At 30.8% G+C, this 72,089-nt stretch overlaps 2 protein-coding genes, 1 long non-coding RNA gene and 1 pseudogene across 6 annotated transcripts; 3 read left to right on the top strand and 1 right to left on the bottom strand.

Annotated features, from left to right (window-relative positions):
- The first annotated feature begins 2,756 nt into the window (after positions 1 to 2,756).
- LOC139905150 (uncharacterized) lies at positions 2,757 to 3,422 on the top strand. The gene is made up of 2 exons (XR_011779671.1): positions 2,757 to 2,898; positions 3,238 to 3,422. It is a non-coding gene; the product is annotated as an uncharacterized lncRNA (long non-coding RNA).
- A 93-nt stretch (positions 3,423 to 3,515) lies between these two features.
- Positions 3,516 to 4,228, bottom strand: LOC121116867 (uncharacterized; annotated as a pseudogene).
- A 13,984-nt stretch (positions 4,229 to 18,212) lies between these two features.
- LOC121116864 (dynein axonemal intermediate chain 1) lies at positions 18,213 to 65,708 on the top strand. Of its 4 annotated transcripts, none has more exons than XM_071887646.1 (13): positions 18,213 to 18,353; positions 31,379 to 31,441; positions 45,757 to 45,966; positions 52,667 to 52,877; positions 58,451 to 58,528; positions 59,765 to 59,820; positions 63,033 to 63,149; positions 63,647 to 63,941; positions 64,020 to 64,181; positions 64,243 to 64,511; positions 64,565 to 64,953; positions 65,019 to 65,252; positions 65,315 to 65,708. In XM_071887646.1, the coding sequence occupies exons 2-13, from the start codon at positions 31,382 to 31,384 to the stop codon at positions 65,496 to 65,498; spliced, it is 2,265 nt and encodes a 754-aa protein (XP_071743747.1). In that variant the 5' UTR covers positions 18,213 to 18,353; positions 31,379 to 31,381; the 3' UTR covers positions 65,499 to 65,708. The 4 variants fall into 4 exon arrangements, with proteins under 4 accessions (XP_071743747.1, XP_071743746.1, XP_040567097.2 ...); XM_071887645.1 differs by having other exon boundaries at positions 18,228 to 18,353; positions 59,765 to 59,850; XM_040711163.2 differs by lacking the exon at positions 18,213 to 18,353 and having other exon boundaries at positions 31,378 to 31,441; positions 59,765 to 59,850.
- On the top strand, positions 32,198 to 45,616 carry LOC121116865 (uncharacterized). Its single transcript, XM_040711166.2, has 5 exons — positions 32,198 to 33,091; positions 42,635 to 42,706; positions 42,784 to 42,885; positions 42,963 to 43,040; positions 45,048 to 45,616. The coding sequence occupies exons 1-5, from the start codon at positions 32,960 to 32,962 to the stop codon at positions 45,423 to 45,425; spliced, it is 762 nt and encodes a 253-aa protein (XP_040567100.1). The 5' UTR covers positions 32,198 to 32,959; the 3' UTR covers positions 45,426 to 45,616.
- Positions 65,709 to 72,089: the final 6,381 nt, after the last annotated feature.

Below are 72,089 nucleotides of genomic sequence, written 5' to 3'. Positions count from 1 at the left end.
TCCTCGATGTGATTGTCCGGCTGAAATAGTCTCCAGAACTAATAAGGGGACTTGCAGTCGATAACCTTTTCAGACTCAACTTCATTGAGAACAGGAGAAATTTGACCAATGTTACTACCAACTCCAGTGTTAGTATCGCTCCATATACGAGTATATCCAATATTCCTTTTGTTTGATTTCGAGGCATTCGAGAGCTTAGGAAGACTTACAAAAATACTTGATTTAACATTTTTAGTTGTCTCAGCAGCAGCAAGAACTATTTTTTGCAGAGATCCTCTTGCTCTATTTGCCTTTCTCTTCCAGGAGGATGGAGTAAGATCGATAAAAGGGTAATTTTTTCAATATCAGGTTCCTTCATTATCGTTGATTCAATTTCTTTTGTATTAGCAATGGAGGATTTCCTCTTCCTTGTAGATGGAATGGGATTAGGTTCCATCAATTCAAAATCTTTGTCACAGTCATCCTGGCTCTTATTTTATGAATCAACTCAACTCCGAAGGCCCATACTTTCCAAGATAGTTTAATCCATTTAATGCTGTATTTTCTTCATCGTCACTATTTCCATCACTTTCGAAGCTATTAGATGGCGGATACATAATTAATTGAACCTATTTCCTCATATATATATATATCAAATTTCGGGTTTCATCATCCAAAGTGGAATATTCTTCATCAAGTCTGTCTTTTTATATGTATATATATATATATTTATAAAAACAATAACTTCTAATAAATCACTATGCTTACGCTACCGGCAAGAGGTTAATTATTTAACAGTCGAATTTCAAAATGAATAAAGATTTATAAAAATTAATCTAGAACGGAAACAAAAACCCCAAAAACATTTCGAATTAAAATTTTATATTTAGACCTTATACTTTACAAAATATTCACCTTTTCCTGAAAGCTATAATCTTAAATTGAGTATAACTCTCGAACAGAGACAAACTCTTGAGTAATGTGACCCCCTTTAATTATTTCTTTTTTATATAATATGAAGTAATGTACTCCAAGCAACAGATTAACAAGAATTATTAAAAAAATATTGCATGTGAATCGAAGTAATCATACTTATACTTACTTTAGTGGTTAATTAATTAACCTATCGCCTGGAATGGGTTAATCAAGCAATCTTCTTCATTAACCTCTGAAGCTTATACTTTTGATGAATGTATACTCCAAAAGATACCAGAAGAAGAAATATTATTACTGCAGATCTTTCAGCTGCCCTTGATCAAAAGAAAGTTCCCACCGAAAATCAGTTTATACGTTATTAGGAACAGATAAAGTTTAGGCCACAATGTGGAAGAACTTTAACTTAATAGCAAATTTTCCAAACATTTATGGTATTTGTCGGATGAACTCGTTGGACTCGCTTTCTTCGATGATAAAGTAAGTTAAACCACACAAAGAAAATGCTTAGCTCTCACGAAGTTAATCACAATAGACCAACAAACTTAACTAATGTTTTTATACATAAAAACATTTTCACTTTGTCACGAAGAAGTAAAAAAAAAAATCTGTAAATTTTGCAACTGTCTGATATTTTTTAGAAGTTGACCCTGTACTTTGAAATGGCAGGGAAGACAACACGGAGGCATCAGAAAAAGTTGCTTTGCTCCATGTATGCAATGATCTTGCTGAAAGATGAGTAACCCTCATCCCAGAATATACTGGGTTAATAATACATGACAAGTCACAACTTCAACGTCTACAAGTCGTGAAAGACCATAAAAGGATCTATCCCAACACCAATAGGAAAATACTTACCAAAAGTCATTAGCATTTGTCTAAAACTTACTATAAGAAATTATTTATACCTATGACATAAGAAAATATCAATATACATATTTGAACATAAATTTACTTAAAGAATGAAATAATTTGAAAAGAATAAAGCTTGTATCTAAATATGTAAATATAAGAAGAAAAAAAAGTATCCAAATTGTATATATTTTTGTAGGTACTATTAAAACGGTACCTTTCTGTAAAAAGGCCAGAAAAAAGTAAAACAGACTATGGCAAATAAAAATTCAATCTTTTTTCTTTGAATTTCATTTGAATTATAACTTTATTGCAAATTTTCATATTTATCAGTCAAATAATTGGGTTGCAATATGCTAAAGAAATAAAAAAAAAAGTCCTGAGACAAATCTCAATCAACTTCAATTGACGTTATTTTGAACATTCGAAATACTTATAAAATATATATTATTTTTAAATTTAGTAATCTCAATATATTGTTTTTATAACAATATATATATATTCATTTGAAGTATATGGACTGTAGTTAAGGAAAAACTCAGTTTTTTTTTAAATGTAAATTTTCAAAACTTCAGGTATGTTGAACTACCTCTGAAATTTTTTCGAAACTGTTCAAACTTTTCTCAAATGTTTTTTGAACAATTAGGAACCATTTTTTAAACTAAGCCATTAACTGTAAAAAAAAAGAAAAGAAAAGAAGAAGATTTTATTGTTCCCTTACTCCAGATATTAATAGATCTTATTGCCATGACGCATCAAGTGAAACAAGAGAATCGACAGCTGACTCCAAAATCCCTATGGCATTTTTGTGTTAGCGAGGTTACGCTGTGTCCTCCACGTCTTCTCTCACTCTCTCTGTATGCTTTTTGTTTCTTTATAATATGTCACTCTGCTTCGTCACATCGCAACACAGTTGACAGACAGGATCCTGGAATTCCCCACATCCAATTAAATTAATTGATAACACATTTGCTAAAAATATCTAAAACTTTCCCAGATATGAACAATTGAATATGTTTTGATTAAAAAACAAATTTTCTTTAATCAACATATATTTTGTTTGAATTAAAGTAACAAGAAACTAGTTATAATAATAACTCGTCGACTTCACCCTTCCAAGCCTCATTAAATCAAGTAAGAAAGATTCATTTTCTGAACTATCACCCCATGCAGTGCTGTGATATCTGCAAATAATTGTTTTGAAGGCCTTAAATTTCGAATGATCATTGATGTATTTATTCTCCCCTTCAACTTATTTTCTTTTTTTTTAAAGCCCCAAATGATAAAAAAAATATTTTTGTAGACCTTTTGTTTTCTTTTAATTTTTGCCATCCCTTGCTTCGGCCTAGTTGGGTAAGTAACAAAGTTGCTGTAGTACAAATTGATACATTTATTCTCGAGTCAATCTAACAATATTTTATTATTTTTTGTCTGTAAATATAATTAATATTTATATTACCATCATTTATTTAGAGAACTTGGTAAAAAGGCAGCATTTTTCAACAACCAGGCCATGAAGGGGCATTCCAGGCTTGATATTTGTTCTTGATGATAATTTTCACCAATGGGACGCTAATGAACAATTATTGAGTCGTTTTTTGACGACTTCCCTTGAGCCAGTATCAAAATACAATTGCCAGGATGGATAATCGAGGGAGGAGTTGAATATTATGGCATTTGGCATCATTGATTGTTTTCATGGTTTTGCCTTTACACAGTTTGATGATGTTGTTTGTAAACACTGCAGGTGGATTATTGATTCCTGCACTTCCATCAAACTTTTGGGAAATATCAACAAGAATAATTTGTAAGAGTTTGGGATGGTGAGTGAAATGTATGATCCTACCCACTAGAGTAAAGAAAATAGAATAGTGATACTAATGATTTAACTCACTAAAAATGATTTTGCGGTATCAATTCCAGCATAATTATAGTTGAGATGCCATTCCTTGAGAACAATAATATACGTGTCCAAATAAGTGCCCGCATAATTATAGACAATCTAAGATCGTAAAGTATCACTCATGTGGGAGTGTGAGTGAGTGGTATTTTGAATTATGTTTTGAAGCCAAAGATTATCTATGATCATTCCTTTAAAAAAGTAGTAGAATATTTGAAGATTTTTTTTATGATTTCTACAACAAGTGCACTTCTTGCATATTTTTTATTTTTCATTAAAAAAAAAAAAGACTCTTCGTTTTGTATGTAACTTTGCAGTACTCTCGATGATACATCATTCTTTCAATAACAATTGGGATTTTTTTCTAAGCTCTACAAAAAGAAGAAACTTGAGTCTTTTGGAATCTATGCTTCAAAAAATATGGTGTGATTTTTATTATTTTTTAACAAATAAGGGTATTTTAGTATCATTTGAGTAGGAAAGTGATTTGTAGAATTTATAAGAAATGGATTTTAAATTGTTAAAAATTAAATTAAATGTGGTGTTATTTTAATAATAGTAATAATTAATTTTTTGTTAAATAAACTTATTTTATGAAGAAAGAATATGTTTGAAGGAGTTATCCATCAAACAACGACAATTGCACGAATCAAACTATATTTTATCAATTGGAACATGTTTGTACCTTCTCTGGAACAATTATATATTGTATAAATATGATCTATGATTTTTTGATTTTTATGTATAAAAAAATATAGAATGGTTTTTGTTTAAAAATAATCTGAACATAACTTAATTTCCGACTATATAAATTGATTATACAAAAGAAGTTTCGGAACAAGAGAAAATATTTTGTACGTTTTCCCTTTATCTTTTCTATAAATTAATATACTTACTCCCTTGTATTTATAATTTAAAAAATGTGGTGACGTAGGTCAAAGGATGGCGTTTTCGGAAGAGATAATCGCTTGAACTCAGTACGCGTAAGTTGGGTATCGGACCCTCTTAGATACGGGAATATTGCTATAAATGAAACAATGTTGCACTCCTGGGTATTACAAGTATTTATAACATCGACTTTATTTATATACCGGGCCGTGCAAAATTATTTACCGATGATGTAAATATACTTTTTAAGAGGTTTTGTGGCAACCAATCTGATTGTTTCGTATTTTTACTGTTAAAATAAACAAAAATCCTTCCTGTGAGAGCGTAACAACTTCCACACGTGAGACCATGCCCAATCAGGAAACAAAGAGGATCGAAATTGCAGCCGTCCTCCGAGCGGGAGTCCCTCATAACAACATTAAGGAACAGGTTGGGGCTTCGTTAAAGACAATTTACAACGTTTCCAAGCGCTTGGAGGCTGGGGGTGATCTCAAGCATTCCTCTGGGGCTGGCAGGAAACCCACTGTCTCAACAAGGCAAGTAAATTCATTATTGTCCGCTATATGTTCTGAACAAAAATCGGTAAATAATTCTGCACGGCCCGGTATATATGTATTACACCAATATCACTGGTCAATGATAATAACAGAGTAATACAATATATACACACATAAAATAATTAAATTCCCTTAAAACAGAATAAAAACCACACAAGGAATAATAAAATATTTGAAACTAATATTCATAGATTCGAGGTTTCGTTGATTTCTAGAAATGTTCTGCGAAAATTAATTTGTGAAAAAATAATTTTATAAATATATTAATTTAACTTAAGTACCATCTTGCGAGTAAAAAAATAATTAATAAAAGAATGAAAACACGTTACCAGGTGCACTCATTATAGTGCTCACTGAATCATATACCAAACACTATAAAGAAATAAAAAGTGAGTATAATATGCAGGGAGCACAGTTTAAAATAAATGAAATCTCGTAGGCATTTAGATCCACTCATACTTTTTCTACACAGAATGCAGGTTTTAAACCGATTTTCAATTTAATAAGACAAAATTCCCATATGGGGCCATCAATAAAGCCCTTTTTATGCTTGAAGTTATAGTTTTATAATATTTCAAATAACTAAGTACAGTTTTAAGGTCATATTAGAGGTTAAAATTCACCAAATAGGTCAACTTTTATCTTACCGTGTGTACTAGGGTAATTTTAAGGGTAATCTGTTAATTTCGTATTTTGTTGTGTATTGTTGAAAAAATTAACTTTGATATAATTACGTCTTAAAACAACTTTTTGTAACATCGTTAGTTATTTTGAAATTCTCTTTTTGTAAAGGGAAAATACATTTCATTTTTGTGTAGCTGAGATCAAATAAAAATAAATAATAATAAGGTGATAAATAAATTTCTTTTTCTACATTAGGAATCTATCAAAAGTTATCTTACATTAGTTTACTTCGATATACTCACAAACAAATAGACACATCACTTTTTTTTAATTGTATGTAGCTGGTCATTTTTTTAAAGTATTGACAATGTCAAGTAAATATAATTGGATATTGTACAAGTGTTTTATAAAGATAAATCTAATACATACTAAATTGATATTTCCATGAAGATACAGGGTTTCAAATATTGGAAATAATACCGGGTATTCCATTGAAATCTGAATATTTACTAATTCAATAATAAATTAAGGTTAAGTGACTGAAATTAATTCATATTTCGATAAATTAAAGCATAAACAATTAGTTACAAAAAAAACAAACCTGAGCTCTCAAACTTACGTAACATATGATAAAAGGACACTTGTACGTGATCGACGAATTTTCATTTGTGCACTCCAAGATGTTGGAAACAAATCCGAAATGTTAGGGAAGAAGAGTCCCTTCAAAAAGGCTAAACTGGATCCAGAGGACTTAAAGAAAACAGCCCAGGCCAAAATGGAAGAGATCTCAGAGTTTCACACCAGATTTCCAGAGAGAAATAAAAAAGGTGGGTAGTAAGGGCCGTGTGTGAGTAGATAAGCCACTTTTGACAACAGCAATGAAAGAAACCCATCTCCTCCATTGGAAGACTATTTATAATGGGGCTTTTGAGTTCTTTTGAACTTTTTTTTGACCCTTTTGCCACCTCCCCTCTACAGCCTTGATACCAACTCCATTTACAACACCTTTTCGATGCACGTTGAGGGGAAGACCTGCAATGTCCTTCATCAAAACACTGAGACCCTCAAAGCCACTGTTAGCCAGCACTGGGGCATCATGACGGAGAGCTACATCCTCAGCCGGTGACAGACCTTCCAACGCCGCCTTGAAACTAGCTAAGAGCGGCTATATTAATGATTAAAAAAGCTCAAACACACATCTATTTATAAAAAGAACAGCCTAAAATAATCCCCTCAATTCCTTAATGGCCCATCCAAGAGATCTCGAGGGTTAACACCAAACTGTACTGAGAGCTATAAAAACAAGCCTAGTGAGGGTGGAGAGGGTACTTTTGACATCAGCAATGAATGAGACCCATCTCAATGTTGCAAAACTCCTTTGAATAAGTCTTTGGAGTTCTTTTGAACTTTTTGGAAAAGTTAAATATTTGAAATTTTTATCAAAAAATTTAGAATTTCAAATTTTGTCTAAAAAATTTAATTTCTTATTAATATCTATAGATTTTTGAAATTTTATTATAGAAAAATTTAATTTTTGGATTTAAAAAAAAATAAATCCAAAAATAGAGCCACCTCACCCCCATAAAAAAATAAGATAAATCTTGCAAACACCCTTGTTTTTATTGTACCTGTGTCGGCCAAATATACGAATTTTAATATAATAATTAGGCTTGTACCCGTTCACTCTTTTAACGTTCAATCGTTCATTTTGTAAAAACTTTTTGTTCGCCGTTCATTCGTTCATTTTTCTGTTCAATCATTCATTTTTTATTTATTCATTTCATATTTATCTAGTATAAAAAGTCCGACCTACAAGAATACTAATTAATATATTTTTTTGTTTCATAATACATAAAAATAAGCCTCAAGTGTGTAATTTAGTAAGAGCAAAACAGGCAATCCGTGGGGTCCTAAAATGATTCTCTCCATTTTTTTAAAATGGTGTCCAAGCTCTTAATTTTTTTTAGCAGCCTCAAAACATAGGTTGTACTTATATTCAACGCAACTTCCAATTTATTTTCAACATCCTTCCTCCTTAGCTGAACCGACATATTTTTTCTGACTTACCTTATTTACTGGAAAGTTTGACCCGTAGCAAATAATAAGTGTGCCGTTCATTCAGGGGTGCCATAATGGGTTTAAAGAAATAAAATGACCCCGAACCTAACCCGACTTTCCGGCCGGCCTTTATTTTTCCAACATTATAGTTGGACTAAGTTGCATCCATAAAATTAGGTTCTGGTTGTTCCTTAATTGTCAAGCCTTGTTGGGTTTCATTTTTTTATTTTCTGGTTGAATTTTTTTGGAGAAACTTCTGATGGGTTTTTAATTGCTTCGCTGATTTTTTCAAAAGTTGTAAATTCCTCCTGTGATTTCATTTCTGATATACCCACTGTGGTCTTGTTTGTCAATAGTGTAAACCTCTCCAGACAGGTGGGTTCTGCTTTTAATAGTATTATTTATTGTTAGATACATTAATACAAGACTTTGGGGTGGAGGAGGAGGGTGCTTGCCATGTGAGAGGATAATGTTAGTCCCGAATCACTTGTCTATATTTTTGGCTACAACCGGACCTGAATACACTGATCCAACCATTAAGTACCTGCATTTCTTAGTATGAAAATAATAAAAATTATAGTTATTATCTATGATGGTGGCTAAAATATAGTTTATTTATCCTTTTTTTTAGTCCGTTGCTTCGTTTAATTGCACCATTTACTGGATAATAATTCATGTCAAGATAGCCTTCAAAATCACAATAGATTGTAATTGGTCAAATAAAAGGTATAATGACGGTAAATCATTTATTTATTTAGTATGTCGTAAAATTTTTATTAAATCATTTAAATATAAATTTTAACCCGACATTACCAACTTCAATCTTTGTTATAGTGCAATTCGTAAAGTACTTAGTATTTATTTATAACATCTCCTTTTATTTCAATATCTATCATTAATATTTATATACTCGAATTTCATATTATACAATTCAATTGCAGGTATTTAAAACTATCAACTTTTGCAAAATACAGTTATTCTGTAATTCCTAAAAATTTAATTCAATTCAACTGTAGATAAATGTTACAAAATAAAAATATTACAACTGCACGAATATATGTATATACTCCTCTCCAAATAACTTTGAAACTGTTTCATTGTTGGTCTCTTTCTACATTTCCTCATATCTTTGGTGGATAGTGATGTTGATTCCATTCAAAATGGAAACCAAGGCCTCTGAACTAATTTGGAGATTCCGAATCTGGCTTTGAAGGCATGCCCGGCCATTCTGTCCATCAAGTTATCTGAGGATATAACATCTACCGCAATATCAGCATTGACGGTTCGGATTTCAAATAGACATATGGTTTCTTTAGCTGGGCGTTCCCAACCAAGAGATAACTCTAGATTTTCAATGGCTTCTATGCGCCTTCACAAAAACCCTGCATACGCTCGGAGTATATAGGTAGTTTTTGAAGAACTTTTTGATGACTATCATAATAATTGTCCATGAAAAGAGTTTTTTTCTAATATTAAATTTTCTAAATTTGAGAGGAGCTACAGCCCTCCAGCTCACCCCCTAAGGACGTCTCTTGGACTTTAGGTCTGATGTGGCCTTGAACATGTTTAGGGCAGTCATCAGAATATCATGAATTTAAATTTGTGTTGATACTATAAATAAAGTATAAGTTATGATTCATTATTACAACATTTGACCCTCATATCTATTTGCATAATCAAATTGGCCCTTATACTGAAAAAAGTTGACGATCTTTGAATTGTAATGGATATTGTATCTTCCCTAATTTCACAGTTTTCATAATCATTTTGTGTGTAGCAGTGTTGCTAGTTTAGATGATGTTCTGCAAAATATGAATAGAAACATTGATATTTTTAATATTAAAATCCCCCCTTAGCCTCCCTCACGGCCCCCATTTTGAAAACCTTTTGCCAAAGTGATCCTGTATAATAAAGAAACATTACTGAAGACCGGTAAAAGACACTTATATTATATTTCTAGCATCACTAAAAAAATTCGCCCACAGGAAATGATATTAGATACCAATAGGGCCGCAGCTACCTTATATGCTGAGTGCGTAGTGCCCCAAGGTCAAACAGTGGCTCTGAAAATAAGATTGCTTAAGACAATTGTTTTCAAAGTGGAGGTCGTGAGGGAGACTAGTGGGGGCCGTCACGAAGACTAGTGGAACTGGTAGAACCGCTAGACTGATATGGCAAAACCTTGGTATTAACATATTAAGAATGAAAGGTAATTACTTTTTTGCCAGAATTACTTAAATATTCTACATTTACTTAAAATATATGTAGTAATCTCCAAAATTGAAGATCGGATCTACTCATATTTCCAAGATATCGGATATGTAATTAAATACCTCTTCCCCCAAATAGATATATATTTTTTTCTCCTGAAGACACAAGGTCTATACTGGGACAAGGAATACTAGAGTATCAGTCTTCCTTGACAGGAATTACCAGAGAGATGGAGAGTGCACCCTTTTCTATATGTTTTTTTTTTAAATAGACTAGTAGAATGGTTCTCAAATGGGGGTACGCGTACCCCTTGAAGTACTTGGAGGCACAGGTACAGGGGTACTTGAGATTTTGAAAGAAAATTTTAAAAGTGGAACATAACTCAAAGGTGGCTACAGGAGTTGCTCCCCAAATTAAGGAATTTTTGTTTTTAACTAGAAAATTTAATGTTTGACTTTTTTTACTAAAAATTTTTATATTTAATTTATTTTAATTTTCTGTGAATAGTTTTGAATTTTTAAATTTTTCTACACCAAACGTATTATTTGGAATTGCTTTTGCAAAAGGTTTTATAATTGAAATTATATTTCAAAAAATGTTATAATTAAAATCTTTTCTCAAAAAAAATATATATATGAAACTTTTTGGTGAAAAATTTAATTCTTTTGTGAATAGTTTTTTGTTTTTTAATTTCTTTCACAAAAAAATCCTTTTTTGAGAATAGATATGGATTTTTGAAATTTTTTTATGAATAGCTGTGGATTTTTGAGTTTCTTTTGTGAAAAGCTGTGGATTTTTGATTTTTTTTTTCCAAAAAATTTTATATTTTTCAAAAAAAAAAAGATTCCGAAACCAAGCCCCATCCCCTCTCCCCCCCAAAAAAAAAAATAGAATCCTGCAGATGCCCTAGTCTCTATAGCTCAAAAGGCTTTGTGTTGGCAGGGGGTACGTGGGTTAAATAAACATTTTACAAGTGGTACATCACTAAAAAAAGATTGAGAATCCCTCCACTAGTATACAATCCCTTAATATATACATCTTTTAAAGTTCCACAATCTCCCAAAATAAAAATAAATCCGATCATATTCCCATTTCAATAATTTGAAGAATTTCTGTTACAGTAACATACTAAAAGATCAGATTTAGGATGTGAATAGTTTTCGAATTCTAAGAATGAGTCAGTTCGTTCTTATACCCCAACACTTGAATCAATATAAATAAAAGCACAAAAAGTCATAGATATTATGACTTTATATTTAGAAAATAAATAGTAAGATGGTTATATATAGGCTGTACCGAAATTACAAAAGCTGAGAATTTGGTATCGCCGGATTTTTTTAATTTTGCATTTTATTCATGTAAACAAGAAAATAACCATCAAATGTCCAAACCAACGATCCCTCATGGATGCGTTTTGATTTGAAAATCTGTCAAATATAAAAAAAGAAAGGAAATTTTTCTGTTGTTTCATTAAAATTATCGATTTGAATCCAGTTACAGGATTTTCATATAATTAAGTATTATAGGTGAAACATATATTTTGCAACAAAATTCTAACAATCTATTTCTAACTTCCTCATGGGATAATTATTTTAGTTCCAAACATGTTGCCAAAAAATATTGATTCTTTATGGCAACAGTTGTTACGCACATTTATTTTGATGTTTCTCATCATTTTTATTACTAAGATCTCATTTTTTGATACAAAATGTCTAGTATATTATTATCAAATATCCCAAAATCAAAATATATCGATGTTCTTTTATGCCAAATAAGACACTATATTTTACCAGTTTATAATTTTTGACTGCAAAAACTATCAATTAAACTAATAAAAATACGTCAATTAAATTATTATTCCTTAATTTCTAGTGTTGATTTGTTTTTATTCAATCACATTTATATTTTTATATTCTCTAAGTTTGAAATTTTTCATTTATTATGAATATTTAATTCCTTTTTTTATCTAACTTTTCAAAAAAGAAACTATGGATAAAAAATTACTTCTAATGATTTATTTGTTTCATTAATAGGGAAAATTAAACACAGTCCCGTTTCTCCTAAGTCCACAAATTTGAGCTGGAGCGTTGGTTACTTCTTCTACTGCACGTTCACCACTTTGTTGTGTGGCATTGTATTTTAAGAAATCGAAGCAATGAAGATACTAAACTAATCAAGTGACTTTGAGCAATGACTACAGTGATAAAAGGTGCAGTGGCGTTGTTCAAATCATGGATATTAATAATTGAAGTTCCATCCCAATTGAGGTTAAATGAATAGTGTGGCAGTACACTGATATCTCCCAAATCATTCCATCTCTTATGTCTCTTATTTTTGATATTCTGAATAGTCTATCTTCTAGCTAAGAGCTTTATAGTAAAGATAGTGGGAAATGGTCGGAAAAATCAATCAAATTTCATGGTGATACTTTTTACATTTTTTGAAATTGTATCTTTTTTTCTTCATGTTCTGAATTAATTGTATTTGATTCAACGTATCTGATGTACAGGTTAAAATATTTAAATTAATTTTAATTTAGAGCCACATATGTAAGTAAATATTCACAATTAACTCGATAATAAGGCGCAACTTTTTGTTTTATCTCCAGCCAACCAATGCATTGAGACGTAGAGTCGTACTAAACGACTGGTGATATGACCCATATTGAATGTGAAACAATGATGATTTTCATTGTAATAAGCTTTCATCTTCAATTACTAAGATAATCATTTTTGTAATGCGATAAGCATAAAATTGGTCATTAGACAAATCATCAACGACACTTTCAGACATTTTCCATAGTGGGAAATTAATACTTATTTTACTGAATTAATAATAAAATTTGAAGTTTTGTTCGTTACAACAAATAATTTCCCAAGGTTTCCCTATTAATAATAGATAACCGCATAATAAAGTTAATAAATATTTTTCATATAATCTAGGACACCTGAAAACGAGTTAATTTAGTTTTTGGGACCATTTAGCTCAGTTATTATATGACGTAGCGGTAATTTATTGGTATAAAGTTTGCACACTATTCGAACAAATCTATGTACCAAATGTTTCTCTATTTAGCCATTAAAATGAAGATAAAAATCCTAATACATGTGCATAATACGCGGTACAGATGATAATATTTTTTTATTGGAAGCATGTTTGGAAATAAAATACTCATACTATGGGTAAGTTAGAGAAAGGTTGTTGAAATATTGTCGCAAAATATATGTTTCATCTACAATACTTAATGAAATAAAAATCCTGTAACTGGATTCAAATCGATAATTTTCAATAAACAAAATTAAAATTTTCTTTTCTCGACATTTTACAGATTTTCAAATCAAAACACGTCCATGGAAAAACATTTTGTGGACGTTTGAGGGTCATTTTCTTTTTTAGAGGAATAAAATACATAATAAAAAATATACGGCGATTCCAAATTCCCAACTTTTGTCATTACGGGACAGCTTAAATTATCCCTACAACATTCATTTACTCATAAAATAGTTTTTGCAGGAGCCATTACTATTTCCATAATGTTTCAAAGCTTCCTTAGTAGAATCATGAAATAACTTCAATGATATACTGACATTGATTTTTTCAATAGGTTGAATAAAATAAGACTTGGTGAGAGAGTTTATGTGTATATCTAATTCCTAAGCCCTTTTCTTTTTGATAAATTTCGACAACATGGTGAGAATGAGCTTCCAAGTGTTCATTATGGTTTTCAAAATTGTATAAGTTTTTGAATACACCTCGTCTATTATAAAATAAGAGACATTTCTGTCTTTAGCATCGAGCAAAGCTATTTTGCAACTCAAATAATCAGATGTTGAGTTATCTATTCCTGTTTCCATTGATAAAATGCTAGTGGGTCTTTTGATGTGTTTTTCTGAAGGCAAAACAATTAAGACAGACAAAATTATTTGTCAATACAAAATCGGACCTGTTCTTTGCCATAGCACGGACATTCCTAGAATTAGTGGAGAATATCTTCTACCATGTGGAGTTTTTGAATAAAGGAATAGCTCCTCTTGTATAATTTGTAGATTATTACTTTTTTCCTTGAAGTTATTGAGGGCATCTATGATATCCTCTAAAGTAAAGGATTGCTCCGTTTCATCTTTATACCTACTCATATAGGATAAAATTTTGTTCATATTTTGATCATCAGGTTCATGAGCAAGAGCAGCAATACATTTTGCAAGATCTAAAAAGTAAAAGTTGATAGTATTAGGAATATATCATGAATAATACATTTAGAGTTTTGGAATCATAGTTATAAAGCATCATAAGACTCAACAGTCCACAACCATGTGATCACTAGGGAAGTGTGATTCAATCATCAAAAATAGCTATAATTGAAACATTCGATGGTACTTCGTAAGTGTAGTAGTAAATAAAAGTACACCATGACAAGGCTGAATTTATCAAAATGACGGAAGGGGATGAAACCCCCCTACAGCCCTGTGTTGCACTTACCACAAAAAATTGCTTAATAGGTCCAGCGTCCCCAAACCTCCACAGAGGAATTGCTCAAAACATCCAGTATCCTTCTCCCCCTAAACTATGGGGACCCTACACTCTGTTTATTCGATTCTGGAGCTTGGGGTTCGCCAATGGTCGGATGCAGAATAAACTTGACTTAATAATTTTAATCTTACCCCTCTCCTTCAATTATAAACGAATCACCTCTAGTAAAAGCTTCAAGATACTTCTAGTAATTAAATAAAAAGGAAAAATAATGAGGATCTACTAATGCAGTAAACTAAAAACAGTACTATCACGTAGCATATATATTTATTAAATGAAGCAAACTATAAATAACTAATTAATTAAAGATAATACTTAAATCCAAACTGAAATTACTTCGTTTTCTTGTATTGTAACACAATCAATTTCTTTGTATGATCGCCGTAAACCGTTGCTCAAAATGATCTTGCTGAAGCTTATGACAGCAAATATACTTTAAATTAATTTCGCCAGACTTGAAGAAAGAAATGAGGTGCATGAGCGAAAAGATGCAGGTTATGAAGCCTAAATGACTAGTTCTACGTCTACAATAAATTATTTTTACTCCATCAATTCTCTTTAGATCCTTGTACATTTAGATCAATTTCTCAAACATCTCCTTAGAAAAGTAAATATTAATAAGTGGCAATACAATCTTATATTTTTGACCGAATCTGGAGCGGCTGGTTGAGACAGAAAATTATACCTTGATAGTAAGTTTGTATTGACAAAATAATTTATAATTATTCAATCTCCAATTTTCGGATATTTCAATATAATATGAAGCATAAGACTTGATCAACGCTGACTGTTAAAAACTATTCCAAAATATAGGCAAGTGTAGTAACCATAGAGCTATTAACAAAACAGAGGAGGGACTATTGCCGCTGTTGTAGCAGTTTATTGCGGTAAATTTTGTCCCTAGATCATTGAGAGCAACTTTCTATCTACATATATTTAAAATATAAGGTTGTTCTAAATAAGTCATTTTAAAGGAGGTTCGCCATTGAACAATCTGTGGAATAACTTTTGAGAAGGAGGGAAATACCAATACAACTATTAGATTCGGATATATTTTACATGCTATTGATTGTTGTTTCTTACAGGTTTCCTCATCCGATTAAGAGTTCTGTGAAGATTTAATAATGAATGTTTGTTGTATGTGGATCACATAGGATTTAATGATCAAGAGACGAAGATAAAAATGTTTTGATCTCATTCGTTTATTAAAAAAAAAACCAACTCAACAATAATTTTTCTAGCAGGTTGTGTTTCACTTCTCATTTATTCCATTAATTTATTTTATATGTTTTTTTGTGAATATTTCAATTGAAACCAATTCTATTTCAATTGAAATTTACCAATTTCTGAATATACGTTTTATAATTTCAAACCTTTGATTTTCCAGAAAATAAGATACTATTTTGACCATCAATTTCGTTGATATTTCTTTGATAAATACATGCATATATGAAATTAAGTTTGAATGATTACAAAATGTTACTTATTAAATTCATATGTATATTTAAATATTTTTATATTATACATAAGAGGAATGATCATTTAGTTCTCACCAAACGGCGTCCTTTTCCGTTTTCCCAATGTCTAAAAACTAGTCTACAATAATTTCACACATTGTGAGGTGCCCACAATTAATCGTGATTTCCCATTGGCATTTTAAATAAACCAACTTTAGTTTTCTGCGTTACTGTATTTATATCACTCCTCTGATCTATAAATGAGTTCTTTGACCATATACGTATAAAAGTATTTGTTGAAGACATAATTATCTAAGTATTTTTCTCATTGTTGGTATATCAGTGATATGATGGATCCATAATCTGAACTGAATCGAGTTGTGGTCATGATTGTCGTCTCGACGTGTTAATGCAGTGGATAATACTTTCGTCCCAATATTGAATGTTTAAAAATAGAAGAATGAAAAAGTTTGAGTTATGAAGGATCATGACGTAGTCGTTTCGTTGATGATATGAGTTATGCCAACCCAAATAATATATAGGATTCTTTGTAGCAACCTTTGTGAAAGGAAGTATTCGTTAATTAAATGAGAGATACCGTTTCCATCACTCCATGTGTTCCTCAATTATTTTTTTTTTTAAATTGTGTCGGAGCATGAGTACTTTGATTTAGGTATATCAGATTCGGATACATCACGACTTAAACACATCTTGGACACGGAGCATGAGGAAACAGTATGTGCCATGGCCACCTAAGGATCTTTGTGCAACTGCAATGGCAAAAATGAGGTGATATATTTTTGTGTGCAAAGTGATAGGTATCATCTCCATGTATTCATAATTTGCTATGAAGTAGGATAGTACCAAAGCTGTGAGGCTTGAGTAATTGTATCATAGACTTGGACTCCTAGCATGATTGATTAAACTCAACTCAGACAAGATAGCATGAAGGCATGGAGGTATTGGGACTTTGAGTAGTCTCAGAGTCGTAAATATAACTTGAACTCGGAAAAGGTGAACTCGACTACAGTACAGGATAATATATATCAAATGAAGGAGTGTTCTGTTAAAAGTGATTGGGCATCTAAGGTATGTGTACAAGAGAAATATTATAATCAATTATTATCTCCACTCTAGATGTTTGTTAACAGAAACTTAATTATTTATGTTAATGAATAACACAAGCTTGAGTTAGGGGAAATCATTGGACATGTGTCATGAATTAATTAAAATGGAACTGAAACTGTCAGCCAAACAACTATAATGAAATATTTATTCATCATATATTTCAATTATTTTATCTTTATTTACATGATTATTAATTTGATTTAAACAAAATATTATAAAAACTACAAATGAATTACACATTCTGAAATATTCGTGGTAAACTGGCATCTTTTATAACTTTACGACTGTATTTTTTTGTCAAAGAGTGTCTTTTATACGGATAAATATATATTTCACTGAAATTAAAGGCATCATAGTGAAGTAATGATTATCTATTCCATCTGATGTTCCTAAAGTACGAGCTGATAAATATCCAAATATTGAATTCATGTCAATATCACTCAAAACTACAATGAACATTTTTTAATTCATGTCTGTGCTTGAAAATCAGCGTCTATAATCGGATTTTTTTTTTTTTTCCATAGAAATAGTAAATGGCACATTGACCAGGACGGAACAATGAAACCTTTCTCAGGGTTGTAGTTAGAGTAGTCATTATAAAGTATAAGTGTTGTATTTGTAGAGCAATAATCAACACTGTAAAACAGAAATAATTCATGTAAACTACAGAGTATCAATAATCCACAGCTGTAAATATAATTTTTTGGAAAATACATTTTGAAAATTGAACTTTTGGGAAAAATATTTCAAAAATTCACATTTATTTACACAAATTAAAATGTTTTGGAAAAAAATCATAAATCTACAGTTACTCACATAAATTTAAAAAAAATTAACTTATAAATATTAAACTTTTTGTAAAAAAATCATATATAAATTTATAAAGATTATTATATATATATATTTGGGATCTACAGCCACTCTATCCCACCCCCCTTGAACGCCCCTGAGTTTGCTCATACTCCAACTCATTAAAGAATAACATTTTCTTGCTATTTATGTAGAATCTCTCAATCATGCTTCAATAAAAGGTGCTATAGTCATAAAAAAGCTGCGACAAATGTATAATCAATAAAGTATAATTCCTGAACCCCCTTCTTAACTTTCACCAATATGGAATATGTATGTACAGTGATTGGTGACGTCACTTTGTAGACGAATCCCTTAACTTATTAAATATACGTTCTTATTTCCTCCAAAAAGAAGTTTCCATTATTTAAAACAACACGATATCAGGTAAGAAAACTCCAAAAAAGGCGATCGTCGTCCTCCTTTCTTGGTCAAATGACTTATTTGTCTTTGTTTGTTTGCTTGCCAAAATAATAAATTTAATATACAAATATATCATGAAGAAAATCAAATAGTATTTGACACTTATGAGCTGCAAGGCAGAGCAAACTATTATTTTGCAAAACCATAAATTTATGTAAAGAAAATTAAAGATCTTATTCAATTTTCGGAGTTTTTGTTTCCATGGCTTTGTATTAAACATTATTATTATACCAAAGCATATCGGCATAGCGATTCTAATAGAAATAGAACATTGATGTCTGCAAATTTTAAATAACAAAATATTTTTGAGTCTAGTTTTTGACTTATTGATCTTGTAATTATGGACGAAAAAATAAATTTTTCTACAATAAAAGTACCTAATTTCGATCTAGGATAATTTTGTTATTTTTTCTCCAAATTTTGCATAGTTTCTAATACTGAATAATATTGGTATTTTAAATAATATTATATTTCATAATGTTTTTTGTATTTTAATTCAAATTTAGTCAACCGCTCATCGAAAAAATATATTAGTAAGATATATGTATTTAAACAGATATCGACGTATTATTTCCATATTTGTTTTAAACGTTCAAATTATTATCCTTGTATATTAAAATAAAGTAATTTAAATTTATTTATAAATATTTCTTTAAAAAGAGTATCATCCGTAATAAATAACATTTGCTTATGAAAAACCTTACTTTCATGCAGTAATTTAACTACTCATAACTTTTAAAAAATCTATATGATTGAAAAGATTATATAATCGAGATAGATATACAGGATTAAATGAAAGATTTGAAACAATGCAAAATTTTAGGCTAAAAAAAACTAATGGTTATTCTAAGAGTTACTTAGTTTTAATAAAGAGAATACGAGGAAATTTATCATTAAATCGATTATGTTTTTTGAAATCTATTCATAATTAGTTTATTTAAGAATAAAAGTTAGAAAAATCAATTGATAATAAATGAAGTTATGATGTTTTTAAAAATAATATTGTTTTTACAAATTGAATTAGTTTTTGAAAATAAGTGAAATGACACAAGTTTAGTATGTTTTTTTATCTTCAAAAGTAAGATAATACCTTTGCTACGTATGTCTATTGCTGGAACAACTTTCCTCACTAAAAAAACTGTCGAATATATTTTAAATATTAATGTGCACCTTATGAAAATTCAACTGATTGAAGCAACTAATTAAAAAGTTTTTGAAATGCTTTGGAACTCTAGGATACTTTCAAATTTAAGGTAATTCATTATGCATAAATGATAGTCAAGTTATTCATAGTGGGTTTATATGCAAATATATAATTAATTTCTCCTTTAGAATTTATAAGAATTAATTAAGCTACTGGAAGTCATTATTTTCCTTCTTTTTTATATATAATTTTACAAGAATACTACAAATAAATCTTTTTGACGCAACCTTTATAAATATTTTTAAACAACAAAACCTCGTATACATTTATATACTACACTAATGAATATTAAACACGTCGTTATCTTTATGTACCATTCAAACTTTCCTTCGAATGTAACAGAAATGAGGCACAAAATTATTTTGTAGTCAGATAAATGAATAATTCATACCAACTGTTATTTATCTCTTAAGGACTCCCAGACTATCATTGTCATATTATTTCTTCACAACTTTTAAAATGAATAACATATACATATTTTTAAAGATTAATAGAAATATGAGGTAGTAACATAGTCCATAATGCTTTTCCGACTAATGCTTGACTTCCACTGCCCTTTTTATTAGTGACGTCAAAGAGTATATACTGTAACTATTAATCCTGGGACTATATAAAAGGGAATTTATATATTATTTTAATACTATGCCTTGTGTAAAAAATGAGAACCTCCATATATCTACATTTATTAATACGATAGATACTACTATTAGTTCCCTTGTAACTTTGAACGACTGTATTTAAGTAACTTAAGATAATCTTTCAATATATTTTCTTTAAATAGGATTTTAATGTAATTTTCATGCTAACGTAACCGAATATGATTACTTAAATAAGCCTCTTTTGCCTTACGATTTCGACTATTCTATCTAGATATATACATATATTTTATTAATTCTAGGGAAATCCAATTTTCTTATGTTTTTCAACTTTCATATTGCTTGGAATTGTATGAAATACAGACCAATAATAGTTCCTTAACTAATAATAGAAACTATTTTTAAATGTCTAGGCGCCGAACAAGAATCTCAATTATGAAATAGCAATTTCAAGTTCAAAATAAAACTAGATGAAGCAATAAGAAAAAAAAAATTAGGGAGAATTAATTAATGAGGAATTTAGATTTAGAAGAAGATGTTGGAATTATTTTTATATGTTCAATTAGTACTTAAACAATCGTATTATTATTTTTATACATTTCAACTATTGTTTTCACTCAAACAACTTATAATTAGCTCGTTTGATACTAATTTTGTATTTTATTTATTTTTGTAAAAATCCTAGATCTTCGAGAGAAGAATATTCTAATATGCTAATAAGCAATTTAGCTGTTTAGAAGAAGATTCCTGAGTCAAAAAGTTTGGTAATTGTTACGACATTCAGATATTCCGATAGAAATCTTTAGAAGTTAAGAAGTTACTTACATTTTTTTTAAACACATCGTCATTTAACAGTTCCCCATCAATATTTATTTGTAATATCATAATAGAGTAATTCATTGCAGATCAAAATATGAAAAAAGGAGAAACATATTATCTTTGAGAGTTTAAAATAATCTTCGACTTATTTTTCACAGGAAAAATAGTCTTACGAGTACTAAAGAAATTGGGAGTGAGGCCTGAAGGGTTCAAGATTCATAATTGTCCATATTTACAGTACATCACGAATTTAAACTTATAAATGGAATTGATATTTGTAATAAAGACTATTGAGTATTTTGATTCGTTTGTTATAGTCATTAAGGATACTAAAAGACTCTTATTAAGGAAATAATTTACTTAAAGTAGGAGTTTATGAGGATTGAATAAAAGAGTTTCAATGAAGGAGCTGTAGGTAGAGGATGAGAACTTTCCTGTTCCTTCCTGTATTTTCCATTATATTTTTCTTTGTGTAACTCTTTAGTTTAATAATATAAGTATAGGATGATTTGATACAAGATACGATTACTATTTTTATGCAATAACAAAATAGATTATACATTACAGACATAGCTATCGAGAAAAGAGAGAAACTAAGAGTCTAGAATTATTTTCCACATATTTTCAAGTCACAAAAAATACTCTCAAGTAATAAATAAATTACTAATTGGAGGTGAGGTTTAAATTGTTCATGTTATTTAATTAATCACAAACTCTATCTTATAAATTGAATTGATATCAATGTGATTGAGATAAGTTATTAGTCATTTCTTATTTTTTATATAGTCCTAGTCACCCCCCCCCCATATCCCCCCTTAATCCTATAATTTCTAGTACTATAGCGTTGTTATACTCTATGACGTCAAAATCTCTCTCTTTGCCCAGCAGTCTGTACGGTACATCAAATTGAAAATTCTGTATTATAATAGTGCTTAGTAATATTTTATTAAAAATGTAATGTATTTCTTTATATAATAGCCAAAATTTCTTCATATAAATAATAAGATGTCCAATATACATACATCTATACGACGAGGGAAACAAGAAATTTTATTTTTGTCCCTTTGGAAACGAAGTATAAGAATAAAATATCTTGGGGAATCGCCGTAGGTCATGGAATTGGACAATGCGATCGGGACAAGTTCTTTTGTTGAGCTTAATGTGTGTACGTCGCGCCCAGGTGATTCCTAGAGAAATAAATATACTATCTATAGATTTCACCAAAATAATTCTAGGTTAGATTGGAGTAAATATAAAACTATAATGTTTACTTATACTTAATCAGTGCAACTCAATCTGACCAATTAAAGGAACATAAAAAAAAGTCTAGAATAACATATTATTTCGTGTATTTATTAAAAATAATAAATTAGGAAATATCCAAAACGTATCAGACGAGGGAATCGACAGCTGAAAACCAAATACATAGGGTATTTTTGTATTAGCAAGGTAACACCGTATAAAACAATCTATTGACTGACCCGTGATTACAGAGTTTGGGGGTAGAAAAAATACCCACTCCCCTTTTCCTGACAAAAATAATTTTGCCCAAATTTTAAAATATTTTGTGTAAAAAATCAATGATTGTTGTCAAAACTTTAAAGAATCTGTCAATAAATAAAGGTATATTGCCAATTTTTGTACACTATTAAAGAATACAAAAATAACAAATTTATATGTTATAACAGAGTAAGGTTATTCGTTTTTTTTATTTTATCGATATGATTGCTTTTTTCTACTTTTATTTATATCAAAATGTTAAATCTATCTTTTATTAATAAAAAAAAAAAGTCAATAATAATATTTCTCATTTATTATTGGTGTTAAATTGTGTTATTCCAGAAAATGAATTTTGGCATTTTTAAAATCTAAATAATTATCCTAAATTTATCCTAAAAAGTTAATAACAAAACCTGATATTTTGAGATATTTCAAAAGAAAATCTTAGTCAGGGCTAGAAGTGTCAAAGTTCAGACCTACAGAGCGGGGATCTCCTCTTAATCCCATATGTAAATATAGATGAATTAAGTCATATTTTATTATTAAAATATATAATTTATAATTTATTAGCAATTCTTAAAAGTACTGAGTCATTGTAATAAAATTGCATTTTTGTAGCAAGTTAACCCAAAAGGAAACTAGCATAATTTTTCTCTGATCATGGCATACATTTTCCCATTAATTATAATTCATTTCAATGAGCAAATGATTCTGATTAATCCTTTAGAGACACTGCAATTTGTACTTAAATTAGCCAAAATTCACCGTCACATTTATAGAATTGTATTATTATTATTTTTTTTTTAATTTTTAGATTTTTTTACCAAAAAATCCCCCCCCCAGACACAAAAAATAATATAATCCTCTGGACGCCCCTGATAGCAAAATGGTGTTTTTTAATATTTATTTAAAATATTAAAGAATCGGTATCAGGATTTTTTTGGATTCGTTCCATCATTAATATTTATGTAGCTATATTCCGTATTCTATATATCCTCATTCACAAGCAATAACAGCCTTGGCACGCTGGTGAACAGATTATCGGTTCGCTACTATGGCGGATGGCTGTCATGGTAGCAGCTCTGAATTTGACATTTCTACAAGGAGTGATACAATTTTGTACATCAATACACGTATAATAGCGTGTCCCAAGACATATATCATATTTTTTTTAAATTGAAAATGCAAACACCACTTTTTTATTATTCTTTGATTTCAGCTACTCAATATGCAAAAAAAAATTCTCTTAGACAACGATAACAGGTGCATAGGAGAACTTAAAGTCAATTTGATAAGTTGATTGTAGGGTGGACTGGGAAATTTACATTCAAATGAAGACTACACTAAAAGTACTTATGATAAATGTCTCTTAACTCGTTTCTCTATTGGTAAATAGATTTATGTCTGTTGTGTAAACGTTTGGTTTTACTAATTTGAAGTATTTCCAAGTAATTCGATAAAACGTGTTTCAACCTTCCTGAGTGCACCCTATTCTATAAAAAGTGATGATGTTGAGTAATTCTGTCAGAATTGATGAATAATAGTTTGTATTCATCAAAATAGTATTTCAATAAGTATTTTTATAGAGTAGAGTTGAGTAGTTATGTTATTTATGACTGTTGCTGAAATTATAGAATGATCCTTGACACCTCTAGTCAAATCCCTACACCTACTTCTATTGACTCTTAATACATATTTACAAGTGTAGATGATGATCCAATGATACGTATAAAAATTATATTTTGGAAGAACAATGAGAGGGCTCCAAATCTGGGAAATATGTTTTAGTTAAACTTTGTTTTTAAGGTACGCTTAATAAAAAAATTAAAACACCTTTCAATATAAATAAATTATGACACATTTAATATGGATGTCCTAAATATATTCATAAGGTTTGAAAGAAGAATGATGTTTTTGAACAACAATGAGAGTGCCCCACATCTGGAAAATATGTTTTAATTAAACTTTGTTTTTAAGGTACGCTTAATAAAAAAAATTAAAACACCTTTCAATATAAATAAATTCTGACACATTTAATATGCATGTGCTAGAAGAATACATTCATAAGGTTTGAAAGAAGAAATTAAGGATGACGTGGACCGATTGAGATAATAATATATCGATATCATTATTATAAATAGTGTTGTGTGGACTTGAGTCGAGTTGAACCGAACAGAGTCAAATAATTAGAAAAAAAGAAATTAGTAGCAATGAAGGATGAAAGGGATCCTAATTTTCTCGGATCCGGGTCGGAACTTTACACATAAATATTTGAGTAAATTTAGGGTACCCAAACTTTTGGATCCAGATAGTATTTTCGAATTTTAATATCCTTTTACCCTCTTTTCAGGGGAATCTGTGAATAGCTATAGATTTTTGAACTTTTTCTTAAAATTTTATTTTTCCATTTTTTTTTAGAAACATTTAATTTTTCAATTTTTTTTCTTCAAAAAAACCGTAATGTTTGTATTAAAAAAAAATCCAAAAATCCCAATAAATAAATGTATATATATATCAGACGTCCTTGATTTAGTTAAAAGTTTAACTGATACAGAAACAATGCATAAATTTTAATGTTATTACTATTAAAGCATATATTTTTTATTATTGTTTTATTATGATTATTTTTATAATAATACTGGCAAAGTCGTTTATCTATTTTAAAGGTCTCCAAGACGCCTACACCTATAGTCCATACTTTTTTTCCTACAATTTAAACCTTGCTCATCATATTTTCTAAGCAATTGGATAAATCATACATTCTAATCTAATAATTTGTCAAAATCTAAAAAAATCATACTTTACAGGACCATTACTGTAGTATGTTTGATGGGTTTTTCATCTATAATTCAAATGTTGTATTGTATCTCGCAACCTATTCTCTTAGAAGAAACAGAAAAATAGTTTTGGTAGTGTGCAATTATTCGAATGAAAAAACTATTACTGAATAATAGTTGATAATTCACAACTAAATAAGATCTAATTCTTATTCAAGCAATCAATATTAAGGACAATGATTAGAAGAAAAGAAAGAGAACCATCGACAGCTAACAACCAAATACAGTATATATATTTGTGTTGTTAAGGTACCACCGTCTAGAATAACTACGTGATACAACTGTTTATGTACATTTGGCTCCAAGCATTAATAAAGATAAATAGTCATTTTACGTTCGATATAGATCATATCTTTTTTGATAACTAGGAGTGGGTATTCGGTAACACTATGCACTTTTTAAGATCCGGAAAAGTTCGAGTTCCCCAAGTCGGTTCGGACCTTTTTGGATAATAAAAGTTTACTATAGTCGGGTACTTCGAATCCAGATTCCAGATCCGTTCATTCTCTAATATCTGCTGTTCAATTAGTATTTTGGCGAATTTTAAACTTTTTGATTTATATGAACTAATTAGTAAAAGGAAGATTGTGCAATTCGTTACAGACCCTTGGTTTATGTACTTGTAATATTTCCCCTTATGTAATAGACAAAAATACCTCATTACTTCTCCCAACCAAGCAGAACAGAGGTTATTTTTTTGTCTCAGATTGTTTGTTTGTCTGATTGTAAAGAGGATTGCAGAAAGAGTTACTGATCGATTTTGATGAAGCTCTGTAGGAGGGTTATATATGTTAAAAGTGAGAGGTCATTTAATTTTGTGTGGTCAAAGTCAAATGCCAAGGTCGCATGAAACGCAAAAAACGCATACTGGACAATACTTTTTGAACAAAATAAGATACATAACTTAAATGAATGTAAATTTTTAGGGGAAAATATTTTAGGGAGAGGTTTGCGTTCTATTGAATGCGCATTCTATTTAAATGTTATGATTTTTTAGAAACTCCCTTCCATAGGGAAAGAAGTACCACAAAAGTAAAAAAAAATGATGACGTTTATTGTTTTGTTTAGTTTTTAAAGGAGAAAAACCGAGTCGATAATTGTTCGAGTCAACACAACACTAATTATGAAACGTCTCATGTCTACAAAATGCATATCATATAGTGTTATACATATCCTTCAACGAAAATAATGTTTTTTATAGTTTCATTTAATCGTTTTTATTTTATGGGAGAGCCTACATTGTAAAAACAAATAAATAAAATCCTATTTTTAGCCATATATTTTATATACATGGAGAGTATTTATGGCTTTTCTTATAAACCTCAAAGCCAATTTTCTTGTCATTCATATAAATTACTCAAAAGAAAAGAGGGAGAACCAGTTATATTTATACGGTTTTGTAAAATATACATAAACTTATGGAACTCGAGAGTTCCTCCCGCCCACCACAAGAAATGATTTTTATAAATAGGGCTCAAACGATTAAGGTTATGCTATAAGTTTGCATACATGTTATACTTTCTCTTTCTATCTCGAAATTGGAGAGCGCGTAAGTGGAAAGTTGGAATTTAATTATCCAAACCTTATAGAAATAAAAAATATTTTCTCTAAGTGAAGCGAAGCAACGGGAAGAATAAATTATGGAGTAAGATAAGATGAATCTTTATTTTTTCTTTCTTTGGAGAATCATGGAAGTAGAAAGGATGTCTCATTATGTAGAGGAAGATGTGATCCCCGCTTTGATTCCTCAGTCCACAGATCCACTCTGAGTCTTCTCTTTCTTCTCCCCCACCCCTCTGAATACTACTTAAGAGACAAAATTTTTATAACAACTATTTCTTCTACATTTATGATCATTCATCAACCAGACTAAGGAAATTTCTCCAATTACAATTAGACAACTCAATAAATGTTTAGAATGAGATAGTGTGTTTTTGATTGCTTTTACTTCTAGAAACATGAAAATAATCTGTATAATCCAAAACTTCCGTTGTTTTTTTGGTCCACAGATAGCAACATTTTATATACAATCAATAAACCTGTATAGCTTTTTTAATATACAAAAATAATTTTGCAAACATAAACTCATATATTAATTTTAAAATATTAATTTTTTAAGGTGTTCTTTTGATTATTATGAAGTTATACGTCTGGACTTTAGGACAAAATAGGATTTTTGTAATTGGCATAAACAATAAACTAATTTTAAAATATAATTAAAATTATAAAATATCGGAGATAATAGAAAAACGACATTTTCTAAGACCCTGAAAAAATATCCTTTTTATCGATTTGATTTGAATGACCCAGTTGAATTATTTAATAAAACAAATAGTGTAGACACACTGTTTAACTAAATCATCGGAGTACTTACGGTTACTGAAAGACAGTTTTTTAGTATTTCAATTTAGAATAACAAAATAAATTTAACTTTATCTAATTGACTGAATCAAATTAATTAAAATTAAGAGAATGCAATTTAAAAAATTAACAAGTTAAGTTATATGTTAATTTTGATAAATTAAAAATTAACTAGTTAATTTGAAGTTAAAATAACGCTGTTTAAATAATTAACTAGTTATGTTAAAATGTAATTAACTTAACTTATTTAAGTTAAGTTAACTTGCATCAACTTGCCCAACTCTGTATGTATCCACAAATAATATTTCTCTTTTTATCTCTTATATTGATTTTTCAAGGTAAAAACAATCACAAGAACACATCCTTTTAATCCAAAGGCAAAAAAAGTTGAAGATATGCTGACTGACGAGTTATTTGTAATAGATAAATTGTAATTTTTTTGTCAACATAGATTGGATTTATTTTCGGTTTTTTTTTTAAACAAAAACTCTCATGTAATATAATCAATATGTATATATATATATATATATATATAATTTACACAAAGTAAAAAAAAGTACTATAAATAAATAAGAAATGCATTTCGCTTTTGCAAATAAATTATTGATTGAGTTATGTATTGCAAATATAAATCCTTAGGATATGGGTTATTTTTATATACTTTGAGTATCCTTTTTAAGGGGTTCGAGCAAATTGTTACTCAAGGCTGAGTGACAAAATATGACCCGCCCAAATGCTAAAAAATCCTAGAAAAAGACTTGGTAATCCTGTCAATTTAAACATATTTTGTAGGGGAACACCTTAGCTAAGTAGTGATTAATGAATATTCCCAGCTCAAAAATGAAAGAATAATAAGAAAAAAGCTCTTTTAAAAAAATCACTCTTCTGAGATTGACAACTAACAAAATCAATCAATTCAAGTCAATGTATATACATATATGGGGTGTAAATTGTGAGCATTTTCGGTTTGTAAAAAAATAGAAATCGAAAAGGAACAAGGTTAGCCTGACAATTTGAAAAAAGTTTGTGAGTCGTCTCTCATTATTTTTTATTGAATCAGCTGCAAGCAGCTGTGAGATGAAGTAAATCAACACAAGTCCCTAACCTGATCAGGGACGGAAAATTCCTCCATTATCGATCTTTAATTATATTTTGAGTTCAACAGGTACTTACACTAATAAACAGTGATGCAAATAGCTGAAAATGAGAATGATATGCCCGTATGCTCAAAAGAAGAAACTGGAAATTCACCTGGTCACAATGACAATGAAAAAAAATATTTTTTGGGATTTCTGTCGTGGCGTTTTACAAAACTAGGTAGGATCGATAAAACCACAATTGCGTGGGATTATTTGTTACAGTATCAGTCCCATTTTCATCACTCTAGCTTGTGTTTTCGTCTTTTTTGAAGAAAAACTGTAAAAGTAAATGAGTCTTCCTTCTGCATATTTTTGCCTGGATTGTCACAATACAGCATCCAACAATGGTCTCTCATCATGCTTGTGCGAGTATCTTGATGAAATCTGCTAAGACTCGGAAGAATATTAACTCAGAAATACAGTCATTTGGCCCTTCGGCTCTGAGTTGTTTGAATATCACTTTAACTTTGATATTTTATGAGAAATTTACACTTGCTGGGATTTTTTTTTTTTAATACGCCACAGAGCTTATATTAGTGGAAGCAATTCTAAGCAAAGCTCATTTAATTAATTCACGTATTATTTAATTTTCGTTGAAAAATGTACTCCACAATGTAACACGTCCAAACTAATTGAAAGAGTGTAAAATACTTTCCAAATTCAAACTTTTTGGATTAAAATACGACTTTAAAAAAATAATTGATAGATTTAAATATTTTCTAAAATAACACTCAAAACCATCTGAAATATTGGTAATTACATAGAAAGACATTATAATTTGAGTGCTTTTTTTTGTTTGGACTATTCTTGTTGTAAAATTCGATCTAGATTGATCCCACAAAGAAAAGAAAAAAAAGGTAATGCATGACCGAAGTATTGGTCTAGATCGGTATTCCAGAAATCATTTAAAATTGAACAGAAAAATATATCTGAGATCGGATGTAAGCACTACTCCATACTGAGTAAAAATTCATACTCTCTGAGTTGTATTAATTATAATTAAACTGCACTTCAAACTCTTAGTCAGAGCTTAGAAGTAAACAGATTCCGACTTGAATAAGACTCAAAGTTAAAGTTTTAGTGAGACTCACAAGCATTTTTTTTTTTTTTTTTTTTTTTTTTACAAATTAATTTGTAATTATACTAAATTAATCTTTTGCTATTATTAAATTTTAATAGCTGGGAGACGAGTCGCTCTTAGCTCAACTTGATCTCATAAACCTGATTATTGACTCGGACACGAAAAAATTGACTTTTGAATACATTTGACATATTTAAATACTTCATGTGTTGTGCCAGTCTTTATTTATTTTCTGAAGACTGGAGTCCCGTCTAGGTCAGTCTCAGTCTGGTACAGTTCATTTCTAAAGTTTATAAAGTCCTTGATGACGTCATTCAACTTTATTTATTCTTTTTTTGATCCGTTCTAGCTAGTACTAACAGGCCAAGACATACGGTCCCAAGGAGTGATAGGACCAGTCCTAAGACTAGATTGGACTAGACAGAATAAAGAAAGACCAGCACAACAAACTATTAGAACAAACTCTATTTTAATGATGATACTTAAGAAATGCAATTTTAGAGGCGTCAGCAAGGGGAAGGCTCGGGGCTTGTTATTAAAATTAAGGATTTTTTTATTCTTACTAGAAATTGTTATATTTGATCTTTTTTTCAAAAAATGACATATTTGGAATATATTTTAATTTTTTTCTTCAAAAAAGGTAATATTTGGAATATAATTTTTTTTTTTTTCAAAAAATGTAATATTTGGAATATAACTTAATTTTTTTTCGGAAATATATATTTTTTTTTCGACTAGTTATAGATTTTGTAACTTTTCTCCGAAAAATGTGATATTTGATTTTTTTTCCAAGCATTTTATATTTGATTTTTTTTTCCAAAATATTTTATATTTTAAAATTGATTTTAGAAATTTTTTTCTAAAAAAATTCAGTTTTTTCTTACCAGTTCTGGATTTTTAAGAAAAATTTCAAAAAATGTAATTTTTTGAGAATGACTAGTTTTTTGAGATTTTTTTGAACTAAATTAAATTTTTTGAGAATAAGTATAGATTTTTGAAATTTTTTTGCATTAAATTTTATTATTTGTGATTAACTTAAGATTTTTGAAATTTTTCTCACAAAAATTTAATATTTGAAAAATTTTATATTTAAAGTTTAATTTTAAAAACTTTTTTTCAAAAAATTTAATTTTTTCTGAACAACTCTGGATTTTTTGAGAGTACCTAGGAATTTTGGAATTTTTTTGTGAGTAACTGTGTATTTTTGAAATTTTTCAAAAAATTGTTTATTTAATATATTTAGGGAAAAATTTAATTTTTAAAGTTTTTCTCAAAAAAATTCCAAAAACGCAGCCCCCCAAAAAAAAAAAAAAATATATATATAGAATCCTGGGACGCCCTAAATTTTCAAAAATTGTCTTATTTTCCTTTCTTATAAACTGTGAAAGAAACTAAACCATTCACTATGTTGCAAGAAGAAATATGTAACATATTTACCTTTTTATGTTTTAGATCATGCCGATTCCCTCGAACAAGTCCAATGCTCTTGCCAAATTAACGATGGCAACAAAAGTTGTAAGTAATTTGATGTGTTTAAAGAAGTAAAATCAAGCTACAACTAAAACAAATTAGAAGAAGATATCACTAAAAAAAACCAAGCAAGCCCTCTGCTTCCCCTTCCCCCTCCCATTCCACTTACAACCTTTTTTCTCTTTCTTTCTACCACTACTTAAAAATATATGTTTACCGACATTGATACAATATTATATTGTAAAAATATTTCAGTTCAAGTCTTTATTAGAGCCAACAACAACTCCGTGAATATAATATAGTTATTAGGTAATGCATATATTTATATTTTTGCTTACAATTTATATGCATACATGTTATTAAGGATGATCATGGGACAGGATGATGTATAATTACTTCAACACTCGCTATGTGTAATTACAAAAGTAGGACATATTTTATTTCTTTAATGATGGGCTTTAGTTCCTCCAATGAGTGATTGTTATTTGATGATTGAAAGCTTGACAAATAAATAAAACAATTAGCACTTCTATAGAGTATATACAAGTGAGAAACTTTAGTTGTTCGAATCACATGGAATGCTACTATGACTTTTTACACCTAGTAATGTTTCAACGAGTCCAAGATCATCATATATAATATACCATTCATAATAACTTTTTATTTAATGATAATAATAATTAATTTAATCACATTTTCAATATCTGATTTGATTATATTGCTATTATTGTGTTTTTAGTTGATTTGCCGAAGAGCTTCGTCATACCAATTAGCACTGGTGACGCTAGCTCCTTGTTTTTTTTTTTTTTTTGGGGGGCGGGGGATTGAACGACCTTAAAGTTTCTGACTCCCATCCACTTTCTAAAATCTTTTATATATATATTCATAAGTGCATTTTTGGTTTTATCATACATGTAGTCCAAAATGGTCAAACAAATCAGTCTGAAATTAGCAAGTAGACTTATAAAATAACCAAGCATGTTCCTATGATATTTTGTTTGACGGCCAAGGTCATTAATCCCCTGTTTCTGACCAAACTAAACCTCTCTTTCCTTCTCTCTGTTCCCCTTGTATCTCTGTACATCCTTCTCTCTGTCTTTTTTCTTCTACCTTCCTTTTTTGTTTCTATTCCTCTCTATTCAGATTCTATTCCTCTGCTTGTATATATATAATATGAACCTATATATATATATAACGGCGTTGATAATTTTGGGAGATAAGCTTCCCCCCCCCCTCCCCCCGCAAATGATGAAAACTAGTAATGCTCCCAGCAAATAGTAAAAAAAAGTTATTATTATATTGTTTCGATGGTGTTTTAAAGCATTTAGGGGCTTGTATGCATATAAATCAATCCTTGTTTGAAATTCAAAGTAACCCTACCCTGCACACCCATTCCATAAAGGCTCCGTAGTCTTGTGTAGCAGCTTTCACTCCCTACATAGAATATACTTCTTTTTTTTGTGTGTAAGAGCATGGCTAATTAATATTCCTTCCTCAAATAACCTCCCTAATGGGTTGGCATTCTTTTGACCAATCTTTATATTATATAGTGCTTGCTAGTAAATGATTGAGTTTATTCCTAATGTAAATTATAAAAGTATTAAATATAAACTTACAAAGTCGAAGAAGGTTAAGTCTGAGGCTGAATCTGATGATCAAAAAAGAAGAATGTTGAATAAAGAAAAAAATCCTGAGGTAAGTGTACCTATAGATTTAACTATAAATAACTATTGGTTTATATTTTATTTTATTATGTAATAATTTTTTGAAAAAGATAGTATTATTTTTGAAATAATATAAAATGCGACGTTTGAAACTAAGAGTAAACATTGTTTTGACTGAGGAGGAATTTGACCTTCAATCTTCATCATGTTCCTTCTAAGATATTACTGATGACGTTATTTATCATTTTTTCATATGACGTATGCAATCTTTTCTTCCCTTTGAAGAATTCCCCTTGTTAATATTTAGTTAAAAGAGTGATTTCATAGAGGTTGCGTAGTTAGTTATAGAGACACCCTTAGTACGTACACGGATTAATTGGTAGTCGTTTCTATACTTGGGTGCAGTTGGCACTGAAGACGTGCTTAGTAATGAAAATCGCGCGTATTTTGGGCATGCTAAAAAAAACCGGAAATCAACAAGGTAACCCTGAGAATTTGAAAAATATTTTGGAGGAGAACATCCTAGTTGTCATGGTGTTTCATTAGATTAGCTACAATCTGCCCTGAAGAGGGAGGAAGAGTATAAGGAAGCAAACAAGGACTTTGAGTTCGATTCTTAACCCTTCTCTGAGTCCACAGGGGGTGTCCGCAGAATAATACACATATAATCTTTTTTTTTTTTTTTTGGAAAAATTTAATATTTCCTCCGCTTTTTAATTTGGTCAAATGGCTTTTTTGTCCAATGTCCAATGCAAAAATTCTTTCATTGGGTTGGAGGGAGCTACACCCCTTAAAGCCACTACCTGCGGACACCTTTGGTCCAACAAAGACTTACAATTATATTCCGCAACAAACCTCAAAGTTACTCTCCGTATTTTGTGAGCACACATGAATGTTCAATCAGGTTTTAAATATAATTGAATGTAGTAGAAAAGGAAGTTGACTACTCAGGAGTTAAATTCTAATGACAAAAACTAAGGTAAAGAAAATTCATTCTTCAGTTTATCAATTAAAAAAATAATCTTCAAGATCTTTTATGAGCATATTTGATGAGGTTTTTAATGTAATTGAGTTTAGTAGAAAAAGAATTTAACTACTCTAGAGTTAAGTAGTAATGACAACAGATTAGAAAGATATTTAGATTACCAATTCCAAAAAAAGGCAAGCTAAAACACTAAACCTATACTGTCATCACAAGCCACTCCTCCGGTTTCAGTTCTAAATCATATCTGTATCTCTTGTCCTATACACGATACATAGGGTTAAGGATTATCATGAAAAATTATTTAAAAACTCGCCCAGTTTGCTATAAATCTGACAAATATATATAATATTAGTAAACATATCACCCACCATCGAATACTCAACACAGGGATGAAGATGAAATAAATTTATTTTCCTTTTTCCCTAGTGTGGTAGAAAAATGATGAATGAAATACTTGGTCATAAAGTATCTACTCGAACCAAAAACCAAAATTTGAACCTCATAGTAAGTTTTTCTAGAAATATGTCTATTTACAAGTAGATATCTAAACTTTTTTGTAAAGAAGATATTGTTAAACTTCAGTTGAGAAAAGAAGAAGACAAATAATAATGATAGTTCTTCTTTTTTCGTTATTTTCTTTTTTAGTAATTCTCATTTGTATATAATAATATAAATTTATAATTAAATTAGTAACTACTCTACACATATACTTAAATACATTGATTATTCGTCAATTTGTAAATACAAACTACTTTTTTTGCTTTCTGTTTCTATGATTTGAAAGGGAATATCTTGAGCCATGCATCTTACTGTAGAGTGTTTGTCTTAAAGTCAGTAATTTCGAGACAATGTATGTTTTGATGTCATTTCTATGATCAAACAATAATGCTAATGGTACGAGTTCTTCAGTTAGGTACCACAAATGTCCCAAAATTCATTGATTGCTGCATCTAGAGCAGTTTTGTAGATCTTCATATAAATAATCCAGCTATTGACTGGTATGAGATCATTCAAATTTAGTTTCTACTGCTGTGTAGTAACAAATATAGTCCCCTTAGGCAATTCTTGAACTAAATTTTTGCTGAGCAGATCGATCTTTATAGCATAAAGAAGCTTCAACCCCCACCTTGCTTTGTGTAAGGCACCAAGTCAGATGAACTGTCGAAACCTTTATCCTTTCCCTCACTTATGCAGATCATTGCCAGCATTACCAGTTCCCTATAATCCCCCCTAACAAAAGTCTCAGTGGAGAACGTTTTGCAAATCTGACGGATATCTGCAACTTCTATTCTAGTCAATCGTCCAGAGATAGATAATTGAGATCATTGATATCATTACACAATAATGACTTAGGCTAAAGAATAGTTTAACCCAACACTCAAATATCGACCAATGCTACTATTGAATACAGTGAGCCCTGTGAATGCAGATTCGTCAATCAGTAATTCCTACTTGAAACAAAAAAATGAAAACTAACGCACAACGCAGTAAAATTTGACATATGTAATAGTAGTTGTATCTGTATATGTGTTTAACAGTCGCTATTGCAGTACTGTAGAAAGGGGCATCTTATTCTGACGATGATTTATATATATATATATATTATTTTTTCTAATTATGGTTATTTTTCTTATTAGAATATAAAAAGTGGAGAAGGTAAATCCGGAATAACTTTAGCGGCTAATTATGAAATTTGTAGGGGTTATGCTATAAATTCCTTAACACCTGTTACAAGCTAAATGTTTTAGCTGTCGATTTTTTTTACAGACTTTTTAAGTATCTCGTCGTTCAAGCATGGAAATAGTCAGGAGAATTTCCATTATCCTAGCCCGCCGCGTGGGACACATTGCACAGGAGATCCTTTCCCTCTTCAAATATCCAAAATCAACAGTTTATAAGATGATTAAGGCCTTTGACGAGGAGAGAAAGACTGAAAGAGCAGCTCATTCAACAAGATCTGATAAAATCTAGACTAAAAGGTTCATAGCTGGCTTGAAACGATCAATTGATTCTCATCTAGACACACCAATGGCTAGGCGGGCCAAGGACTGTAACGTGAGCAAAGGGTCCATCAAAAATGTAATCAAGATTGACCTTAATTTCTTGTCTAGGGCCAGAGACTCAAAGCATCTGATAACAGAGCAGAATAAGGTAGACAGAATGAGAAAAGGCAAGATTCTTATTAAACAAATGAAAAACAAAGGTGGTTACATACATCTTTTTTGAGACAAGGCATTCAGGTGTCGTGTACAGATCGTGATCGAGAACGATGGCTTTTATTATAAATAATCCTTTTACATTTAATGTGGCTTTCAAATGTATGCAAAATTATTTTTCTATCTCTTACACAAGTCTCATAATTAGGTGTAAAAGTTATTCCGGATTTATTTTGGCCACCCTTTAAATACAATATTTACATTTCAGATTTAAATATATATTATATTAAAAAATTTAATAAGAAAAAAAGGTTTTTAATTTTATATTAATGTCTATTAAAAATTTTAAATTCATTAAAATGTATTTAAAGTAAAAGTATATATATTTAAAATTAATACAATTTTTTACAAAGAATACAGTTAATTTCATGTGATTTATTCATATTCTTTTCCTCACAGCTTGGTTCAAACTTATATAAAAAAGATAAAATTACTAAAAACTACATTTGATGCAGTTTTTAATTAGTGCGCCAAGAACTACTAGAATAGAAAATGGTATTTAAACGATTTCTGTTTGTTACCTTGTGTAATATGTATAAATAAAAAACACGATATTATATGGCCCATCGATACAAAACTACTATTCAAGAAAAAACTAAGAAGAATGACATAAATTTCTTATATATTTATAATTTTTCATTATATTGATATATACCTACTAATCTTACTTACATAATATAAATCCTACATTTCATATATGAATCCTTGTTTAGCTTTAATATGAGTTATGATTGTTCAAACAGAATAATCTATCATATTATTTATCTTCCTTGATTAGTACTGGGGATTTATGAGACCTTTAATTTGAATTGATGATGGATAAATTTTAATGTTTTATTAATAGAAATGGAAGATCATTAGCTCAGGAATAAAATTAATATATTGATAAGAATATATATTTATTTCCTTTGTGTTGATGGACAACATAATAACCTTTAATTACATCCACCAACAAAGTTGAATGGAAATATTTTTTGACTCTGTTTGTTATTTTGTATGATGATCATCAGGATTAAAAAAAAGTTACCGATTGATTTTGATCTAACTTGATATGAAGTTTATATATAACCACGGTAAGAGGTATTACATTTTGAAAGGTCCAAATCAAAAGTCAAGGTATCACAAAATGTTAAAAATGCAAATCGACTTTAACGTATTGAGGTACAGAGCTCAAATTACTGTTCTTATGTAGGTTTAATAAACTTGCTCCAAATACCAAAAAAATCAATCTATGAAAATTACCATAGGCGGAGGTTTGCACTCTGCCGTAGTTATTAGTTTTGGTCTGGAAATCTTGGTACGGTCTGAGACAATTATAATTTATGTAGCAATGTAACTCAATGAACAACGCGCTCAGGATAAATTTGTCTCTAGAATAGATTGCGCTTAAGTTAGATTCATGGTAGCTCCTAGAGAAAGAAAATATACTTTACGTTTATGGGCTTCAAAAGACAATTCCTAGGTTCGATGGAATAATTGGAAGCCTATGATATTTACTTATATTACTTAATCAGTGCAACACTATTCAACCAATTGAAGGAACATTTAAAAAAGTGATGCTACGACCACCTTTTTGTACAAATATTTGTCATGTGGTTTTGTTTCACTAATTGTTTTTTTTTAGTCTGGACCGGTTAACAAAGTAAAAAATTTTGGTATGACTTTATATTAAATTTAATAAAAAATTAAAATGATTTACTTATTTTCTTCTTTAAGAAAAGTTTATTTCGTTCCATGGTTAAAATAGCGTTCTGGATTTCATGATCGATCCAGATCAGCTTAGAAAAAGTCACTTTAAAAAATTGAGCTTGTCCGATGTTTAAAACTAATATGTATCACATAAGAGTCGAGTACAATAAGTCCAATCAAGGAATACTCTATATATAGAACACACATATATCCCCCACTTTTTTTTTGTTTGACCAACTTAAGGGTATTTTTTATTTATTTAATGAAGGCGAGAATTGAATTAAAAAATCGTGGAATGAACATCTTAAAACATTAGAATAGCTTTACTTGGTAAATAATTATTATACCAATAACATAATAAATTTAATTTCTTAATTTTTCTAATCTAAAATTTATCTCTTAGGTGGCCAATTTAGAAGAGGGAAAAGTGTACCCGTTCCATCTAAAGAGTATTCTTTTGTGATTTGTTTTTTCGAAATATTTTATTCAAGTTTTTTTACAAACTGTCAGAGTTACAATCTAACAGTTTGTTGTTTTTGCTTGATAAAACAGTTTTTGAAATGAAAAACCATACTTTAGCGAATCTTGGGCTATATATAGGATTCAAGGTTGTTGTATTGACAACAAATCAGCTCCTCTCTAATCAGTTATCCGATGTACATTAAGGTGACTCAAACGTCCTTATGATCTTGGATTTTGAACTTATTCTTTCAAATGTGAAACATAATGATAGAAACATGCATTCCAAAAATAAAGGTAATGCAAGGTGGTCCTTGGTGACTACAGAGCGCTTAAAGCGCGAAGAAGGCAGCAGATACCGTTGGAATCTCTATACGGATTGTCTAGAACATCCCAAAGTCGTGAAAACCCGAAACTTCGGGTTCAACAATATGGGTGACTTAATGTGGTCCTCCTTGAGTCCTAACCCATACCCTTTGGACTTTGCAGTCTATGAAATCTTGGAAAACAATGTCTGCTGTACTTCTCATCCAATTTTGGATTTTTCCAAGCTGCCATCATGACCTCATGGACATGACTTTCATCGTCAAGAGCTAGAAATCTTTTCATAGGCGTGTAGAGGTTGTTAGTGTAGGTGGAGGAGGACATATTGAATAAAAAATATAGCTAAATAGCAATAGTATTTAATCATATTGAGAATTGGTTTTGAGTCTATTTTTTTTTTCTTGTTCCATAAAAATCACGTTTTTATAATTTAGTCGTGTTCCTGAAAGTTTTGAGTCCCCACTCTAAAAACATGAGTACTTGGGGCCATAACATAAAAATCCTTAACTTTTTTACTTTTCCCTATGACCAAGTCATGTTTCGTATCAAACTAAACATCTTGTTGAGAACAATACTCATATTTTTATTTATATTATGTATGAATATCAAAAAAGACTAGGTAATAAGAAAAAATAAGGAAGTTGAGGATTTGTAGGTTATGGTGTAGAATATACCAGTTATGCACCTATGGAATGATACTTTTTATTTTTTAATTTGAACGTTTATTGTGAAAAAATGGTTAAAAATTGTTCGTCTTTGGCTGCGAACCAGCAGCCGATAAATTTTTTGCCTTTTATGTGAGAATCGAAGCATTAATCATTGAATGCGGGCCCATCGATGCAAACAAGTGATAATCAGAAGGCGCCAGGTCTGGTGAGTGAGCCGGATGAGCAAGAGGTTCCCAGTTGTACGATTCAATAAGCTGGCGGGTGGCTATAGAGCGATACGGGGGTGTGTTGTTATTAATGAAAATTACCTTGTGTTGCCTGGATTCATATTTTGGGCGTGTTTGGCGTGTAGCATGGTTCAAATCGGCCAAGTGTTCTGTGAGATGTTCTTGCGTTAGGCCATCATCTTCATCGTGCAATGCATACAATTAGGGGTCTTCAAACTTTTTCTCTGGCCGGCTGCGCTCCTCCACCTGCTACTTTCCTCAAATGAGTGAATGCCCACCGTAAGCTTCCACAAGCATTTGATGGGATTGAGAAGCTTTTTTTCTTCAATTGGTAACTGAAAATCAATGATGTCCACACTTTGTATTTTGTAAGCACAAAATTAGACATACTCACGAGGGAAAAAAGTGCGATGTTGAATAAAACTATACAAACAATGAATTAAATATTGTTGACACATGTAGAAATAAGTATTTAGATTTTTGGATCGGTTTATAATGTCTAACTGGCGACACCTAGGGACCAATAGCCGAAAGTCTCATTTCATAGGCACATACCTAGTATATCTATTTAAAATCCTCGGTGGCCACACAGGAGAAACTCCAATTACGTTGATTTTTTTAAATATATGTGTCATTCATCAAGTGTCACATTTGAAAGAATATGTAAGAACAGCCATTGAAAGTTTACACCCTAATGTAATTATAAAGAGTAAACACCACAAATGCATGACGTAAATAACAACCTACATCTCACATTCATATATTTGTATCGTTGTAGTTTTTGTATAATATATTATTAAAATATGTAAGTATACTACAAGTTTGTAATTTCTACTTTTTCTTTGTCACGAAGTTACATAAAAAAAGAAATAAGTAGTGCAGTATAGTTTCATTTTATTATTATTGTTATTACTTTTTTGGAGTTATATTATTTTAAGAAGCAAAAGTTAAAATTGATACGACATGAAAAGAAGAAAGGGTTGTCTGAGTTACATGTTAAACAAAAAGAGAAGCCAAAAAGATTAGAACTACAGCACATGGTTCAAGAGACAGAATAAGTATATATTGAGGAGAGTAATATTGAATTATAGAACAAATGTACTTCTAATAAGATGAAATAAGATACTATACAGAAAAAACCTATATTAGAAATACACCTCAGTTTAAATCCAAGAGTTTTCCCTGCATTAAGGATAATCAAATTACTCTTCTGAATATAAATTAGAAGGTTTTTTTATAAATTATTTTTAATTAATACATATAAAAAACCAAGCAATACATACATATTTAAAAAAAAACTTGAGTATAATATTTAGTATATCCTCTACCTACGCACACATTTTCATCCATAGTATTTAAGTGGAATTGAATGCATCTCTAACAACTTACTGGATATATTTATGATATATTACAAATTAACATATAAAAATTTGAGTAAAATTAAAAATAGAAGTGTTTCATTTTTTTGAAGTCCGAATATTGACCTTGTGACACTATGGTTAAAAACTCATTTTGTTGCCTTATACAGCAAAATACAACAAAAGAATAAAGTAATTATCTATTATATGGTTTTTAAAGGGGATTTAAATCTTCAAAAACATTCAAAATACAGTGATTTAAAAATAGGGTAGGTGGCATGCATTGAGGCCGAAAATTTAGAAGCATGAAATTTTGGATGAGTTTTTAACAAATATTAAATATCTGGCAAAGTTGAAAAAATAATAGGTGGCGTTGTTATTAAGCAATTGATTTGGTTTGGAATCCCCCATACGCATTATTGCATATCTTTGGTGTATTTAAAAAAAAACCAACATAATAAAATATATAAATTTAAATATAATTACAATAGTTTCACCTCACTAATCCTATTTTAAATGTTGAAGGAAGGTTATCTTCTTTATATCTTTATAGAGTTAGTCATTTTCTCCCCTTCAAAATTATATAACAGGAAGCTGATATTAACCAGGTTTCTTCACTCAGTAGTACCATATGTCTAGCTCTCGCCTTCTTTTTGCTCTTTTTTTTTCTCCTTACAAATATATCAACTCTAAGTATAAGTAAATATTATAGTATTAAAATTATCTAGGGTATTTACTTCGGCCTGCACTTGCTTTCAGAGCTACTCATATTTCTTTATTATTATTCAAAATGATTAAAACTCGGACACGGTTGATTTGACAAAAAAAATGATTTATCAAAACTTTTTCAGCAGCCTCAAAATTAAATAATTTGGAACATTTACTCCACCTTTGGTCTGAATAACACCAACACATCTCTTAATGATAATATAAGCGTATAAAAAGATAAATTCACAACGCCGTTATTGAGTTATTTCAGATTTTATTATTTATTGTAATACACAATTACAGTTGAAGCAAGTAGATCTAATGGCCATTTCTTTTGAACGTGTCACCACACTAGGCGGGCATACTCAGTTTTCAAAATTGGCATTGTTACAAATAGGAAACTTGGTTCAAGAGGTCACCTGTAACAAGTGATTGCTTTTTCAGTTTCCCTTATCTGACGGATAACTACAGGTTTGACTGTAAATTTAGATTCGTATTAAAATCTGGAGGTTATTTTTTCAGAATCATCTAGATATTTCCATTAAGACTTTCAAGGGATACCCCTTATGTAAGACCATTACCATTGGTGGTGGTGGGGGGTTACACTCACTGTTGATTATTTGAGTATAAAATTTTGATTATTTAGTATTGATGTAATAATGGAAAAAATTTATATTTGAATTGGAAAAAGTGGATGGAACTTTTTTTTTATATAAAAAAATAAAGTTTAAATTACTTTCCTAAAAAGTTTCACTTTGAAATTAATTACTCAGGAGATTGGGTTCCCTTGTAATAATATTTAACTCAATTTTAATTTACTTTCTTATGAAAATAAAGTTATACTTTATTTTTTTGGGAGAAAAAGAGCAATTATTCTTAAATATATATGTATATATATTACACTAAGTGTCAAACCAATACTTAACTCTTTATTTCACAGAATAATGTTTCTGGAACAAATTGGTCAACCTTTACAGCTCTTCGAAAGTTTAACCATACTAAAAAGGCCGTTGTAAGTATTGTAGTCAATTTGATTAGATAAATATTTGTAAGTAAAACGTTTACATATGTACCACATATTATATGAAGAGAGTCAAGAAGCAAAGATCAAAGATTCAAAAAACGATTGAAATGCTTAAAAATTCTAATGAGAATGAAGGAATAAGTCAGACTGAGCTCAGTGAACTTCAGGTAATTCAAATTCACTATATAACTATACATGTATTAAAAATACATATCCATTCATCTAAGCTAATTATTCATTCCAGAATCTGTTGAAGGAAGTGAAAAAGTCCACAGTAAATCCTACAGCCCTCAAAGCCATCATGAAATTTAAGGAAGACAAGGTACATCCTGTACACTTTGTGTACAGAGTGGTCCGACTTAAAAGTCCCATTAACTTTAGTTCCATTAAATTAAGGTCATTCTATGTAGAGATTTACTGGTCCGTCAAAAAGTCTTGGAGCATGACTTATATAGCGTTTTGAAAAGTTTAGGCTAATTTTATGAAAAAGTTTCGTTACAAAAAAGAACAGCTCATTGTTTACCGTTTGAATTTTTCATTTACCAAGTTTCTAAGATAAGTATTAACGAAAATGGAGCAAAAAAAGGAAAGAAGCGGCACGTTTAGTCCACGCCGGATTTAGCAATTCTGATATTCTTAATACCCTTAATGTCTGCAAAACCAGCGTTTGGAGGGTTGGGTTAAGGTCAACAATGGTGAAGATCTTAGTGATTGTCCTAGAAGCCGAAATCCGATCAAATTAAAGCCTGAAATGGCAAAAAAAGCTTTTTTGAAAAGTACGAAAGATGACGATAACGAAGTTAACGGAATTTACAGTAGATGTCATTTACAATAGGCAAAATATTTGGTCGTTTGTTTTGGAGAAGTCAATTGCAATCTCTGTGAAGTGTTCACCAGCAACATCTGGCTTTAATAATAATGCTCGGTATTCTTTCATCCAAAGGTCACAAAATGAAGCAAATTTGGTTCCCCGTTGGATACAAATTGATTAGTAAGGATTATTTGAAGATTTTCCAAACAAAAGTGCTTCCCAAAGTTCAACAAATTACAAAGGAATCAAAGAAAGCCGATTATTGCTTTCAGCAGGACTGCCCATACTACAAAATTCGTGCAGGATTTGATGACAAAAATGTAAAGTTCTGTTCTAAGTTCTTCTCACCACCACAAAGTCCCTATCTGAATCCCCTTAATTACAGCAACTGATGGCAAATTTAAAGCAAGGCCTGTAGACAACGTCACAGCAATATTTAGTCCCTAAAACAATTGGTTGAAGAAGAGTGACGATCTATATTAAAGCACTACGTTGTCAACATGTGCAAATCCTTCTGGGATCGTAGGGAGCGTGTGATTGAGGCCAAAGGTGCTCAAATTCATAAATAATGTTCTCTAATGAGTTCCAATTAAAAAAAAATCTATAGAATTTCGTTTAAAGCAGTTAGGTGTAATTAATTGTTCAACACTCATTATGTTCCAAGACTTTCTGACGGCCCGGTATTTGTGCTAGTCCGAATAAATGCACCAGAAAGATAAATCCCGACCACATTGCGAATCAGCTGCAAAATGGGTGTAATGACAATTTTGTCCAATTTGGGGACAAAGCTTATTGTCTACCAATTAAACCTGATCTTTACTAATGATAATCGTGTATATTTTGGACATGTTCAAAAAACGAAAATGAACAGGGTAACCCTGACAATTTGAAGAATATTATGGAGTAAAGCAGCTTAACTCTCATGAATTTTTATTAGATGGGCTATTACAATTACAATTATAACTCTGCAACAAATCCTCAAGGTCTTTGATGAGCACACGTTTAGCCAGGTTTTGAATAAAGTAGAATGTAGCAGAAAAGGAAGTTCCCTACTCAGGAGATAAATAACGATGATGGCAGCTGAGGAATAGTAAAATTTAGTATTTCGATTAGTAATTCCAAAAAACAAAAAAAGGGATAGCTAACGATTTATATAATAACTTCTCTTTACTCCGTTGACTTTGCTATGTAGGGTATGGTCGAGGGGGAAATAATGCAGTTTCAAGGCTCAGAAAATATTTCATGAAAGCAGCCATGTAGGTTGCGTGTACAACATATTCTGTAAGACGTTGTCTGTACTAACTGCAAGTCAGTAACAAAACAACTCTTCTAAATTGTTCAGAACAAGGAAAAACGCATTGAATGAAATATCGGTCAATTGTAGGACAATTTTAAAGCAGTAAAAAATAATTAATAGTTCTAATACAATCCATAATTTGTTAATATTTTACTTTAAGATGGGGCACTAATTTTGGACCACCTTTTTAGCGTTAAAATAACTTTGTAGTTACTTTACAGGGACTCACTAAAACTCCGTTCACTAAAAGTAAATCAACGTCTTTGGAAGTTGGTGAAGGAAGTAACGAGAAGAAGAAAGAAAGGGTCCAGATCAAAGATGTAGTCATTACTGCTGATGGAAAGAAAATAATGTCAGAGGTTGTTCCTTTTGCTAAAGGTCAAAGTCTCATGTATGACGGATGGTGGAGGGCTTCAGGGCAAAGTCCCATGCTTCGATATGAAGAAGGGAATTTGCTTTTTCGCACGGATATAGACCTAGATATTAAAGAATTGGAAGAACTCATAGCAAAATTGGTTTGGACTTCATTTGACTTTTTTTCATTATTACTCACTTTGTCCGGTTCTTTTGTTTTCTTTCTAAAAAGTGATAAAAATTAAAATGATAAAAAAATCGATCAACATTTTATGGCCCAAATTTAAACATTACTATAAAAATCAAACAATGAGACAACATATTTTTATAATTATAAATGTGTATTATCACTACATCTTTATACATAATGATTATATTCATAACATTAATTAATTTTCCTTTGACAGAACAGGATTTCGAGCATTTATAGCATGAGGTTAGTTTATGCATGAGCTGTATCATCCCCTTTCCATGCTTACTCAGCAATCCGCATGAAAATTCATTCTAATTATTTTTCTATTATTACATTAATATTAAACTTATTGAAATAACTTTGTCCTTTGTTCACCTATACAGGAAACCCGAAGTAAAAAAATGTTTGGAGGTAATACTCTTAAAAAGGCATCATCCAACTCGAATACTGCAGGGGACGATGCTCACGGCATCCTGGAAGGGATTTCCTCTCTACACTCATGGATCAAGACACAAACAATGATAAGACCAAGTACAAAGTCGACCAAAGGAAAAGGCGGTGCCACTGGAGGGAATGTTCTTGCAGTGAAAGAAGTAGGTGTTTATTTATTTATTTTATTTCTCAATAGTCAATTGTGAGTTATTTGTATTTGAATTAAATAAACAAGAATTCGCCATCTTTTGACATGTCCTAACAATTATATATATATTTTTTTAAATGCAAATATGCATAACACAATTTAAACAACATAAGAGTACAATGCAGAGCAGGCCCCCAAAACTCGCAGTAGCTTTTGATTATGATTGTGTCCCTATTATTTTTAATTGAGAAGTTCATTAATGCAACCAAAAGGAAGATGCAGAAAAGAATGAGCATCGATAAATTCACGTTCGAAGGTGAATCTATAACAAAATCTCAATTCTTGGTTGGTGATAAGTGTTTTTTGATTTAGACGAATTAATTTGCACTAAAGTATAAGTCCTTAAAAACTTTTTATCGAATGAATTTTAGACAGTATATCTAATTTGTGACTACCTCAATATATACACAGTAGTGCCCCCATTATCGTTGAAAAATCATATTTATAATCGAAAAAATGATCATGGGAACGTCAAAATAATGAGGATGGAACAAGATAATGAATCAATCTGAATCGTCTGTGCACTGTGAGTCAAAATTCCCGTATTTTATTCCAAACGATCTTAGTTATGGTTTTCCAATCCTAGAGACCAGTATGAATACTTTTGCTGGTCACCGGACAATATAACAACTTCTATTAAAAGTGGTCTTCTAGACATATTTAAGTCTATGAATAGCGTGAACTTCCTTTTCCTGAATATTGGTGAATTAGGCAATAAAACACCTTCGACATAGCTATATGAAATTAATCTCCTAGTTGGAGAGGGGTTTTTTTATTTAACTCGAGATTTCTTCTTCAAATCACTGTTGTTTCTAATACTACTTCAACTACAGCAAACTGATTTTAACCCACAAAATGGCACATGTCGATGATCATTTGTAGGAGTTGTGGAAAATCCAACTAACGGCGTTTTTCTAGTCGGTGGGGTCTATAAGTAAAACAGATAAAATAATTTGGTATTTCCATCAACATTCTTGAAGTAATGCAAGAAGATGTCAGCATCCTTGTGGATGAAAACTTCCTAAAAATTTGGGAAACTGTAAAGGCAGTCAAAAAAATTGCAGTCAATGTTTAACTCCATCCGCATACTTACAATTTATGATACATTTTCTCTGAAAAATTGTCATGTCGAACAGGCGCGAAAATAAGTATAATTCCTCAGGCCCCAATGTTTCACCCATTGCAAGGTATGAACGTGTTCAGCTAAAGCGTTCTTATAAAAGACTTTCTCTTCCCTTGTACCTAAATGTTCAACTTTTCATTCAATTTATTACCATATACAGAACGCTTATAATATGTAATATGTTTTAATGCAAGATTTCCGCGGTTTTTTTCATTGAGAGTTTTTCGTTAGTATAAAACTCTGATAAATGTTTGGGAAAACGGAGTTCAGAGATCCCAGGAGAGATCTCCTAATGAAATAAGATTTTTAGTAGATTAAACATGGGTTACGCAACATTTCCTGAAAATAACTTTATCAAAAATATGGTTATTAAATAAATACTATCACTTGTGTTAGATGTGTCTAAAAAAACAACAACTAAAAAGACTGAAGTCCAATCAGTCTGTTACTAATAAAATTTGTCAGTCCTTGGACCGGTCCTTATCGTCTTTTATGAAAATAAAACAGGTGAAATAACGTAGTTACTAGTAACTTCGTCATTTGAGTCACTGAAGTTTCATCATAATTGATAACCTCTTTCAAAGAGAAAAAAATACCTAAGTTAAAAGTTCGAAGTGTTTGAGTAGAACGTATTCTTATACGTTCTAGGTATCGTTCATTATTTTCTTACTTATAATATTCTTCAATCCTAGGAGTGAATAAAATAAAAAGATTGCTAGGACTGTAGACCTGAAAGACTGATGTATCGGTCCTTAGTGACAATATCCTTTTATTGATTTTTTTTTTTTTGATCCTTTTTTGAAAAAAACAAAAAAAATCACAGCAATATTCAACGTTTAGAAACAACTATTCTTCAAAATAGGTAAGTTGCTTTCGGTTTATTATGGAATCTGTAAAGCCAGTGCAAACACTTTAAATTAGTTATTTTGATTTTGTTTTTAGTGAAGAAAAATGGGTAATCATCTGTAAAGTGCTTAGAAGGTACAATTCTAATAAGAGTTTTAAATTTGAAGCTCTTTAAGTATTTACCAAAAGAAATGACGTGGTAAACCTGGCAGTTTAAATTATGTTTTGAATAGTAGCCAGTTTAGCAGTCATGACGGGTTATAATATTTCTGTAGTTACAAGAAGCTATAAAAGGAAGGACATAAACACATATTCTACTCTGTATCTAGCAAGAATATACCTAGGTACTTCGATATCAATCCTCAATTACATCATCAGTCGAAAAATAATTAATTTGAATAAAAATATTTATTTAATTATAAACATAAATCCTATTAAATTTATTCTGTAAAACTTTTTTTGAAGAACGAAAACTTCTGACTTATTTCCTAAAATTTGGTTGTATGGATGTTTTCCTTCAAGTAAAGGTCATAAAAAGATCCCCTCCCCTCCAAGTCGAAGTCATCCAAATTTGCATTTTTTTGGTTATCTAAATATACAATATACGCACATGCAAATGTTGTTATTTATCAGTTGAATTATTTGAATTGTCTCATAACTATCTACCAATTAGTGTAGATGTAAATTTTGTTTATCTAAATTTTTAATTTACAAAAAAATCTGTAATGCTTACTAAATATATAATATCAAAACAAAAACACATTTTTTTCTAAAACAGTGCAAAATTTCAAAATTTTAAGCCGTTGAGCTATCTCTAAATGGTTTTCCAAATGGTTCAAATTTAGTAAATTTTATGTATATAATAAAATAAAAATTTCGATATCCTAAGAACCTCACATTTTGAACATTTAAAAAATAATCTCCACCCTAGTTTACTCGCACGATAGATGTGGTAACCCGCCTTGAGGTTTATCTAAAAAAGGGTAAGTCTAAAATAAAATATATCAACATTTTATTTTTAAAATCTTCATTAAATTAAACATGGGACAAATTAATATATTTTTAGCCAGGGCTAATAAAAAACATATGATTCTTGGAATGTAGTAAAGAAAAAAAAACACTTAATGAGATTTAATTATACAAAATGAGATTCGTCTCTCATGATAACCTCAGCCACACGGCTCTGCAAGCTTTTGGCCTCATGCACCATTGCACTGGTTCAGCTTTGAACTTTTGATTTACATTCCCTACAAGGCAGCGCACACTGGTCCACAAAGCCAAAAAAGTGCAGCATGTCTTGGCTGTAAAATGTCATCACTTTTGGAGCGCATATTTTTGCTCTGAAAACAGCCGGACCTTTATCCCATAAGATTTTTATCTCTGGAAGAGGGTCGAGCATGAAGACAGTGTCAAGTATTATTCCTCTGTGGAGGCCTTAAAGAAGTACAATGCCAAATCTGGAACCACACTAGGCTGCCCAGGCCTACTTCCGACGATGTGTGGCCGAGGTTATCCAGAAACGCGGATATCATTTTGTATAATTAAATGTAGCTTTAAAATAATAAAATTTTTATGGTTCTAGCCCATTTAGTTTGTTCGTTATGGGCCCTTTAAATAATTTTGGCAACTTATCTGGATCCCCTGTAGATAATTAAGGGTATTAGTTATACAACTATCAGAATGGGAAAAACATTCTACGTACTATCAAACCATTATCATAAAGATATCTTGCCAAAATATAAAAAACACGTACCTTTGGGAAACATAAATTTATGACTTTGTGTTCACTTTATCCTGGATTAATTGAATAAGAGCAGAACCATGAGGTGAATACCAATTTTTTTTCATTTTTTTTTTGTCTTTTTCTTCTTCCCATACGAAATTTTCAGCTGAACTCTTGAGCTCTTGCGTATCATTTATAAAACTGTAAAAATATCCAAGAAAACATATATTTAAAAGAAAGAAATACAAACTACGTTTACCTTTGCGGATATTCATTCCCCTTTCCTCCAACATACAAAGAAGAAAGTAAACCCTTTTTTAATTAAAGCATAGTCAAAGAATGACAAGACTGACCATTACTAAGACTTTATGCTTGACAACCAGAATAGTTGTTAATAAATTAACTTCTTACTTGAGTCAGTAGCATAAGTATGTATATGGTACCTCTTCTCCTCGTTACTCACTGCCTGACTAACATGGAATACTGTGTATTGGGGTCTTTCTAATGAGACTACTACATACTCATTATATAGTATCCTTGTCAAAATATCAGTTTACATGTATTTTTATAGAAAACTTAATAATTATTGTAAAGTACTTTAAAATTCTTTGAACGTTGTAGCATACATAAAAAGAGGTTAAAATGAAGGGACATGCATAACAAACATCAGTAATCTAAGTCAGTTAGTGAAGGAAAGTTTGTAACTTGTGCTTAATAACAAAATAGAGTTGAATTACTTTTTTTAATTGATTGTTTTATGTACTTTTTAATGGTCAGTCAAGTTAATTCAGTGAAGACATTTATATTTAAAGTTTTACAAACACCAACACGTCTGTGATTTTTTTTTTTCTTATTTCATCCCAGCAAATTTTTCCAATATGTTACAAGTAAGTACACAATTTGAAGTTTGAAGTTTAGTTGTAGTTATGTTGGAATTTAATTATGTAACTTTTCACTTAAAAATGATAATGCAGGGGCATCCGCAGGATTATATATATACATATATTTGAGGGAGATTGTTTTTTTTTTGCAAAAAAAACATAATTTAATTTTTTTTTTTGAGTCTTAAAAAATTAAATTTAAAATATTTCAATGTTTTTGGAAAAAATTTAAAAAAATCGGTGCTTTTTACTAACAATTTCAAGAATATACTGCTTTTAGAAAAAAAAATTCAAAAATTAAATTTCTAATATAACATTTTTTGAAAAAAAATCGCAAAAATAAAATTTTTCTGAAAAAATTAAAAAAATCTATGGCTATTTACAGAAAACTAAATTTTTTAGAAAAAAAATATGAACAATTCAATTTGAAATCTAAATTTTTTCAGTAAAAAAGGAAAATGCCTAAATTTCAGGGTGGGATCTACAGCCTTTCCAGCCCACCCCCTGAGGATACTCCTTTAATACCTGCGTAGAATATCTGATGCATCAATAATAAGCTGTTCCCTTCTACCATATTGGTAATATCGAGTTGCACAGTTTTTATAATTCAGTAAACATTGTTGTACTTCAATTAATCCCTCTTAACATAGAAAATATCCTGAAGTCAATTTACTATTCCTATGTAAATTTTCATCTTGTGGAAGAATCAGGATTCGAACTCATGCACACTGATTACCTGGTGAATAACTTTTTTGGAGCGTGTTACCACTATGCTATGGGCCCCTCCATAAATATATAGTGGTGCAAATCAGGAGCATTTTAGGGATGTTAAAAAATAAACCGAAAATCAACATTGTAACCCTAACAATTTGAACAAGGTTTTGTAGATTTTTTATGGCCAATCTGGTTTCAGTGTTTGGGGGCTAGCGTTACTTTAGTAAACGTAGGGCAGGGGGTTTTATTCTGTATTGAAAACCCTATCAATCTCTTTTGTCTTTCTATCTTGTCTTTTTAGTGAGTCAGATAAAAAAATAGTACGTCTGCATTTGCAAATTGTGGATGCTAATACAAGGGGCGTTTGCAGGGAAAAGGCTAGAAGGGCTGTAGTCCCCCCCCCCCTAAATTAAAGAATTTTTCATTCTTACTTGCAAATTTAATACTTTAATACTTTTTCACAAAATATTGAATATTTTAAATTTTTTTCCAAAAAAGTTAGTTTTTTTAATTTTTTTTTTCAGAAAAATTTAATTTATCATATTTCTTTCCAAAAAATTTGATTTTTTGTGAACAGATCTGGTTTTTTGAAATTTTTTTTCAAAACAATCCAGAAATCAACCCCCCTCCCTCAAAAAAAAAAAAAATTATACATATATAAATATAATCCTGCAGATGCCCCTGAACGTGGTCATTTTTTTCGATACTCCTAACGATGTAACACAGACACGGAGTACATAAATCTAAAATGTGGATAATATGCTAAAAGGAAAGCAAATATTACATAATAGGTCCGTATATAGGGCCGGAAAAAAAGGTGACACAAAAATTAAGCAAAAAACAGTTACTACATTACTTATATTAACCCATAAACGCAACTTTGATAAAAATAGAAAAATAAAAACTTGGGATTGGACTCTTGTAGAGCGCGGATAGTATAATGTTGTAATTTTTCTTTTTGAAAAGCATAACTCTAACGGGGAGACGAGACAAAAGATGCACACATTACTGTATAAATTTAAATTTATCATAATTCATGATGATTATTTTTGAAAAATGTGGTTGTTGCCTCTTCTCTTAGAGTAGTTTTAGTATAAAGTATCTGAAGCTGTCTCTAAATAGGACTAATCATTTAAGTTTACTTAGCTAAAGAAAGTCACATATGGCGTTTATTTTAAAATTTATGTCGATTAAGAAGATATGTCAGTTTGGTCTATCTGCAGCTAAGCTGCATATCTTTTTAAATGGACCAACAAAAATGTTTGTCTAAGAATAAAACCTTTTTATATATAATAAATAAGTTATGTTGAAAACCCATTCAAAGAACCACTCTTTAAAGAAAGTATTTTTTTTTTTTTTGATATAGGATCTGGACGAAGAAGTTGTCATATCTCTCAATGCCAAGGATCCTCTCGCTCCAACTGATCTCGTTCGCTTTGATTACACCATCGGTGCTTTCATACAAATCAAACTTGTGGAAAAAATGATTGATCACTTAGACATAGAAAGTACTTGTGTTCACAAAAGCAGTCCTGAGGGTTGTCATCAGTTGAAGCTTGGAGGTGTAAATGCTGTTGGTAATATATTTACAGTTATATAGTTTACATATACTGAAATTTTAGTCCCTTTGAGTCACAATTTTATATATATATATGGTTTAAAGCTGTTGAAATAGTTTTAACTAATTTTGTTAGGAAATTAGAGGACTTATAAAGGTTTCAGCCATTAAAAAAAATCCTTTTAAAATATTTTCCCCTAAAAATTAACACTTACATTCAGAGCGTCCGCAGGATTATATTTGAGGTTTTCGGGGTTAAAAAAAAAAAAATCCAAAGTTTATTAACAATTAATTAAAAATATTTAATTCTTTGGAAAAAAATTTCAAAAATCCATAGCTATTCACAAAAGATTATTTTTTTGGAAAAAAAAAATTTCAAAAATCCATAGCTATTCACAAAAGATTATTTTTTTTGAAAAAAAAAACTTCAAATACTAAACTTTTGGAAAAAAAATCAAAATCCATAGTTATTAACAAAAAATTAAATTTTTGTGGAACACAGTTTCAAAATCCATACCTAGTAACAAAAATGTTTAAATTTTTGGAAAAAGAAATCAAAAATTAAAGCATAACTATCAATTTTTTGGAAAAAATTGGGAAAGTTAATTTTTTGGGAAATTTAAATATAACGGGGGGGGGTCTAGTGCTAAAGACCTTCCAGCCCACCCTCTGTGGACACCCCTGATTAATTATTAGCAGAAGCATTAGAAAAAGTCATAAAGCGTTGAAGAACAGACATCTGTACTTTGCTTTTTATAATGTAGATCCTTTTTCGTTTCTTTTTTATATAATGCGCTGAGCTTCAGCTGCACGTTGCACACCCTTGTTGCTACATTGATAATCCTAAGATCAAACAGTTCTTAAATATTCAGTGCATACTCAAAAAATAAGAAATTGACAGGTAAACACAAATTTGAAGCTCAATTGCAAAAAATAACCAAAAATATATATTTTATTATAATTGCTGAATGATTTGCAGAAAATATCTTTGTTTAAAAGGTGTACGAATATTCTAAAACTGCCACTGCTGCTACTCCAAGATTTAAAATGGGCATCACCTTCATAGTTTATGGCAATGATTTGTTGTAAAAAGACTAATATTTAAAAGTTAATCCTTCTTAAATACATTTCAACTATTATTTTTCTTCTTTTAAATGACAACTATTTCAATCAAAGTGATTCAAAGGGTTATTTATTTATTTATATATATTAAGTGATTTCCGTCGAGTTGAGTCCCTTTATTTTAACAATAAGTTTATTATTATTTTTGTCTTAGGAATCAAAGGTAAAGTATTTTATATTATAATTTGTGTTCTACCTTTCAACATTTGAAATAATGAGTGAGTATTTATACGAAATCAATACTAATTCAGATTTTTTATTCGTTTAAATATTATGACTGAAGGCCTTCTGTTTATCTTTCTATTTTCTGCTACGTATGAATGAAAAAATTATTTTTTATTCACTTATCAGTATAATCTTTTTTCTTAAAGGGAGTACAAAGCTTATTTTATTTACGCGCTTTATCAAATAATTCTGGAATGTTCAAATTGCATATTTTTAATAAATCAATTATTCAAGCTCTATAAATTTATTATTATTACATGGATAGTTCTCAATTCCTTTGCACACTTCAAGAATGTATGTAGGAGGAGGGGTTAGTTGACACGAAATGCGTAATTTGACATATTACTCAAGTAGTGTTGTTTGGTATACTGGTACTATACTAAATTGACATAGAACCACCAATACTTGCAAAACAAAACTATTGCTTCATATAAATATTAGACTTCTGATGACGCAACTCCCCCCCACCCCAGACGGTATAATTATCATTGATAAGTTGAGTAATTTGAATTGCTTAACAACAGGTGGGCTCATTTCTAAAACCCCCGTTGTTCTAGTACTAAGTATATTTACTTACTTTTTTAATGGAAATAAGCAACTATTTATTCCAACTTGCCCCATCTGCAGAACAAGTTAAGGCAGAGCATGGTACTTTGAAACAACAGTGATTATTAATAATTAATAGCAAGTAATACAAATTATGGAATGATTAATTTTATAAAAAAATATATATAATATAAAAAATTCTTGTTTATTTGTATATTAAGTTACCCCAATCAGAAACTACTGTATATTCGAGATTATTTAGTAGTGCCTAACTCATCTAACGTGTGTTAACATTCCCCCTCTAGTCTTTGACTTCAAACACTAAAATCTCACCGAATACTTATTCGTTTAACAACATTTATCCCTTAAGTTAACCACAAATAGTTATATTTAATAAAATGAATAGGGTTTAATAATGCTAGTTAATACTGGAATATTCGTGATTCGTGAAAATTGAATCATATCAAAATGCAAATGGCGTTAAAAAAATTAATTGTTAATAATTGAAAATAAAAGATCTTTGTGACTCAAGTCCTCCTATTTAAATTTGAGTTCAGTAAGAAAAAGAGTAATTTCATAAAATTATAATTCGGAATCAGGGCCGTCACTAAGATTTTTCTTTGGTAGTTTACGTATTAAAATATAAAAACAGACTATGTTGGACTTATTATTAACAACAAAGTATATTTTTTTATTATCCAAATTTATTTAGCTCTTCATAAATATTAAATTAATTGATGGACTATCTAACAATGTGGAGCTCTAAAGACAGATTATCCTCTTAAAATCACTTATTGACAATTTGTTGTGGAAATTGACTATACTATTTTCAAATTAACTGAATTGATTGAGCGAGACATCATAATTTGACAATGCACTCCGGAGATTTAATTCTCTTAAAATCAATGTTTGTAGGCATGTGTCCCAGTCGTTCCTAGAGAAGGAAATATACATATTGTAAGTTAACTTCAATTTCTTAGATACGATGGATTAAGTTTGAAGTTGCATTCGAGTTAATATGATTGAGTTTGAGATTCCCATGATTGAAGTAGCATCTAGAATCGTGTACAATTATGCTATTAAGAAATAACTCAAAGGTCCAAAGGCCACAAAAGATATACTACGCTCTAAAATAAATTATAACGATTATAACATGCAAAAAATATGTGGTCCTTGGCTTGCTCAGTTAAAACTGTTAGTTATAAACAATAAGAGTGTGGCAGGCCATACAACTAGTTATAACTTTATAATTATTATAATCTGTAGGTTATGGTACCATTCCTATCCTTTGTTAGGATTGAATACACAAAAAATAATTGTAGATTTGGCGCCACTAGTATCTTTTATTTTGAATAGTTATTTATAAGGTTGTGCTCCTATCTGTCTAGCGGTTCCAGTTCTTGAACCACTAGAACGGGAACCGACAAAGTCCATGAGTGCAACATATTGTTTATCGGTCTCGGTTCTTATGCTTATTTTATTTTGTTGTATTTCTTTGTATATTTAGAACCTTTTAATATTCCATGTACATAATTTTATGTAAATGAAACACGTCCTTACCTTATTGTACGACACAACCTTTCCTCCAAAACGAAACATAAAAAAGGCTGGAGTAGATTCTGGATCCAGTTCTACTACTTAGCTTGTCAAGCCCCTATAATACGATAACTATAATATTTCTGAAGCAAGGATTTCCTTAACTTTACTATGTCAAGGGCCTCTAAATTAATACATTTTTAGCTTAGGCCCACTTTATACGAAGCATGTGTACTATGTATGGGCACCCTGAAAGCAATCTTCAATTCTTCATTTTCCTGCCACCTTCCCCCCTAGCCTCCTCTAACGGCTCCCACTTTGTAACTATTGTGTTAAGAAACCTTAAATTTTGGTTTTGGGGGCCTGCTGGAACTGGGAGTACTACGCACTCTGCATATAAGGTAGCTGCGGTCCTTTTTGTATCTAATACCATTTCCTGGGTCGAGACTGTATAAAAAAGAAACCGTGGCCGATAAAGCTGAACCGATACCAAATCCGAAACCGCTGAAATGAGAGAACTGGAACAGAGAGAACCGCTGAACCGGAATTTGGCAAAACCTTGCTTATTTATAATTTTATATTTAGCAGTGATAATTTGATATTCCTTAATGTCGAAATTAAATAACTTCATACTTGATTACTTCAGACTCATAAAAATATTTCGAGTGTTTGTGGTTCGAGTTGAAACTTTTTCGAGTTTTTCAAGAGATATTTTAGACAAGTTTGAGTAATTTACACCAATTGTATTTAACTGTAATACTATAATATCCAGGGAAATAATGAAAACAAATAAAACAATTTGACTGTCTATTTTTCTCTTTTTGGTAAATTTATTAACTGCCTTGTATCCAATATATTTTCAAACTTGACAACAAATTTCTTTTTATAAGCCCTCATTACACTATACGTAGCCACAAGCTCAGATAACATACATATAATATAATTGTGTAAGGGAGTAACTTGAGATCACTTTGTAAAAAAGTTAATTGAATGTGAATGGTTTTTATTAATTAATATACTGCATTTATTACATATATTATAATCTAGTTACAAGTGTATAAACAAACTTTTGCATCTAACCGACAATATTTTTGACAAACAGCATTTTCAGTTAATGAACTTATAGTTATGTCATTATAATTGTTAATTATTTATCAATTGGGGCCTAAGTATCTTTGGTTTTTGAGGGAATATACTTTTGAAGCAGAAAAACAAAGTAATGAATCAGAGGAAACCAAAGCTATCGAAAAAAAGCTTCGAAATGTGTCTGTTTAAATGTCAAAACTTATTTGACGACGAGAACCCCTTTCCCTACCGTGAGATGTCCCTTCTCAGATACCAGTGCAGATGACGTTGTTTTATCATTTTTCCATGCAAAGTATTCAATATTTGTTCGTCTCTTCACCTAACTAATCTTGTGAATTAGTATTGGTGTGTGTTCTAGTTCTAGTTTTTTTAGAATTTTTTGATAAAAATCAAATAATTAAATTTTTTTTGAAACAAACATTAAAAAATCTATAACTATTCACACGAAATAAAATTTTAAGAAAAAAATTTCAAAAAACAAAATTACAAATATTAAATTGTTTTGAAAATTTTTCAATAATCCATAACTATTTACAGAAAATTAAATTTTTGAAAAACTTCAAAAATTAAATTTTATGGTTTTAACTGTTTCACAAATTAAATTTTAAATATTAATTTTTTTTTCCAAAAATTCCTGATTATTTACAAAAAAAAAAAAAAAATTAAAACAACCTTTTTTTTTTTTTTTCCTTCCCTTCCCTTCTCCCACTTTTTTTTCCTGAAGTCCATTCAAGTACGTCTATGTCGCTGGTGATATCACTATTGTTTATTCATTGAGTCTGTGTAGTTAGATGTAGACTAACACCCATAGGGCCCACAACGCCCTCTATTGAACAAAAAGTACTCTTGTAGTCAAATAAATTTGGACAAAATTTATAATAAGGCCATTGTTTCGCTACTGAGTTTATTAATATTGGAGGACACTACTGAGGCCTCAAAGCTTAAATGAATAACTAAGACTCCAACTTTTTGGCTTTTTATTTTATTTTAATCTTCAAGTTTTTTCTTTAAATTATTTATTGTTTCCTTCTTAATGCATTATGCCTTTGTATGTGTTTTTCTTTTTCTTAAAAAAAGGATTCAAGGGACTGGCCAATAAAGTCAAGGTGGAGAAAATTATCCTTAGACATGTTCAAAAACCCAAAGTGATTGAAGGTAATCTATAAATTTTGACATTCATATTCTTTTAGTATGTATATGTTTGTAGCATAGTCCTTACTTCTGTCAAATAATCGTCACACTCTTTTTTCAACTATGTATTTCTTGAGCAAGAACACTTTTCATATCACCATTTATTGAGTCTTCTCATAACACTCTTTCTTTCCATTACTTTGATTAATTTTTATTTTCAAACCAAGTCTTTTTAGGGTCTTTTTTATTTATTTAAATGTACTATATCCTACTACACAACTCTTCTAATGGGAAGTCTTATACAATATATATACTTCATAGTGGATCTAATTACTTCTCTTTACAAAATGGTTTTATCTCTCTCAATTTTATTACAGGCACTTCAATATATAGAGTTTTATAAAATATGACTTAGAGGCGGGTTATATTTCTTTTAAGTTGGCTATCTGAGCAGATTCTTTTTATTTTCCAAAGCTGTTATCATATTTTTTAGTAAAAACCATCTAAGTTGAAAGTGTTTTGTTTGACTAAGAATACGCAGATTAACACTGAAGATCTGTTAGAAGGTTGTATAGGTAAGTCATTGTTGGATTCAGAGTAGTACTGAGGATCGACATCCGGGAAACAGGTGCGTCCGCAGGATTATATATATATTTTTTTTAGGGGGGAAGTAGGAATTGGGGGTTTTCGAATAAAAAATCCTGAAATAAAAATTATTTGGAAAAAAAGTTGAAAAGTTAAATTTAAAATATTCAATTTTTTCGGAAAAAAAAATTCAAAAATTCAGAGTTATTCTCAAAAAATATTTAAAAAATCTACCCCAATTCACAAATAAAAAGTCACATATTAATTTTTTTAGAAAAAAATTACAAAAATCGTAAGCCTTTTATAGGAAATTATTTTTTTTTTCAAACGAAAAATTATATTAAATTTTGTAATAAAAAGCCAAAAGATTTTTTTTTTTTTTTTTTGGGGGGGGGCGCAATACAGCCCCTCCAACCCACCCCTACAGACGCCCCAGGAGTGATTCCTGTCCATATCCCTCATAGATACGAAGTAGGATTTTTTACTCATTGGCAGCTTGCATGACAGCTAAGCTGTTCTCTTCTCAAACATTCTTAAAGCTGTCTGGTTTAGTATCTTAATTTTCAGTTTCTTTTACATTTACAAATAAACAGGTCATATTTTATACAGCTCTATATATATATATTACCTATTTTTAATTTATATTGATCTTTTATTCTGGTTTTGATTTTTCAGACTATGATGATGATGACGAAGAAGATTCGGATGAAGATGTTCAGGATAAGAAAAAGGTTGAATCAAATAAATCAATTCCTCCCAAAGTGAGCAAAAAGGTCCAATCATATTGGTTTTGCCTATTTATTAAATACAATTCACTCTCTTATTTAACTTTCAGCCATATATTATGCAAGGGGTTTCTGCAGGCTAAGGGGCCCTATACATATATATATATAGATAGAGAGAGTGTGTCGCTGTTAGCACATAATTTCTTCTTAGCCTGATATTTCTGCAGGGAATTTATCCTTAAAATTTCATTTTTGTAATACTTTTAAGTTTATACATAAGTGTATGCAATAAAGCTCCTCTGCACCAGCTGATATGAAATCATGCTTATACAGCGCCCCCGAAGAATCTACATTTAATTATATTTATCCACCTCCTCAAAGACTATTTTGATAAATAATTTTATGAATTCAGTTCTCCCCGAAAGTCCTGCAGACGCCCCGTGCATAAATATATGTGTCAATTATTATAGACGTCCAAATGCAGTGATGATTACTCGAATCATAGGACTCCCAACTTGCCAACAAGTGACTCTTGTCTTCTTAAGACATATACCCCAGTTGCTTCTGAATACTCCTCAAGTAACCTTGTGGCAGTGTCTCAAGAACCAGGAGCCAAGGGTCAATGGCTAATTAAATGAATAACGGAAAATATATTTGAATAAGGCTGGATACAAACAAAATCGTCTAGACATGTAGGTTTTTGACTTATTAACCCATTCCAACCAATCCTAATTAAAGTTTTGATATGATTCCTCGAAAATCTTTGTTGATTATCAACAGAGCAATTGATCAGCACTCATAAATGATTAGAATAAACATAAATTTGAGTCAATTCCTTACAAATAAGACTCCTTTTATAATCCTGTTATATACATATAATACATATATCCAAATAAAATAAAAATATGCCTTACTTTTTAACAACGAACAACAATTAAAAGTTGTGTGATTATGATTCGATCAATATGTGACGTCATTCTAATACAGTTGATCTCTTCTGAAATAGGAATTTGCTCTAGTGTCCCAATTATTTTGAGTCATTCCTGAGCACTACTCAAAATGGTCCTAGATGAACTCAGTTATTTAAAAACAAACCAAAAAGATGGATCTTAATCAATCCGCTTTATTCAAGTCACATGTCGGCAAGTTGGATTCGTCTTGCATTGGCAAATGCAATCTAAAGTTGATATTTTAATTGAGACTTTAGATTCCGTCTCACACTTACTAGCTATCTATTTCTTTTTCTTTCTCTTTCCTTTTTTAATACAAAAGTTACCTACTTTGATTGAGGGACTCAATCATTTATTATGGCGAAACTGGTAAGATTGTTTTATAGCTGTTTTCTAGACTCTTAGTAACCATCAAGACTGAATGTGACACAAACACACAAAAAAGACTTCAGACACGAAAATAAAACAATGATATTCTTGTGACACAAGCTACAACAATCATTCGACAACATAGACAACAGTTGTCTATATATTTACATATGTGAAAAAAAAGATATAAATTTACTTTGGAAAATAATCGTTGCAATATTTCAAACATTGCCTCTCTTTTTTTTATAAGAAGGGGAGAACCGGGTGAATTCGAATGACGAGTGACAACGAAAAATCAATGTACGCACCAACTATTCGGATTAAACTTCTCTGATCCGCTTCAAATATTTCTAGTGTATCATTAATACTTTTGTGTTTAAAAATGAGATGCACATATTATAAGTATCCTAGTTTAAATTTTAGAAACTTTTTCGGAAGTTTTAGATGTACATTTTTGACTATTACATGTTTAAGTACTACTACAGGGAGGGACAACCTCACCTCATTCTAAAGGCAATAAAACAAATTCTATAAATTAGAATAGTTTTACCGTGCTGCTAAAAACTCTTGGAACACAATTAATTACCCCTAGCGACTTTAAATGGAATTTTAGAGCTTTTTTTCTTATTGGAATTTATTTATTACCCATTCGAAAATATTATTTATGAATTTAAGCACCTTTGGCCTCAGTTACGCGCTCCACTCGATCCAAGAACCCTTTGTACACATTGACAACTTAGTACTTCGACATTGATTGCTACTCTTTCTCAACCAATTACTTTAGGGACTCAAAACTGCCGGGAAGTTATCTACAGAAATCATTTTCAATTTCGTAAGTAGACAATGTAATCAATGAGATTCAGGTCGGGTCCCTGCGGTTGCCAGAAGTCCTTCGGCCAGATATTCATTTTTTTTAGATATCCAATCCTGCACGATTTTTGCAGTATGTGCAGGAGCCCCGTCCTGTTGAAACTAATAATTGGCTTTCTTTGATTGCTTTATATTTTTGCAAACCTAAGGAAGCACTTTTGCTTGCAAAATTATCAAGTAATCCTCGCCTGTCAATCTGTATCCAACAGGGAAACGAATTTTCTTCATTTTGTTAACTTCAGATGAAATAATGCCGAGCAATCATTACTGAAGCCGGATATTTACTGGTGGACACTTGACAGATATTACAATTGACTTCTCCAAAGCATAACATACGATTCATTGTACATAAGATCCACTTTAATTGTCTTCTCGTCCGAAAAGTACAAAGTTTGGTTTTTGTGATACCTCAGATCATTGTAAAGCTTTTTGTACCGATCAAATCGTTATTGTTGTTGAGTGAACAAGGGTCGTTAAATATGTCAGAAAGAGTTGCCACCAGTTTTTTTATGTATTGGACATCGTGGAACGTTATGATTTCATACACAAGCTATTTTAAGCTCTAAAATGGGTTGCCCAAGGAAAAAAATTCAAAATACTATTTTCTTAACAATGCATATATGTGTAAATTATTAAAAAATCATCATAATCATTTCATTAATTAGTTTAAAATTGAAAAAATAGGATACTTTTTTGTTTAAAGATAGAACAAGTTTTTTGTGAAACAAGAATATTCTTGTGAGATTTTGAGTAACTTCAAATGCTTTAAAATATTTTTATTTTTTTTATAAATGTAGCCAGATAGTTTTTCTTTAATATGACTCTAACTTTTGAGTATTGGCTTATATTTTTTGTATGATCAAAAGAAATGGCAAGACCACAAACTCATCTGGTTCTCCCCTACATATTAAAAATCAAATTATTTAGTCTAAAAAAATACAATTACTAACGACTCACAAAATTATTCCCTTTTCTGTCAATTAAAAAATACTTTGGTGTACATAACTCTCATGCCGTTTTATCCTATAGAAGTCATCTCGACGAAGGGACTCTGCTCTATCTGATGATGATCAAAGCGAAAAGAAGCTAACTAATCAGTTTTCATTCGTCGAGAGAGCAACTCAAACCATGAATGACTCCCAAAGAGTGAGTTGATTTATCATTGGAGATCTGAAAATTGTCGAAATCCTTACGATCATAAATTCTAAAAAAGTGTAATATGTTTGTAACCTGAAAGATGTTAATCAATATTTTTTAAATTCAAATGTATTAGTGAAGAAGGAACACTAAATTTTAATAATGTATGTCAGATGGTTTTGTATCAGTCCTGATTTATTCGGTCCAAACCTGACAATTCTTAGAACCAGTCATATAATTCCTTGGGACCTGCCCTTTGGAATGCCAGTAATAGAACTGATTAAAAATAATAAAAATTGAGGTACACTATCCAAAATCTAATGTTATACGTTTTAAAATTGATGTTTGGGTTTTCAACACAACACTACTGTTAGCAGAAATGTCGTTTCTCTAAGTTACCAACACACATTTTTTTTTAAATTTACTCTCGCAAGAATTTGACATTTTATATATCTCTATCCTATATTCCAATTTTTTTATGTAAACTAACTCTTTATCATTGTAAGAACCAAGATGTTCAAACAGAGCCTCCACCAAGGTCCAATTTCTCTGACACTGTCAATCAATGGGTAATTTATGACGCTTATATTGCATATGAAAAGGCCAAAGAAGCACAGGAAGAAAAAGAAAAGACCAAGAATAAAGAAGAAAAAGGATCTAAAACAGCACCTGCCTTAAAAAAACTTTTGGATTTGGAGCCTAGCTCTGATCCAAATGATAAAGTTAATAAGAAACTTTTTAAAGCTGCTAAAATATTGGAAAGGATGGTAAATCAAAATACGTACAATGACATTGCTTTAGGTACAAAAAGTCGTTTATTTTATGTTTCAACTAGTACTTTAATTGAAAAGAAAAGTCAAATCAATTCATTTTTATTAGATTTCAAGTACTGGGAAGATGCCTCTGACGAATTCCGTGAGCATGAAGGAACACTCTTGCCCCTTTGGAAGTTTTACTTTGAAAAAGCTAAAAATTTAGAGATCACGAGCCTTTGTTGGAATCCGTGTTTTAATGATATGTTTGCCGCTGCTTATGGTTCCTGTTAGTAAATTCACATTCTCTTTTTGAGACTTAATCTAAATTTAATGACTTCTGTTTTTAGACGATTTTTATGCCAAGGATGACTTTGGTGTTATCTGTATATTTTCTCTCAAGAACCCTTCTTATCCCGAGTATTTATGCATCTCTGACTCAAGTGTCATGACAGTTGATATCCATGTAGACCATCCTCATATGGTAGTTACAGGACGAGCTGACGGAAATGTTGCTGTATATAATCTTCAGCTTGACAACCCACAACATCCCAGCTACATCTCTTCTGCTCAAAATGGAAAGCATAGAGACATAGTATGGCATGTCAAGTGGGCAAAGGTAGCTACTTATATCTACATTTCATCAATGTTTTAATCACTTTCTCCTACTAGGACAATTTGGATGGATATTTAAATTTTTACTCAATTTCCGGTGATGGTCGAGTAACAAATTGGACCATGGTGAAAACCGCTCTCTGGTTTACAGATTTACTCAAGATTCCATTTACTAGACAGCTCGAAAACTTTTCAGAAGTTACCAAACATCTACGTGACGGAGGAAGGTGCATTGCTTTCAATCCTGAGGATGATGCCTCCTTTCTTGTTGGGACGGAAGAAGGCCTCGTTTATAAATGTACCACAGAATATTCATCCAAATTCCTTATGACATATCAGGCTCATAACACACCCCTATCGACAATTGCCTGGAACAAATACGTTCCGTCAATTTTCTTAACTTGTGCTGCAGAATGGATGATCAAAATGTTTGAACAGAGTTCCTCGTAAGAAAGTTGAATAAAATATATTAAACGTATTTAATTTGTATTTGTTTCCCTCTTATGGCCAGAAAACCCTTATTTATGTTTGATCTCAATTCACAAGTAGGGGATATTGCTTGGGCACCCTACTCATCAACAGTATTTGCTGCTGTGACAGTAGATGGAAAAGTACACATCTTTGATCTCCATGCTGATAAATATCATCCCATATGTGTCCAACCAGTTGTCCCTAGGAAAAAAGCTAAGCTGAATCATGTATCCTTTAATCCTTACCATCCAATTTTGATCGTTGGAGATAGCAGGTGAGTAATTTATTTGTTTGTTTTTATCCAACAAAAAACATCATTCCTTTTTCCAATATTAGAGGCTATATCCAATGTTTAAAACTGTCTCCTAATCTAAGAAAGCAGACTAAGGATATACGAATGGCTTTCTCTAATAAAGATGCAAAAAAGGCCTTGGAACTAGAAAAGAAAAAGTTGGAGAGTCTACTTGCCATGGTCAAAGATACTTCAGACTCTATTCATAAGGCACATCAAAATAATTAAATATATTAAACTACCTGTCTTTTTTTCAAGTTGAACCATATTAATATGTCACTCAGGCCACCATAGGTTTTCTAGTAAAGTAACACGTTTAACTTTATTCATCTTAGTAGATCTTGTTTTAGAAATATTTATCTATTGTTATTGATTAATACATTATATTTTATCGTGTTATTAATATAATATATTATTGAAAAGAGTTCAAAAAAGTAAGCATGTGTATTGCACAGATCATCTTTAATTCATAAAGGGTTAAATTATAGTTTAATACTCATTAATTAAAAGTGTTAACGGTCATCCAAAATCTTCTGTGGATGATTAGGGGGAAAACGGGGTGTTCCACATGCATAACATTACTTGGGTAATAAAATGCAAGCATGACGTATCATTAGATTAGCTGCAAGCAGCAATGAGAGAAAGGGAAATAACCACAAATTTCAGTTCATAATATATAGAAAGGACATAGGTTAGAATGACTACACTTTCGATCCTCAATCCTACTCTGAGTCCAACAACAACTTATATATATAGCTACTCCAAAAAATCAACAGTGATATCCTCCATCTTTCATTAGTATACACACTCCTGGTTACACATTTTACTTAGATATTCTCTCCTCTATTTTGAAAAAAAAAACAATTTTCAGGTTACCAATATCAAAAGAATCGGTGCTATAATGTGCTAAGGTTTTACAACCGTATCCTCACACAAATAACAGCATAGCTTTTAACTTAAAATATGAGAGCATTTTCCTTTCGTAGGTGTACCCTTAAGGGATTCCTACACATTTCCAAAGTTGAAAGAGGGGCTAAGCCCTCTCTGATCCCCAATATTTATTATATATATATAATATTAGCTAAAAATAGTTTGCCCCTCTTCTAGTACTAGTGTCAAATACTTCCCCCACATATATAAATTTCAAACACCTCCTATAAGTACTTCAGTGCTATAGTCTGGAGGCAAAGCTTGTGTGTGTGGGGGGGGGGCACATGATCAATATTTGTACCATATATAGTTAACTACGCGACGACTAATTTCTTCGAGGATGTCAAGTATATACTTGAATATTATTTTATAAGAAACTATGCAGTCTCCATGATTGATCCCTTTTTACTGATGGTAAAAAATGAACTCTGCGAAGGGAAAAAAGTTGCATCGTCAAAAGGGAAAATGACTATGATAAAGTGACGTCATCTATGGTATAATAATATGATATATCTCCTTTGGAAATAAAAAGATTCTAATATGGTAAGGAATCTACTGAAGCTACAGACACAATTTGTATTATAGCTTGGATTGGAGTTTTTTGGAGAAGGTATTCAGAAAATAAAGATAGTATTTACAAGGGTTTTTCTCTTAGACTACCAGGATTTCTTGGGGTTTTACACCTACGGGAAATCTCGTATTGAATTATTTCATACCATAAATTCATTAAATTAAATACTTAAAACATATTAAAAGAAAATTAAATCAGTCCAAATTTATTCATTGTAAATAATGAGGTATAGTATATGCATTCGGGTGTCCCGTTAATGTATATTTTTCGAGCTATATAAACACGTAAGCTTTTTATATTCTTTTTGCTTCAAAATGCATTGCTTTTTTCCTTTCTGGTTCTTTCAAAAAAATGTTTATTTAAGAAACAAATGTTGTTTCCTTTTGTTCCTTTTTCTGCGTTGACTGGTAATTTGGTAAAATTGCCGAAGAAAGTGGTCGATCAACTAAGTACAGATCAAAAATATCTGAATAAAATATGTCAAGTCGTTTCAACTGGTTCCCGTACTCCTGAGCTGGCAAACTGTAAACCTGGAAAATTGAAACACTTCAGCTGACTTACTACTGCAAACTCAGACTTTACTCGAATACTCAAAATGTATCAAAGAATATGTAAATGCTTGTGAACTACCTTTTTAAAGACTACCTTCCAGTATGGTTATTAATATATCAAAAAATGCAAAAAGGATTGACCTTAGCATTTTTTTTAACTGATTGTTTGCTTTAGATTTTTACCAGAAAATCTTAGGTGTGTTGTAGACCCTGTAATTGAAAGAAATGCTTTTTTGCGCACCCAGAAAACTTAATTGTCAGTATTTTGTTTGATGAGCGGAACCATATTCGGGATTTGGCATTGCAAGAATAATATATTCTAGGGATTCTGAAATTAGCACTAAAAGCAGAATATTTAAAAAACAAAAAAACTTTTATACCAGAGACTGCACCGACATTATTGTGTGGAACGAATTTCAAGTTACAGCACCACCCGTTCTTTGTAATATTTCTAATGAAGACTTTCTAATCAAGGCCAAAAATAAGAAATTAGAAATTTTGATTTTCCTTGTCACACGCAATCAGTGGAAAGATGTGTTAAACTGGTAACAGATGCTTCACAAAGTGTAACTGACGCTAGTTCTAGAGATGGCTTTCTAAGAAACATATTGCAATTTCGAGCAGAAATGCCAAATTTTGGACACAAAAATAAGTTTAAATTCAGAGTTTTGTCCTGGATTATAATCTCTAATTTACTTCTATTATTATTCTATATTTTGGATCATTGATTTTAATCATAAAATATCTTTCATTATTGTATTATTTTAGGCAATCAGTTTAAGTATGCAAAAGCATAAATTTTGACAAAAATTTGAAAACCGGTAGAGCCCTCCAAATGATGCAAAATTTTAGTATAATTGATTTTAATAAAAAAATAAAATATTCTAAATAAAGTTACGGATCTTTTTTTTTTGATCAAACTTGTTACTAAGATTATATATGGTCACAGTAAGAGGCCATTACATTTTGAGAGGTCAAGGTCAAAGTTCAAGATTACGCCAAAAAATGATTATAGGTGGAGGTTTTGCACTCTACCAAGTGCTCATTCTTGTTTTAATCATAAAATAACTTTCAAAATTAATTTTTCTATTATTTTTGACCAACAGTTTGAATCTGAAAAAACTTTGAATACATTCAAATAATACACATTTTTTTTATAATTTGCATAATTTGTGTAAAATTAATTTTTTTTTTTTGCTTCTTGTGTTTGCATAGCTCAGAAAAATATATTAAAGGGGCACCTCAATATGCATGGATAATAAATGATGCCACAAGAAGATTACAAAAAAATTCAATGCTGAAACACAACTACATTAACAATATTATACGTTCTTAGTCATGTCTTTCTGCTTATATCCCAAGGCTTATATGTATATACAGTAACATCAAAATATTGATTATACAGATGAATCGTAAAGTGTACATCTGATACTTGAAAAAGAAAATAAGGTTTATGAATCAACAGAAAACTCTCACACAACAATTATGTGTTAGGTAGAGGATTCGTAAACTATTCGTATATTATGTTTTGAATGTGCAATATAGGTAAGATATATTTTTTGAAGCATTATGAGATTGGATATTTTGTAGACTAAATATTTACACATTGTCTAAAAAGAACTTAAAAAGAAATACTAAAAGTATTAATTTCCTTCATTTGTGACTTCGGCAATACAATGCTAATTACCCGTTCGAACGAATCTCAATCTGATAATTCCTCTATCGAAAAAATAGATCGCTCCAAATGTGTCAACGTGTGTCTCTTTCTTATTTTCGCTAATATTGATAGTATAAAATGGTTAGTGGGAGTGTACTCAATTTTTCAAATTTATGATGTATCAAAAGAGTCCGATAAGTTGATTATTGTTGTCTCCGTATTTCCTAATTATATTATTAGAGACTTGGCATCTGAGTATTTGTCAGGGAAATTTGATGCGCTTTAGAATGTATTTTGAAGGTCTGTGGGTTTTCAACCCAATAGAAAGTATAGAAAGTTCTGGACCACCCTATAGATGGGTCAAAATCAGTTACAAAGACCTCTCTAACAGGCTTTTTTATCCAACATTAGTTCCTAATTTGAAAGACACAATCTTAAGAAAGAGATCATAATAAGATCAGTAAAAGTTGCTCATAGGAAAATAGCACGATCCCATGTCAAATAGAAGAGGTTTGTATGATATTTGCAATGGCTTAAACGACTCAGTAAATTATATTTTTATATCAAATGGCAATGTCAATTCAGGCCAAGGCACAACGCCAACTAAACATTAGGGAAATGAAACTACAGGTGTTTTAAAAAAAGAAAATACAGAAAGATGAAAAAAAGGTATGCAGAGAACACCTGATCTATGATATTGAGTATACAGGGTGTCCACGATAAATTGGAACTATCTTAAAATTCAACCTGCTTGATAAAAATGGAATTTGGAGTGTATTTGTTAATATGAAAAAGTTAGACATGATATTAGTCAATAAATTTATTCAACATGTCCTCCCTCAGCAGCCACCATCTTCTCCATCCTGCCCCTAAAGGATTTGCATGCCCTGATGACTTCCACAGAATCGACAGCATTCCACTCCCTCGTAATGGAGCCCTTCAGGGCCACAATGCTCTTGTGGCTGTCCTTGCACACGTCCCTCTCCAACTTCCCCTACCAGTACTAATCACACGGATTGAGGTCGGGTGAGTTGGAGGGCCAGGTGTTGCGATCCCAGAAAGTGATGTCGTGGGAGTTGAAGAGGTTAGTGGTCCTCATGGCGATGTGTGCGGGCGCTGAGTCTTGTTGGAATATGAACTCCCTCCCAGCGGCCGTATCCTTCATCCAGGGGATGGCGAACTCCTCCATGACTTCGCAGTACCTTATCGCGTTAACCCTTTCCTTGGGATTGAAGAAGAAATGAGGCATCCCCTCACCAGTGCTGCAGATGATATCCAGGGTCATCACAGAGGCCGGGAACTTTGTGGTGAATACCGCAGGGACCCCTTCTCTCTCCTTGGCAAGCCACCTGTTATTCTGGACGTTGTAGCTTCTGTCGACAGTCCAGTTTTTCTCGTCGGAAAAGAAGATGATTCTTCCTCCATGGCTCTTCAGGTCATTGAGGAGACGCTTACCGTTGGTGAGCCTGGTGGCCTTAATGGATGCCATGAGGATATGTTGTTTGGCCATTCGGTATGACCTGTACCCGAGGTCCTCATTCACAGCCTTGGAGGCCACCTGCTTGCTCACTCTACGGTTCTTGGCCAACTTGGACAAGGAAGTCCCCGGCGAAGCCTTGATGGACTTCCGGAGGCCTTCAAGGAAGCGGAGAGTGCAGATTTGGGCACTTCTTATGTTGTGAGCCTTACAGCAGACCCTCCCTCAACCTCCCAGCCATTGAAGACCCGGTACACTGTGGTCTTGGGGTAGTTAAGAAGCTAGCTAATTCGAGGATGGCGTCTCTCCTTGCTTGTTCCATGATGACTATTGTTTGTTGTCAAAACAATTGAGGTGGAAGTAATATTGTATTGTTCATGCAACCTTTTATATTAGTATGATTTAACCCTGAATATCCACACTATAGATCTGGATGAAGTTTAAAGCAGTTCCAATTTATCGTGGACGCCCTGTACTATAGAAAACTCAAAAAGTCTATCTCATACAAGAGGAAACAGAAAGGAGAATCGTGATTTTGATCCCTAACCTTTCGTCCTCCTTGGAGTTCGAAAGGATGTGCCTTTCAATCACTCCCACTTCATTTTCTCCTATTTACCATCTTTTGGGATCAGCTCTGCGTCTTCTTTTTTTTGGTCGAGTCTACTGCAACTCCAAATGGCGGATATATGTTTGAGAAACTCCAAAACATTAAACATACACCTCAAACTATCCACACATGTTCTAAAATAAAACCGATCTGACCAACCATTGCGCTAGTGTACAATAGTCTTTTTAAGATATTATTTAAATCTAATCGAATCTTTGAAGTAGGTCTAGGACATCGCTCAGACATTGTTTAGATTGGTCAACTGAAACGCGCATTTAGTAAAAGTTTTGCATCTAAGTGAATACCATGAAGTATCTGCATCTTTGTTTTTCAATAAATATCATTATTTTTATAATTTCTATTTCAAGTGTTTGCAATATTATCATTTTAATTTTGTAAGTTTAAGTTTTATCATTTTATTTTCAAAATTTAAACTTATATGGTTATCTTTTAACATTGTAATTTAAAATATTTGTGTTTTTATCAAGCTTGTTTGCTTTTACAGTTGGGATTTCATTTAAACAGAAGGCTCTTGACCGTTAGAAGTCCGACCGTCATTATCTAATTGTTATTTATGACTATCTTTCTCATCATTACTGCATTTTTTCCCCTTGATTATGATTAAAAGTATAATTATCTTTGAGAGTGTCTAAAAGAAATAAGTATATATTGAAAAATCATAAATTACCGAGCAAACTGATTATTTTCTATGGAATGTTTCGCAATACACCAGGAAAAAAAAAATAAACCTACCTTCTCAGATTTGGAGGATTTTTGGTGTACAAGCTCAAATTCATGAGATAATCGAGTGTGCAAAATTTCGTTTATGAAATATATATGACTGATTTTAGAAAAATGTTAATTATTTTATTTTTTGATAAATAACTTTGAAATTTTTTGTACCAAAACTTTGAGACACGACCTTTGTGAACATGTTCACTCAATATGACCGCCCTCAGCCACAATAACAGCCTCCACACGGTGGTGGAAATTCTTGCAGGAGTTGATGATGAACTTCTCGGAAAA

Source organism: Lepeophtheirus salmonis, chromosome 4 (genome assembly GCF_016086655.4).
Source record: "Lepeophtheirus salmonis chromosome 4, UVic_Lsal_1.4, whole genome shotgun sequence".
Classification (NCBI taxonomy): Eukaryota; Metazoa; Arthropoda; class Copepoda; order Siphonostomatoida; family Caligidae; genus Lepeophtheirus; species Lepeophtheirus salmonis.
The sequence above is the reverse complement of the archived record's forward strand: the minus strand, read 5'-3'. Positions and strand labels throughout refer to the sequence as shown.

Bases quoted from the DNA above. Each gene is read 5' to 3' on its own strand.
- LOC121116864 (XM_071887645.1), top strand. From the start codon at position 31,382: ATGCCGATTCCCTCGAACAAGTCCAATGCTCTTGCCAAATTAACGATG. The intron at 45,967-52,666 runs GTAGGTGTTTAT...TTTTTGATATAG, and splicing joins ATGTTCTTGCAGTGAAAGAA to GATCTGGACGAAGAAGTTGT. The intron at 65,253-65,314 runs GTGAGTAATTTA...TTCCAATATTAG, and splicing joins TTGATCGTTGGAGATAGCAG to AGGCTATATCCAATGTTTAA.
- LOC121116865 (XM_040711166.2), top strand. From the start codon at position 32,960: ATGATTGAGTTTATTCCTAATGTAAATTATAAAAGTATTAAATATAAA. The intron at 33,092-42,634 runs GTAAGTGTACCT...TTTATTTCACAG, and splicing joins ATAAAGAAAAAAATCCTGAG to AATAATGTTTCTGGAACAAA. The intron at 42,707-42,783 runs GTAAGTATTGTA...TATTATATGAAG, and splicing joins ACCATACTAAAAAGGCCGTT to AGAGTCAAGAAGCAAAGATC.